The sequence below is a fragment of the Molothrus aeneus genome, chromosome 3 (genome assembly GCF_037042795.1).
Source record: "Molothrus aeneus isolate 106 chromosome 3, BPBGC_Maene_1.0, whole genome shotgun sequence".
NCBI classification, from domain to species: Eukaryota; Metazoa; Chordata; class Aves; order Passeriformes; family Icteridae; genus Molothrus; species Molothrus aeneus.
Window position 1 is genome coordinate 74,736,582 of NC_089648.1, and position 72,089 is coordinate 74,808,670.

Consider the following 72,089-nt stretch of genomic DNA (forward strand, 5'->3'; position numbering starts at 1 on the left):
CCATATGAAAGTAGCTTTGGGTTGCAAACAAAATATATTGCATTCTGCTAACAAGTGAAAAATTAGCTGTTCATAAATCAGAAATTTCCTGAAAATATGAGCAGTTTTTGGGTTTCAGGCTAGTTTTATGAATAAATATTCAATATAATGTCATTGAAGGAGAAGTTGGCATTTTAACTGATATAGTAAATTTGACAGTACACATGTAAACATGACAGGGTCATAGTAACAATGCTGGTTTTGGTATAGCAGACATTTAAGATATTTTTACTGCTCTAGAATTAGAAAAATGGTCTCAAACTCATCACCTGTTAATTTCCTATTTCAAGTGTTTTCAAAATATCCATTAAAAAAAAGCAACCAACCAAACCAAACCAAACCTATCTATTAACTACATTTTTCTACCCCAGAGAATTATGACCAACTGAATCTAGCACAAATTCTCCACTACAAGACTTTCTTCAAAATTATTTAGAATGTCAGAGTTGAACTTTATCACATATCTTTGAATGGAGTAATTTTCATTTCTTCCTGAGTAAATCGGGTTTTAGTGTGAGTTTTGTCATGTGTTTGATCAATGGCTTTGAATATACCTAATCCTACTGAACTACATACACTGATTATCTTAGCACTTTAGAACATATGTTCTTTCCAGCACAAATTCTCTTTTTTGTGGTACCTGACACTATACAAGCATATGGTGATATACTGGAGAAGAAGTGCATCTTATCTGACATGTTTCAAGTATTTCACCTCTATTTTTTCCTTTAGTTTTCTGGATTAAATAATATTTGGAAAAGGTAAACTGATGCCACAGGGAAAGAAATATTTAAAAAGAGGGAAAAAAAAGTCTGAAGGTTATGTCATCTAAAATATTGACAATGAGAATCCCAAGAGTAATTGGTTTTACTTTTTGAGAGACAGTTTACCTTTGCATGGTCACACATCCAAGAAGTCGCCCCTCAGACTGAAAGGAAATAGTTCAAAAGAGCCAGACAAGCTGGTTACAGCACATGCATTCTCAAATGCCAGATTCCACCCTCCCTTCAAAGCCATCTGAGAGACTGAGTGTGTCTCCTTTAGGATCAATATCATCAATCACACCAGAAGGGAGACAAACTTAGAAATCCAAGTGTTTGATCTGTCTCCCAGCAAATAACCAACATTTCTTTTAAAGTGACCAGGAATGAGTTGGCAGAAATTGCTGGTTAGCTCTAGGGCAGTGAAAGAGAAGGAGGTTTGTCAAGTATTAATGAATTCCATGTCCTTTTGGAATGGTGGAGCATGAACTTCTAGTTCAGATGAAGGTGCAAAATTGAAAAATATGTACTGCCAAAAGCCTGGAAAAATTATTGCATCTTCTATTCTACCATTCAAAGTATCTTAACAATTTTCACTTTTTAAGTTAAAAATTATGTTTTTCCTAGATTTCATTATTAATATTCCATAAACAGATGAACACATTATGAATTTACATAATTAGTTTTCCCAACTATTTTAACTGGTATTCTAGTTGTCATTACTTCAAAAATTATACATAGTTTCTGTTTTATAAATGGAATATTAGGCTGGGGATGGAAGAGGTGCTGAGTGAGCTGAAATGAGCTGATTAGGCACTCCCAGTGAGGCTGGGAAATGGAAAGCTGAGTCATATCTTCTACAAACTGCTCCACTCTATGAAGGGGAATCATTTTGTCAAACTGTCAGCAGCTAAAATTCTATTGTTTAGGTCTGAGTTAATTATTCCAAACCCCATTCTGAACTTAGAGGAGAAAAAGAGGAATTTCTAAAGTTTGTTCTGCCAACCTGTTTTTGACCCCTTTTTAATATGAATTCCTCTGTTTTCTTCACATGAGACAAATTCAGATCAGTCAGTTACCTTCCAGATGAACCTTGATCCATGCATTCCTGGCAATTTACTAAACCATCAAACAGTTCTCTTGGCCAAGATCAGAATTAAAAGTGAAACATTTCACTATGTACTATGTTCAGTACTCTGCCAAAAATTGCAATAGGTATTTACCTTACATCACAGTATTTATTGACATTTATTTATTTATTTACATTGCATTACATGTAACAACATCTGATTTTTTTATGCCACCTGCCACTGAACCATTTTGAGCTCTTTTTTTTATAAAGCTCCAAGGAAACCTGGGAGTTTTAGTGACCTGTCATGTAATGAAAATTACTGGAGAATTCAGATGTTCATGGAAATCTGCCTTGAGAAAGCTCTGCTCTGGGCTCTAAGCATACCTGAGTCCCAAGGAGAAATGCATCAAGGACAGACACAGTGAGAGACTTCTGTCACAAATGATAACCATGATGTGCATGCAAACGAAAGCTAAAACTTGATAATCCTGTTAGTTGCTCTTGATGCTCAGGACTAGCAGTTTTAGGTCAGCTAGGAAGCCTGAAGAATAGAGAAGACAGCACAGAAGCAAAGAGGTGTGGCCAACATCTCAAATGCTCCGAGTGGATGCGGAAGGGTTTTCCAGCTCTATTCCTCATCCTGCTTTAATGAAGCGATTGATCAAGTGATTAAGGATCAGATTCTTCTAAATGAGAAAATTTCAAAATAAAGGGAACAGATATTTCTCAAAATCAAAAATATAAAATTTGAAATAATTTCTTTAAATCTTATAAACTGAGAAAAAATACTATTCAGGGAGAGTTCAATCTCAGATTTGCTTCCATACAGAATTTTGAGTAATAGTTGCATTTACTTCTCTGACATAATTTGGAAGATTTGTGAGGACTAGCTCTTTGACTTCTATGCACAAATTGATTTTTGTCAGGAATCTCTCACAAAATAAATGAGAAAACAAGTTTTGTTTTTCAAAGCTTGTATTCCTCATAGGACTTGATTAAAGTGTTGGTAGGGAGTTCATTTTGATCAACACTATAATACATTAGGAGAGATAACAAGTAGCAAATCTCTTAATGAGTTCTCTGAATTTCTTCTTTGTGAGGCAGAAAACGGTTCAGAGGTTAAGACTTCTCCAGAGGTAGGTGGTATTTACTTATTTTATTCCCACTTATAAACAGCATAAATGGATTTAAAAAAAATGGATTTTATTGTGTCCTTGTATTTAAGGTTATGGGAGCATACATTGCTAAATTTTCTGATTCAAACCCATAGAAAATTGAATAAATAATTTTGCTTTCAATAAACATGGGCAGAGTAAAATTCTTTGCCCAATAGTTATAATAAATTGTTATTTGTATATCAAGTGGGGGAAGCAGCAGCAGCCACTACATTAACCAGGTAATCCTCACTCATTAGTTCTAAAGGAAGTTCACAGAGGTGGAGGATGACCCAATATAATTTACTGATGTAAAAAGACTCAAGACACAAAACATGCTGTCCTTTAATTAGGGTCCTAAGAAACTGTGGTGTCAGTCTTTTAAGTGAGAGTGAAAAAGCTGTTAATTTCTGTGTACTGTATGTGCAGTCAGCAGCAGTGAGAATATCCAGGAGAGTCTGGACGTGCATGGCCATGAATCAAAGCATGCACAGAGTAGGGAGTTCATCTATTTCTACTTTACTGGTACCAAAAAGGCTTCTCCAGGGTCTGAGGATACACTAAGGAGCCAGCAGAAAGTTGCCTTTCAGAAGCAGACAAGGATGCTACTGCCCAAAGGGTTAGGCTTGGAGGCTTTTAAATTATTATTTCTTTTAAAAATAATGCTGACTCCCTGGATGGATTGGGCTTTCCCACTTCCAGGATATAGGCACAGTCATGATAGTGCAAGAACTGAATTACATTAAACTCTTAGATAGTGGAGCTGCCGCGATGTCCATTGACTCTACTTTTTCCTTTGAGGACTGAAAAAATATTTTTGTCTTCTATACAAGGTTCCTGAAACAAAAGGAAGATTAGCTTTGTTTTTCTTTTCTTTTTAATGCCATTAGTTTTTGACAAAGCTAAAGAGAGAGGGAGAGAGAGAGAGAGAGAGAGAGAGAGAACATGTGTACACATACACACGTGTCCCTAGAGTTAAGAAATTTTCTGGATTATATATATTATTATTTTTATGTGTTTTAACTAACCATTTGAGATGCCCTCCCCAGAGTGCTCTTGATCTCATTAATAGAGTAAACATTAAATTAGTTCTTTTACCCACATGCCCTCTTTGTTAGCTGTCTACACCTTTTTAGCATTTGTGCACCTACTTATTGTCCTGTAGGCAACACCAAAAACGTTAAATGTACCTTTCTCTCATACAAAACAGTGTCTGAATTTTTTTGTATGAGCTAAATGTCAGAAAACTGGAAACCTGTTTATCCTTATGGAACAGCTATTTTTAACGGCTTTGCAGACCCAAGCATATAAAAAGAATTCTGTCATGTGTTGGGAATGAGGTCTGGTACCAAACCAGCTTCCTTGGAAAGGGACAGCCAAGGTAGCATTCAAAAATCAATTCAACCCTCTGTCTCCTGGGTTGTTCTTAAATCTTATTAATTCCTACAACATTTTGAGCCAAATAGACCTGCTCAAAACAGCAGGTTGCTTGATGGGTTGCTCGGAAACACTACAGCATCTGCCCTGATACTGCCTAACCTCAATCAGCACGCTCCCTCTCCTGGGAACTGCAAGCTAACCTTAAGAATCAGCCTTATCTCCTGCAGTGTTTACTCAGAATAGGCCTTGTCCCAGGGAGACTGATCTCTTATAAACGTCTGTTAAAAAAAAAACACAAAACCCAAACAAAACATAGAAAACAAAATACTGCCCCCCAAAAAACCAAACAAAAGACCCCCAAAACTAAGAGAAAATAGAGAATAAGGCAATGGGAAAGAAACTCAAGGAACACATACATGCAATTCAGTTGGCCATTAAAATTCACATTTCTTTGAAGTTTCCAGACTCTCTTTAAATACGTGACAGATGATCAAATCTACTGGGACATAAAACTTTCCTAATTTACAGATTAGCTCAGTTCAGCTGGCCTTGTATAGTGATGATCTAGTGCTGTCCCTGGTGCCCTGTTTCTCCTCAACAATAACTCAACTGTTCAACAACATATTACATCTGTTAGCAGCTTGTGAATGCTTCTGTCTCAAATCATGTGGATGCCTGTATGTGGGCAAATGAATGTCATTCTGCAAATGGACTCCAGCTCTGGAGGGAGGAGTTTAAAGAAAGGTGGAGAGTAGAGGCAATGGAGATCTAGCAATTGGTTGGATCTAGAAAGCAATTAGCTGACCTGGTCTGCTAGAGGCTCAATCAAGTTCCTAAATTTAGGTGTCCAGTGCCATTCATGCTCTTCTCTATCTGAAAAATTTCTGAGATATGAGATGTGACTAGGGCCCACAGAAAGCCAGTATCTTTCCAGAGCAGTAGATAGAAACACCATGTGCTTGCCTGGTTCATAATGTGTAGGGGGATACAATATGGGTAAATGAAAGCAGTATAGAATGTAATCTTACCCCCTAAGAGTTGCAGCTGGGTTACTTATTAAAGATTAGGAGCAGGCCTGATGTTAGCACGCCACACCTGTAACCAATAATAAGAGTGTTATAAAAGAGTGGATTAGTGGCCTACTGTATGGATGAGTTACTATCTAGAAGAGCTGCCTGTAAGAAACACCAAGGAGGTATGAAACTCTAGCAATATGGAACCTTTGTAATAGAATGACAATGGAACTCCTGCAATATAATGACAACAATAAGGCACTGAGCATCTGAATTGAACCTACTGTCAACTACAGTGCAGTGAGTCGGTTAACTGTATTGACCTAATTGCCTTACTCATGCAATTTTTTTAAAAAATTTACACACTTAAATCACATGCAGAAACTCCAAACATATCTTAATATATACCTAGAACCCACTATAGACATTCTGTCAAGTTCTATTGGCTTCTGAAAAGAGAAATGTGAATACAAATTTAATGGAAATATTTTAACTTTAAAAAATTCATTAGTTTACCTTTTATGCCTGTTTGTTATAATACACAAGATAATTTTCCACACTTCACTGCTGGGAAGTCTTAGTTCACTTCTTGTTTCTGATATCTAATTATTGTACAGGTTTTTTCTTGTATTTAATTTCTTGCTAGCCAAACTTCATTCACATAAAGATCAAGCTTGAATTAATTAGAATTGTGTTCTTATATATTTCTTTGTGAAAAATCAGCAGAATATCATCCTTAGGTCTGTTAGACTATCACAATTTTAAAAGGTCTGGAATGTAAAGGAAAAATTTTAAGACTAGCATGAAGCTTGTAAAGTATATTCCTTCCAAAATAAAAAATAAAATGGGTTATTTCTGACAGCTCAAGGATGTTATGCCCTGGAGCATCCACTAAGAAGGCTTATAAAAAAAGATGACCTTTGGACTCTTTAGATCATAAAGCTACTCATAGCTTAACACTACTTCACAGTTTCTGCTAAACCTTGGGACAAGACTGAGGGATTTGTGCACTGTAAAAGATGACAGAAGATAAAGAAATCAGTGGGTTTCTTAATCTATTTACTGTGAGGATAATTTCCAATAAAACATTGAGATGACAATTTTTGTCTTTCAAAATTTCAGGTAGGTTATCTCATCAAATCCATGAGCAGAATTTTAGCACGCAAAATGTTCCAAGCTCGATGTCGTTGGAGGTAAGATTTTTTCAATAGGAGAATATAGCATAAAACTTTCTCCTTGCATAAGTCTTGCTTTTAGTAACAACAAAGTACAGACAATAAAAACCTTCCTAGTAGGTCTATCCACAATAAGTATTTGGTCGAATTATAATTAACATTATACATCTTTCTAATTTTCTTTTTTTTTGTTCTTTTAAATTGGCTGCAACAGTTCACTGTGTTGCTGGTCATAGTCTTGAATTATATTGTGAAAGCTAATTGATGTAGAATACCAATATACTGCATTTTATACTCAATTATTCAATGTGGAAAATTTAGTGAGGACTTTAAATAAAGACAAGTAAACAGAACACAGGTACTGTGGTTTTGTTGTTTTGTTTTTAAGTAGGCTTGAAACAGATAAGAAAACTATGTCTAAGCACAATATGAGTGTATTTCATGGGGCAATTGTTGCATAGTGATATCTCTTTCCCAGCCTGCTTGCTGTGCCTGAAAATAACTATCCTATACATGAAGAATCTTGCTGTGGAAGATGTAGAAACATTTTCTTTTTCAATTTGCAGCTGTTTTCTGTTTTCACTGTTTAAAAGAACAAGGGATACTGAACAGAAACAATGCTTGATTAGTGACAGATATGTACAGAAGGAGACAAGAGTAGAGACAAATATTAACTAATGTGAATTAATTTCTGTTTCTCCTTAAATGTTTCCATTTAATCCTATTAATAGTCTCCTTCTTCAGTCACTAAGAAATAGCTTCTTTTGTTCCACATATGTTAATTACAGAGCAGCCTGTTACACGATGTTATTAAAATATTTCACAGTAAGACAAACTTTACCAGTTAGTTCTTTGCTTCCTGGATGAGATCCAGGCTTGAGAAACTTCCTTTCTGTTATTATCAGTGCCAGAAAAAGAGAGGTGGAACAGGAAGAGTTTGAGAAATACAGTACTTGGTATAAAGTGGTTTTTCTAGAGATAAGCACCTGATTTCCATCTGAGTCTCCTCAAAGTTACCCAGAGTAACCAGACACCAAAGTTGGCAGAGGCAGTTTCCACTGCAAAAAAGGAAAGGGCAAAAGGAAGATAAATGCAGCAGAAAATTTGTAAGAATATTCTTCATGATAAAAACTGCTCATTTTGATAGGATGCTTCTAGCCTGTTTTTATTTATAAGCATGAGAAATATTTTAAGGAGCTAAATGTATTAACACTGATTATTTCCTTACCAAGAAAGTGACTGTGTTAAATTTCTGGAAATCCTTTTTTGTCATTTCAGATTGTTTTGCATTCATTGATTGCAGATTGATTTTTTTTTTTTTGGTACGACCTGGCAGTTTGCATGCAAGCATGAACTGTAAGGAAATGGTGTCACCAATATATCAAATATGTGCTTAGGCAAAGGAGGAATAAGGAAAGAAAAGAGCTAGAAATTTCTAAGAAAGGATTTGTGAGATATGTGTCTTCTAATAAAGAATATGATTTAGTGTACCCCAAAATCAATTAGAGGAAATTTTGGGCTATCTCCAAGGAATTTGGGTTCATTTGCAGTTTGATGCTGCTGGTTTTAAGGTTGTTCCTTTTGATTCCTTGAAGAGCTGGTTTTAAGGTTATTCCTGTTATTCCTTTTGATACTTACTAGTCTATTTTCTCAGATTACTGTACAACATGTACTTCAGCTGTCTTCTTCCTGACAGCAATGAGACATTTTAAGAATATCAAAGCTAACTGTATTGTAATCAACAAAGGGAATCAGGAGGGAATGGCTTGTTGCCAATGAGAAAAGATGTAAAAACCCACAGGTATGTTTTAGTGCCAAAAAGAATAATTCTAAATAAAATATTGATTAGCAGGAGAAGAAGTCAAGGCAATTTCTGAGTGAATGGTCCAGAGGATATCTCCTCTTTCCACTGTGAAAAAGGTATGGAAAGTTTTGAGTGGAAGTAAAGGTGACCAATGCTGAACTGGGAATGATAATTATCTTCTTTCTATCTGCTTTTTTGTCATGAGGAAAACAAATCTTGCACTCTGGTGGGATTGAAAGAATTTGTCTTGCTAGATCAATGACTGGAATGCTGAAATGTGATATGCTAGCATAAACTCTTAGTCTCATTTCCCTTTTCCCTTCTAACCAATCAATTTACTGCAAAGACCAAGTGGTCTTTATCAGTGGTTTGGGACCTTGGGTTTACTCCTGGATCTGTCAATGATATGCTGAAAGTTTCTGAGAAGTTGTGTGTTGGAGCACCCATTCTGTAATCTGGGGATTTTCAAAATGTACAGGTAGTGTTGAACACATCTTTCATGAAACAGTGCTACAGTTAGCACATGGAATCACGTTATTTTGGAAATTTTAATATCAATAAATGTTAGGAATTGGAATCAGTGAATATAATAACACTATCTGAAGCACAAGTATATCCTGACACAAGTTATACTTAAATTCAGGTTAGAAGTACTGAATGTGGAACAGCAAAGCCAAAGAGCCTCTCTGAAAGTAATAGTCAGTAACAAGCAGCTTAAAAGAATATGTTAACCTTTTAAAACACAGAAAAAGTGCTTTCTTTAAATCTTCATTTTATTAATTACCTTTACTTTTTCTATTTTATTTTCTTCCCCTCTACTTTTTCCTGATTTTCACTTTTAATAAAAATATAGAACTAGGCCTTTGGTCTTGGCTTGCAAATCTACAATATGAAGTAGGTTCAAAGTTCAGGCACCTCACTCCTCCTTAAAATGATCATACAGTGCAAGTAAATCTAGTGGAGGATCACAGGGCACGACTTGCAAAGACTGGCTTCCTTTGTACCCAATGTGGGATTATCCTGCTCCAAATGAGACTTTGTAGCTTGCTGGAAAGTACATTCCAATCTTAGAGTTTTCCAGGCCTGTTTTGGTTTTAATTTACAAGTAAACTGAAAAGCTGTTCTGGAAACACCTTACTGATAATTGTTGCTTTCAGAAAGGAATACTCTGTCATCAGATCTGATTAAGATTATCACAAACTAGACAAATCAGAATTAGAAAAAACAAGTTAACACAGTGAGGGTTTAAGTTCTTGACTGTAAGGTAGGAATCTGACGTAAGACAGGCAAATAAAAAAGAGACTTTATATTTCAATTCTAATCCAAAACTCTCCCACCCGTCCTTTAGTTTCTGAGTAACTTCCCAGAACAAACTTAATTTTAGCTGCCATTACTCCAATCATTGTTTGGGGCTGTTAGAGTGCCACTGTGCATTAATTAATGCTTAAGCAGCTCCTGCTCCTTCTAGTTTTTCTTTCTTCCCTATTAGATTAAATTAGTAAAACTTACAGCTGTAATAGTTATTATTTACAATCCTGAAAAAAATCTAATGAAATACAGTGTCTACTGGAGCAGAATGCTCCACACACTGCATCTGTGATAAGTTTTCTTACACCAAGATCTTCTTCCTAGAAAGGAAAGCTGATGCTTTTGAAATCTTTCTGGCTGCTTTATTTCCAATTTGTCTTAATCTATAAAACTATTTGAGGCTTCTTGTAATATTGCAAAAAAAATATGCTATATACAATTTTCATGCTTTCATGATACAAGATATTTTCATTTCTAGAGATATCTCATTAAGAGATATCATAATGATACAAATGAGATCTTGATTGCCAGCTCAAGTGCCTCACTTTTCTTCATTTGTGACTTGGAGAGTTTAAGGCTCTCACACATTCCCTCTGATGCCAGGCAGCAGTTCTGATGCATAAACCTTAATTTTCCTTCAAGCCCACTTACCTGTATTCTGTTGACACTGCATCCTTCTGACATTCGAGATATCAATGTCATCTTCTCCACTTGGTAAACTCTGGTTTAGCAGATTTAAATTAGTGGTTTTATTTTTTCTATAAACATTTCAGTAGAGAGTTTAGCTAAACAAGCAAAACTTTTATTGTCTGATTCTTGCAATAGCATAATGTCCCCATTATGTGACAAAACATGTAGCTTGCTAAAGGTTAACATTTTTATTAAAATAAAAGCAAAGAATGCAAAACCCTCATCCAATTTCTCTGTCTTTCCTTCCTGAAAAAAATAAAACCAAAAAAACAAACCAACTGAAAAACCAGACCCTGAGGCACTAGTTTGCCAATCCTGTTAATAAAATGCTATTTGTAGACACTGGCCAGTTAATTGTAGCACCACCTATAGAAGAGCATGTTGTGCTTCTTGATCCTTCTTCTCAAGTTATCATCCCGAGTGAACTGCTTCACGTGCTCCTCTTGGCCATTTGGATGCTTTAACTTTCAGCCTCATCTCTCTCAATGTTCCTATAAGAAAATTTCCATAGGTCTTTACAGGCACTGCTTAAAATAGGTATATTGAATGTAGACAGGAGTCTACATTCATTTGATTGGTCTCTGGAAGATATTTCCTATCTCAAATAATATAAAATGGAACAAGATGAATCAGAGAAAGTCCTATATTTGTCCTAGACACTCTCTGTCCTTCAGCATTATGACCCCAAGCGATCTGGCAGTATCTCTTGGTCAAATCCAAGGAGTGAGATATGCAATACACAAGAGAACAAGACCTATATTTGCATGACCTTGCAGGGTTTTCCATGTGTTTTGACTTTAGTTCTCTTCTCCTAGATTTAGGGCCACACCTAAACATGTTAAACATAAATAATGTTTTTGAATTAAATCTCAATTTTGTTTGCCACAGGCATGCATTCACTCTCTCTGGGTGCTTTAGAAGATGAAACTTGCATTGCAGAGTTCACAGCACTGAGAAAAGCTTTATGTGCACAGCCTTAATAGTTTCAGTATCCAAGATATGTGGGATTTTTTTTTTAATAAAACACCATGTTCTATGTACATCAATCAAAAGTCAGTTATTAGGAGAGCACGGGTTTCTCCTTTTGCCTGTTATCACAGTTGCCTCTAGTTAAACCCATACTGTTTGAACCTACCGAGTACTCTCCTGGATCATTTGATCACCTAAACACTTGTGCCTTTTCATTAGTTTTGTAGTCACCTGCTTTCCTGATCTGCTGCTCCTTTTAACCTTTTCCAGGCTAATAGATGCAAGGATATCTAATTTATACCCCAATTAAATCTATCTCCCTTCAGTTCCTATGGAGTACTCATCCCTCATTAATCTCTCTTTCATCTTGGCCTTTATATCTTCCTGAGGTGTTTGAGCCAGAAAAGAGATCTTTGGGCAGAGATGCTCAGAGTTGTGAGATTCTGCAGTGGGAGGGTGCAAATATTGTTCCTCTGGAGCTGTAGTGCTAGAACAGCATGGTGTGCACAGGTGCTTGTAGAAAAGGCTGAGACACTAAAATAATGATGAAGACAATCTTTCTCTTAAGCAAAAGAATAGGTGTGAAGAAAGTTCACAGGCAGCATAGGAGGAATTATTCCTTATGGTGATTTTCTTCATCAGTGTCCATATATTATTTTAAAGAGTCTTAGAAAATCCATGATTCTGTAACACATTATGAAGTTCTGCATCATCTCACACAGTCATTCTTTATCCTATATGTAACTCTTGATTTCTATCTGAATAGCACAAAAACATGGAATAATTTGTACCATGAAGATTTATGGGCCAGCTTGGGTCAGAGCAGTGTTGTGAAAATGTTCATCTTTGACTCAAACAGAACAGTATTGTGTGCCAAGTCTCAATAGTTTAGATTTAGCACTGAAAGGACATGCTGAAAGCAGCATAGCATACCTCTTTTAAAACCAGGTATGCTCCAGAAAACACTAAACTTTCTGGATATGCCAAAATATTTGCTGATGCCTCATATCTTTGGAATATAATCTGGCATCCAATTATTTCTAAAAAAATGATGTAACTATTTTAGAGTAGTCATCCCAAACTCTGAACATTCATATTTTGACAAAACACCAAAATAGCTGAGGAAACTAAATAGTTCCTCAGAGGAAAGGGACACTGTCTCAGAAAATTCAATTTGAACTCATACTCAGCTTCTGACAAGCAATTGCTGGGTATAATATATGAATTAAAAACATATGGTGAAAGTGTGATAGTTGTATATGCTGATGACTCTGAACTATTTTTGATTTAAAAACAAATTTCTATCCTTTGAATATTGGCCTAATGACAGGGAATAATTGTATCTGATAGGGAGCACGGGACAGTGTAGCCAGTGTTATGGTTTAAATAAGTTCAATTATTTTAAAATTTAATTACTCATTCCAAGGGCAAGACACCTGAGCTAAAAATAATGTGTGGTTACACAGAGGAGTTTAAACCAATCTTATCACAGACATTTAATAAATTAATCAGTCCTGAAATTAAAACTCATTTTACAGTGGGTTTGGGGTGTTGCAATTTTATATGTTTATATATATGTTGCAATATTATATGTTTATAATGTAAACATATAATATTGTTTATATTAGTATTCAGAATATGATTAGTGACTCTAGTTGATGAACAGCAAGGCACAATATAGATGACCAATTAATTAATACAGAGGAGAGATTGCAATGAATATTATATATTTCATTAGTCTCCCATTTCAAATTTAATTTGATGTCCCAAAATGTGTTTCAAATTGTTTGTTTTACTCAAATTCAATAAAGTAGCACCTCAGTTTCAGATGGAATCTTCTACTTGCAAGCAATCAAACAACTTTTTAAGTTTTCATTGTCTTATTAATTTTCAGACAGCAGTACTAAGGCTTGGGACATCTGGCTTCATGATCTGACTCTGGAGTTCAGATTACAAAACTGTATTTCTAGAAGCAGTAGAACCAAATTCTTTCCTAAAGCCCTTATTCATAAAGATTGGAAACTTGATGCTATTAACTGCCAGCAAAAACCTGGCTGCATTTTCCTGGTTAGATGGAATTAATCTTTGCAAAGAATGAAACAGTCTAGTCCAGTCTGTTATCATACAAGATATTGGGCTAAAAAGGACTCATGCAAGGTACTGCACCTAAAAATAAATCTTAACATAAGCTAGATATGTTCACAGAACCCTGTTACAGTCAGGGAAGGGAATGACAGGGAATAGTTTTTTATGTTTCAAGTAACAGCAAGTACTATTTGGGTGAAAATTTAATGCTTATGGAATCATTCAGCACATCTCAAGTGTAGGTGGAGGTAGAAAGGGTTCTATAATAATTTCAATAAACTCATTGGGAAATTTTTAATTGATATATAAATCTGAGGGGAAAAATGCATTATCAGATTAACAATGGATGGTTTAATGGACAAGTAGAAAACTGGCGTTGGTGTGTTTGATCACTAATGCACACTTTTAACAACTATTTTCCTCGAGACCTAAATTTTTGTTTATCACTAACAAATGTCCTCCTATACATCTGAAAGTTCTATGGCATGATTAAGAAAGGTATTGTCCATCAGTTTTACCGACAGTACAAAATTTCAAAAGTAGTTCAGTTGGTCTAAAAAAACCCAAAAATCTGTTTTGAATGTAAATCAAATTGCCTTGGAAGTTTTAAGCAAATTGGAGTCTATATTGAAAATATTTTGCTGTGAAAAATTTTAGATTTGTCAGAGACCCTAGAAACTTGAGATCTTTTTGAGATACTCAAAATCTTCTGAAATGAATGTCCCTCTTTCTCTTATATTATCTTGCTACCTGAAAACTAAACTTCATGTTTAAGCAATTACAAATAGATGGGAATTAGGGGTACTTCCTTTTCTGGAGCCATATGAGATTCAAAGTCCAATGTTAAAATATGAAAATTTCAACTATTCCTGTTAATTAATAGTTTGGCATGCCTTTATTAGACAAAAATCATTATGGCTCAGTGTCTAATGAGATAAAAATTATTATAGAAAATACTAGAGAAATAGTAATCCAGGAAAAAAAGCACGTTCCTTACTGATGTGGCTATAATAAAGCTTAAATATACCAAAGATAAAGTATTTCACAGTTAACTATTAAAAATATAAGTCAGTATAGGATTTACCTTTCATTTTTACCTTCAGTTTTCCATCTGTTGTTCACAGATGTTTTCATCTGTGTTTGGTCATGCTAGATGCTAAAAATTCTGATTATTTGATTATCTTTTTCCTGTAATATCACATGTGTCTGGCTCAACCTTCCCCAACTCCTTTGATTACTATAGTTTTATATTATTACCAAGCTGTTATTTTTCCATTTTCTCAGAATTTTCTATACACCAGTTGCATCATTGCAAAGTGGGTTTCTGTCTCCTTGGCACTTCCATAGCTTGGCTTAAGCTTCCAGACTGAGTTGTCAATTTCTTTCATTGGCTGCTATTGGAATGCTCCTAGATGGATGAAACAGAGAGTTAAGATTTTCTCTGGTGGGCTGATATACCACAGATACTCCCACAAGACTGAGGAGGTTACTGAGATTCTTTCTAGGAGCAGCTGATAGCCAGAACAGCTTAGATTTCTGATATAGCTTGTCAGGGTCTAGTGCCCTTGCCTACAGTATAAAGAATTTAACTGGTTGGGTGTTGGTCTGTTGTCAAATCTCCTATATTGCTTCCAGGAATATTTGTAAGACTCTCCATTTTCTTACAAAAAACACATGTTTTTAGCTTTAATGGCAGAAATATATTGATTCAGTAGTAATTTGGGTAGTCAATAAATAGCCTAGAATTTCCAGGTTAATTTCAGATTCAGTATTTTTAATGGCAGTCTTACATAGATGGCTTTATTTTCACAGAAGGATTTCAGCTTCTTGCTGGAGTTAGTCACAGAGGTGTGACTATTTTAATACTTTCATTTCTGCTCTCTCCTGGTTTTCTTTCTCACCTCACTAATATAAGGAGACCCCTAAGAAAGTACACAATATTGATTTAATTAGGCACTCAGAAGACCTACTGCCATTCCTCTGGCTCTCGAGTCTCCCAGTTAAAGGCTTTCTGAAAGTGCTAACCAGGTAGACAGCAGTTAAGATCCCGAATATAGGCTGCTCTGACCATTCCATATCCCCTGCCTTCCAACCCAAAGATGAGGTGCTGATTTGACTGGACTTACATAAACTTTATGGATAAATTTGTTGTACAAGGACATTTCTGAGTGTAGAAGCAAGACATTTTCCATGTTCTACCTGCTGAAAACACAAAGGAATTGGAAAATGTTGAACTCTGTAAAAATAATTGTTCACTGGGCTTGGATTAGATCATGTGATCACTGTACATTGCACAGGAGCTGTGACCTATGCAGCAACTCCTTTTCCAACCTTGTTCCCAGCACAGGAAAATAATAGTTACAACATCAAGACAAGAGGTTGTCACCTTCTTAGGCAGCTGAAACAGGCAGGAGGAAAAATGAAGGACGCAGAATGATGATTGCTATTGAAGTGCATGCAGGATAAAGAAAACTTAGAGGAGGGATAATGCAGTTTTTAGGAGGCAGAAACGTCCCCCAATTTCTCAGCAAAGTCTGAGAGTACGTGGAACCCCTCCACTCAAAAAAAAAACAACAACCAAAGACCAAAACAAACAAAACACAAAAAAAAAAACCAAAACAAAAAAAAAAAACCACAACAAAAACACCATAGTCCTAAAGAAACCAAAAAAAAAACAACCAAACAAGCAAAGCAAACAAAAAACCCCCCCAGAACTGATTTTAAAAGCTCCATAAATTGATTTCAAAAGCTATTTTAAAAATAAGGACATACCCCATCAAAGATAAAAATGTTGAAGGAAAAAGCACAGCTGTATGACTATCATCTGAAGTCATGGAAATAAAGAAGAAATTGCTATTCCATTTTGCTTTACTACCTCCCACATGCTGCTAGAGTTCTTTTTTTTTTTTTTCACTTCTACAAGTGTTTTCAGACTTCTGATTACCAGAGTTTTGTTGGGGGAAAAAAGAGTTTTGGAAGAAATTATTTGAAATCTGCTAAATGAACTGAGAAAAAAAATGGAAAATACTCTTCTATGAAACTGTAAAATTTAATTATTTGAATAATACTTTTGATTAGAGAACATTGTGGGTGTGTGTCTACCAATGACAGTTACAATAAGGGTGTCAAAGAAAAAACATAAAAAGTCACTTATTTACACTGACACAGATTTCTTGCTTGTCTTTGAATTTATTGAAGAGATAATGAGAAGAAAAGAAAAAACTATCCAGGCCACAGTTCAAATACTTGGTTTCATTAAACTAAGCAACCAGTAGGATTAACATTATTATAGTGCTGAATACACAGAGAAATGCATTATCTGTTCCCGACATCATATGAATATATGTAATTACAAATCCTTGTAAACTGTAATAGTATTTTAATAATTGTAATTTGATATATTATAGAATTCCAGAATGATTTGAGTTAGAAGCAGTCCTAAAGATCATCCAGCTCTAACCCTTCAGCCATGGACAGAGACACCTTCCACTAGCCCAGTGGGCAGATTTCCTTCTAGAATGACATAGTCTTCACAGGTCTTGTCAAATATAAATGAACCTACTTGGGTTTCATTAGCTCTTATTAAGCTTCTCTGCATGGTGTTCATTATCAATTACAAAGCATAATCTTTCAGCTTGTTATGTCTTCTTCCTACATCCTATTTTTTTCTGCCAAAGTCTATGTGTGCAATGTGTCCATTTATTGTAGCCACTAGCAGAAAATATATCACGCAAGAATGGAAAAATACTGAATAATGTGATCTCTTAATTGATATGCCTAACCAGCCTTCCATGCTCTCTACATCTTCATTCAGGTTTTTACAGAACAATTGTAGCCACAAACTCTCCCTTGTCTCTTGCTGGCAGGGGCTGACTGTCTCACTGTTGGGGGCCACGTATCCTCACTTCTAAAGGACCAAAGTGATCTACAACAATATTCCCTTAACCAGCAGCCTGAACAGCAGCACACCTGCTCTGCTGGAGGGCTGCCAGTAAACAGAGGCAGGGCTGTGCATTTCAGTGCTACTGAGCACACACACTCTGCTCTCACAAGTCAGATAGGTGTCACACACAGGTTTAGCCACATTCATTAGTGAATTTGAACTTGTTTTTCACTGGTATAAATGTCAGGACTTGTATTATCACTGATCAAACCAAGCCCTGTTCTTGATTTGTTGTGATGGTTGAGGGCTCACCCAATGCCTACTGGCAATCAGCCCATCTCTGCAATTCTGAGATTGGGGTGTGCAAGAAGTACAATATTAGTCCAGAAATAAGTAACTTAATTAGTAGCCTGAATTCTACAGTACTGATGTTAAACACAGCTCACAATGAATCAGAAGTTATTTAACTGAAATAAACCATCATTTTACAATTAAAAAAAATTAATTATGTAAGAGGAAAAGATTCTTGTTTTGAGCTCACTACCAGAAAGGCACTGACATGCTGAAGCATGGCAAAAGAAGGGAAATGAAGCCAGGGAAGGGTCTGGAGCACAGGTTTTAAGAGATGTTGCTGAGGGAACTGGGGGTGTTCAGCCTGGAGAAGGCTCAGGGGTGACTTTATCACATCTACAACTGCCTGAAAGTTGGGGGTCAGTCTCTTCTCTCAGGTAGGATGTAACAGAACAAGAGAAAATGGCCTGAAGTTGTGCCAGGGGAGGTTTAGATTAGATAATAGGAAAAGATTCTTCATCAAAAGACTGGCCAGGCATTAAAGCAGGCTGCCCAAGGAAGTGATTATGTCACTATTGCTTGATGTCTTCAAAAGACACGTGGATGTGTCACCTGTGAATATGGTTTAGTGGTGAACACTGTGGTGCTGGGCTAATGGTTGATGTGATGACCTTACAGGTCTTTGTGTTTAAAAGACAACTGGATGTGGTGCTCAGTGCCACGGTTTAGTTGATAAGGTGGTGTTAGGACATAGGTTTGATGACAAAAGGCCTTTTCCAGCCTAGTTAGTTCTGTGATCCTGTAATTTTTCCATGATTCTAAGCCCTCTGTTCTGACACAGTTTTCACCATGTTCCTCACACAGCCCACCAGATGTGCCCAGCAGGTACAGTGCTTTACATAGTGTGTAGATCCAGGAGATCCAAGAGGGACTGAAATTATTTTCTCTCCCAGGCTTCCCGACTCTGCATCCCAAGACTTCAGGGACTGGGAAAGAAAAAGGATGAAGTCTGGTCCATGCAGGCATTCGAGTGGCTGCCTGTATGGATGATGTGACATAAGCACATCAGAGCATGATCTGCATCTGTTTGCAGAGGTTGTGCAGCAGATGAGACTGCTGCACTCCAGGCACAGCACTGAATTTGTGATGGGTTGCATTGGCTGATATGAAAGACAGTGCCAGGTATAAATTTGCTCAGTAAATGTATCTTCCATGGTGTGGCTCAGTGAATTCTGAAAGTGTCCATATGTGCCTCGTGGGCAAAGCCTTCTCCATCCTTTCCCCTGCCCCTGTGTACCAGCAGCTAATCTGTGTCATCTACATGAGAAGTACGGGGTCCTTCAAGAGGTCGTGCATGGGGCAGACAGGTGGAATATGGCACCAGCTGCTAGAAGGAATGACTACTGGGGAATGAAAATTTGGAAAGGCAATAAATGTGGTGTGGAGTTGAATGGAACTGGGGACTCTTAGAGATGTTTTTGAATGCAAAAGGGATGCTCCAGTATGGAGAGTTCTCCCCCACAGAGCAGGACAGAGGTGGCCATTGATATAATGTTCAAAGCAACTTGAAGTGCACAAATGGAACAGAATAAAGACTAATTTAATGTCTTTTTCTCTTTTTACAGTGGTACAAACCACTTATTTCTCAGACAGAAAGACTGTAATAGTGGAGTGTGGCAGCCTGACTTCAGAGCACAACACTATGTTATCCTGGTTATTCATGAAAAGAAAGAAAGAAATCTGGATTGTATGTGTGCTCCTTAAATAAAAACAAACAAGTTTACTGAGTGTATGGAATGCCCTCATTTACAATTCCTCACTCCTTAGAGGTTCTCTAAGAACTTTGAGTGCTCAGAATTTTCCATCTTACTGATGAAACACTGTTCATTAAAAATATTAAGAGCTACTTATAGATTAATTTTGAACACACAATTTTAGTTTCTGACCTCTGTGATAAATGAGTACCAAGGCTTTTAATTTGTTTTTTAATCAAATATGAAAAGGCATATCCAACTCAAAGTCACTTCATTCAATGTATAAGGTTGAAAACACTCAAGGAAATATGATTCAAAACTAATTAGAATAAATAGAAAAATTAAGAGGGACGCAAAGAGCTTTTCAATAGATGGAAGGAAAAATACTGTTTGAGACGAATAATGTAACAGTCAGAAAGGAATTAATGAATAGGACAGGTACATACATGCCTAGAAATATCTTTTCAAACCACAGAATTATGCAGTGCTCAGTCATTAACATCACATTGCACCTGGCATTTTAACAGGCAGATTTTAGTTCTTTGTGAAAAGAAATTAAGGGCTCAATTATGGATCTGAGCATGCTGAGAAAGGAGAAAGATAAATACTCTCTTGTGGTGTGCTGGAAAGCCATGTGCCTGTGAAAGGCACAAAATAGAGGCCTGTCATTATACCTGCAACACATGAAGCACACTGATGGGCCAGCCCATTCATGGAAAAATATTTTCTCCAGAGAAACTCATTAAACTTCATTCTGAGTGTAAGGAAGAAACTGTAGAAGTAAGGTAAGGTGGGTTCCTCCTCTTCTGATGACTTCAGGGAAAATATTGCCCTATGAGAAGTAATGGAACTTCCAAACAGAGTTTCAGTGTAAATTGTGTAAGATCAGGAGCTGAGAATTCAGGTGGACATTCCTGGAGCCCTACAGGAGGCAGATCTATATCTGGTTTTAGTCCAGTGGTTTCCAAGCTGGACTTTTGAGGCAATGGTTTACCTGCAAGGTCTTTTTTCAAAACAGACAGCTTTAGTGATTTTTTGGGACCACACGATTATCTTCAAATGAATCTTAGTGTGGTCACTGAAAATATGTCCCTGACAAGACCACGTTGTGTGCTCTGTACCTGAGCTATGCACTGATACATCGAGCTATGATTTTTTTGTTCTGCCCTGTGAGTTGCAAGCACTTTATACACCTTTAATTTCCTTCCTTCTTTTTGCATAGAGTGAATTTGTCTGATCCAATGATGATTCTCACTGCTCTTGTTCTTGGAAAAAAGCATTCCTTCTTATGGGTCTTATCCCATCTCAGTAAATGTGCAGGAATACATCTTTACCTCTGTATCACTCATCCACATATCAACTTCCATTGTTAACAATTTATTTTTCTATTTACTTCTTATAAACCTTTGTACTGATACTTTTATCTCAGTTTTTAATCATTAGATATTTTTTCATTGTTAAATAATTGCAGATATTATGTATGCAATGAAGAACTATTTAAGAAATTTGACATTATCTTTGTAATTTAGGTTTTTTCCCCCTACTGTCTTTTACTCAAGTGAACAGTTTTGTGAAATTTCCCTTTCTGAACTACTAAGAAAACACATATTGATATTTTTGCACATAATAAAAACAATTTTATCATATACAATCACAGCATTTTTATTATCATAATAACCCATTGCTGTTATCTCTTGAAATTCATCTTTAATAAGTAAAATGCCTCTAAGATATCAAATCTTTGGGGTACTGCCAGGTTTGCATTTATTCCTTCTTTTTAAGCAAGTCAGGGATGCTTTAGTAGTGATGACACAGGACTTCAAAATACATTTTTCATTTTATACTTTTGAAAGGGTTGATCCTGTTGCTATTTCCTTGTGCCTGATCCATATTAGTCACCTGTGGTGAAACTCATCAGTCAGAAAATCAATCCCTAAATATTCCAAGGTCTAGCTTTCTGAAATGTTAGTAAGTAAGGATACCAGCTACAACATTTTTTCACGTGGAGCACACCCTCCTCATTTCCAGAATAGGGAATGTCCATCACATAGCAGCATCCTGAGAGAGCCTGACAAATTGACTGATATCAAAACCTAATTATTTCATTTCCTGATGCATAAATGATACTGCAATCCCCAGGCAAATCTAAAACTGGGAGTTTCATATTTATTCCAGAATTATAAGTGTACTACCATTTGTCTTTCTAGAAATCAAATTTCCTGATATAAAATCCTTTCCATTATCAAGCCTCTAGTCTCGGCTCTTGCATCACACTGATCTTCAGTTGTACCACCAAGTATAAGTTCTGAATGAGTGACTTTCCCTGGTAGAAAACATGACATACAATCATTATCCTGGCAAACATTCAGACTTTCCCATGTGTTTATCATCTCCTCCCTATGGGTGTCAAAATCAGACTCCTCAAAGCCCCAGTTCAGTTGTCATACAATGCTGAATATCCCCACCCAAAACAATAGTCAAAGTCTGTAAGCTTCCAGTGTTTGCTTTTTGACCTGCAGAGGACTGCTCAGATCTTGGCAATATTGAAATTCAAGATGAGCAAAGCATTCACCTGTACAGGTCTGACTGCAGTCCTGGAGCACAGCCACCAGATCAGCCTCTGTACAAGGATACCCATATCCACACATCTGGAATCCAGAAACTCCATGGTTTTGACCATTTCTCTAGGATAAAAGGACCCACATTTTTCTCCAGTCTTTAAGCAACAAAGATAAGCTCCATCTCCAACTTCTCACATGGATATTACTTAATATAGGAACAACTGAGGTTCTCCAGATTCCACATTGGCATTCATCCTAGAGTCATCAAGCTTAGAAAAGATGTCTGAGATCATTGAGTCCAACCATTACCCTAACACTGCAAGTTCCACCACTAAACCATGTCCCTAAGAACCAAATCTACATGGGTTCTTGAACACTTCCAGGGACAGTGATTCCACCACTTCTCTGGTGAGCCTGTTCCAATGCTTGTCCACTCTTTCAGTGAAGAAATTTCTCCTAGTATCTAATCTAAACCTTCCCCGGCATGTAGACTGATTCGCTTTTAACACTTCTCCCCTTTATGAAAAAGACATATATTCTTGAGCCAGATGAAGAAGGAGTTAAGTCTATAGTGTAGCTGGTATCACACTTAATTGGGAATATCCATATCCCCTTTCTGTTATCAACAAAGATTTGTATGTGGAGCTCCTGAATGATGGGAGTACTGTGCACTATGTGTGAATAGGAAAGTTTTATTCTTCTTTTTGAGGAAAAGTTGTTTGGACATTTTGCTACAGAGGAAGGTTCAGGATGATGATTACAGATTGGAAATAAACTGCTTTGTTTTTATTTTTCTGAGAAAGACACTGAAGTCCGAGCAGTGACCACATTTTATCTGAAGATTTGCTTAACCAGTTTCTGTCACTGAGCTTATAAATGCAGTCCTCTAGTGGTTCTGGTGATTTACTGTCCATGTACACTGCCTACAAAATGAAGAGCAACATGATTTTAGAAGCATTCTAGTCTTTCCATATGAGAAGGTGTGTCTGTACAGATCTAAGAGAGGTGCAAGCTCAGGGTACCCTGTAGCAGCATAACCATTCCATATGGTGCTGTATTCAGGCAAAATAATCATATTGACAATGCCTTTAGATTTGGAGCTTGGACAGCTTTGCACTGCAAGGAAAAACCTACCCTAAACCACCCCACATGTCATTCACAGAACGCAGGCTCCTAATGAGGCCTAAAGCTTTCACTGGAAAAAAAAAAAACCTATCTAAAAATCTGCACAGCAATTTTGAAAGATTAAGGTAACTTTGTTATTCTATGGGTCATGCTTCAAGCAGTCTTCAGAGTGGCAGTTGAAGCTGTTAGAAATATAATTCATGTGGGTGGGAAACTGGAGAAAATAGAATGTTTTTCTCTCAAAGAATTCAAGACATAGCCCTAGACATCAGACTACACTGCAGGTATCACAACTTGTAAGTCTTTACTGAGAAAAAAAGTCTTTCGAAGAAACTGATTAGTAAGTATTCAATAGATGTATAATTTAAAAGCTTTACTGGAGTTGGCAAATTCTAGCAAAAGATACCTAGGTCTTGCAAAAAGATTTTGGTTACTTAGAAATTCAGCACTAGCTAGGAATGGTTCTAATAATGGTGCTGATTTGGGGATATTTGCTAGATATTTTTAATAAATCATTATAAATTTAATGAAAAAACACGTAAGAGTCAGTTAAATGAGGTAAGTAAATTCATAGTCTGTGGACTAGTTTTAAATTCAAATATTAGAAAATATCTAAAAGGATTTAGACACAGTGACTTCAACTGACTGCACAATACTGACAATTAACAATTGCTATTAATGTAATTAACTTGTTGAGAGAATTTCCTAACAAGTCCTATTTCTCAATGGCAAAATAATACTTTATGTTGTGCTCCTTTTCCCAAGCTTTTATTGTACAAGATTTTGTTCTTTAAGATCAACTAATTTTCTGTTTTTCTTTTCTAGGGAATGGAGAGAGAATCTTTGTCTCATGGGATGATTTATCTTTTCCTAAAATAATGTTTCTGTAGGTGCATCATCCCCTGTAGGATGAGGATCTTTCTGCTTTCACTACAAAAGATGTCTAAAAGAAAAAAAATTTTTTCTTTGGTGGTTAAAACAACTGCATACAAAATGTCTTTCTGGGCTTTGTGGAGGAAGATGAGGTGCCTGTCATAGAATTCCACTATGTTGTCATTCCCCTTTTGGTGTTTAAGCTATTCAGTGACCATTGGTTCGAGTAGTAAACATGATGCTCAAAAAGCACTACTGTACTAGATACTATAGATACAATTTGGTCTGTTGGCACATCTTTCAGTGGACATGAAATGATTTACCCTATGTCATATTTGCTTCTTGCTTAAAGGTAACTGAATCCCTGCCATGAAAGCATAAGGTAACTATTCATAGTTGCAACATACTTGAACTATTGAAGCACAAAAATGATTACAAACACACATGACCTAGTAGTTCCAATCCTAGTCCACATGCCTTGAATGGGAAAATCAGTAACAGTATGAAAAAGTCTTCCACTGACATGATCAGCAAATATATGACTGAGATAACAAAAGACCTTTAAAGACTTGTTTTGATTACAGTACTTTTATTTCTGAGTGTCATTTGAGCCAAAATTAAGTGGATCTGCACACACTATTTTCAGCTGTCAGATAGACTAATTCATTTATTTGGCAAATGATCTCATTCCTGGTTAAAAATGTTGTGCCCATGACAGCATTAAAGGAATTTAATGTAGTGCATCAGGCAGCAAGAAGCATGGAAGACACAGAGGAGGAAGGCAATTTTTAAGCTGGTTTTATTTCTGGTCTGCTCAGCTTCTACAAACAGGCATAACTCAACAGGGATGCATATATAGGAAGAAATTTCCAGTATTAGCTGAGTTGACAGCTCACTTTTGAGCTTGACCTAAAAAAAAAAAAAAAAAAAAAAAACACAACAGAAAAAAACCCCAACCTATTAGTCATTTGCAGGCATTGAGGCATTGAAAATTACTGATTATAGCTATTCTGTAGTGTCTGCTACAGTCTACCAAATCAGTCTTACATTAAAACACCCCGGGATCAGATGACCATATCTCAAGGCTGATACTGCTATTTATTTCTATCCATGACCTAGTGTCAAACCCAGATCACTGGAAAATGTAAGCTTTCCTATCTAAGCAGATCCCTTATCTCTTATCTTAACCTCTGCTTGGGAACAAGGTACTACAAACTGCTATTAAGTGTGAATGAAGCTCAGATCCTTTCTCTTACCCTCCAAGGAATGTGCTCCAGCCCTTGCTCAGGGCACTGCAACTCAATTCCTTAGGGAAAAGAGAAAAGCCATTTTTGAGTTGCTGAGAAACAGTGTTTGAACACTGGAAGTTACCAGGGGAACCAATGTACTGAAAGCCTTTAGTTGACAGCACATTTAGTTGTCTAACTATTTCTAGAACAATAATAAAAATAATAGCACACTCTTCAGGTCACCTGGAAAGTAACCCTTCAAATTTCTGCTCTGACTCTTGCTGTCATAAGATCAGCACTATCTTGGCCTCTTCACCCTTGATATTTTTGCCACTTCAGCAAGGTATACAATTCCAATTATTCACACACAAAAAAGAAATTTAGATTCAAACATATACGAAGATATCCAGGGATTGTAATTTCTTCCAGGGATTGTTATTTCTTTTTTCTCCTCATAATCTGTTTACACAGGAACATCAAACAGAGACTTTTTCCCCTCATTTCTCCAATTTATCTGTGGATGGGCCATTCAGCAGATGGAAGCCCCTGATTTCAATCCCAAAGGCAACTTTATCTACTAAATTTTATCCACAAACTTAAACTGAGTTTTTCTGAATACTCCTCTTTACTGGTATTTTGTTAACAAAATAGCCATTTTTCCTCCAGTCTCCAAATCTCCCTGCTTTCAACCTGCTTTTAGTTATCTAGCCAAAATTAACACTTCCAAAATACATAAAGATCAGACCAATTCTTTCCAATTTTTTCCAGCATTATGTTTCTTCCTTCTCTAGGGAAGGGAGACAAGCCTAAAAAGCTGTGCTACTTCTCCATAAGCAATATCCTGTTCTAATAAAACAGTGACTTTTCACTTAATCTGTATTCTAATGTCTCATTCTTATTGAAGAAAAAATCCATCCTAAGATGTTATTCCTTATACATCCCTTTATATAGACTGTTTTCCACCTAACTTTATTGTTTTCACATCTCCAAAGAGTAATGAATCACTATGTCAAGGGAAAAAAATAAAAAGTCATTCTGAAATCTGTCTTTTTTGTGCTTTATTAGTCTTCACTATTCAAATCCTTTTCTGTATTCAAATATATTTCAGCTGCTGGCTTTTGTGTCCATCTCTGCTTCATCTCTTTTGCTTTTAGCACTTTCTTTCTACTTCAAGGCACAGTGGATTGAAAAGGCACCCTGCAAAATAACTCCACCCCCATAGCTAGGAATAAATACTGCTCTGAATACTGGCTAAGTAGCTGACAGATTTTGACCATTGCTTTTTGTGCTATTTACAAGTTGTCCCTCATGTTCTGCCCCTCACCTGGTATGTGCTTGCTGCTTTTGCACTCCAAGTGTCAGGCTCGGGGGTCAGGCACCACTTTTCATTTTATTCAGAAGAGAGTATGAGTGAGATTGTGTGCTGCCAGTAAGCTGCACCTTGATGGGAGTGTGGGAAGCAGAGCCTCAGCTCCTCCTGTGAGGAAAGCTGCTGCTGTGGCCCTGATTTACACACAGTCAGATCCCACGCTGCAGTCTTTGGAAGCAGTCCACCCCCAAGTGTTTGTTTTGTTTAAAGATGAGATCTAGAGCTGAGCTCAGTGCAGCAGAAAAAATTTTTATTGCACCATTTATTGCCTTTAAAAGACCAGGACAGAAGTATAAGTACCATTTCTGTGCTCTTTTCATAGTGGTGTTTTGTCTTTGTTCCTGGTTTAGCCTACCAGAGTGGGATGCTCTCCATCAGGAGCTAGCTGCTCCTTCACAGGCTCTGATAGGCTTCTCTCCTATGTTCATTGACTGGTAGAGCAACATGCAGTGTTTTCTGTAAAATATAAAAAAATCCTATTTCCTTGCATAAGTGTAGGAAGATGAATCCCAATGCAATATTCACACTTTTGTTGATCTTAAGATCCTATGCAGCTGTACTGTTAATGGACCCTTTTGACATCATATGTTAGAGTGGTCAATCTTTTTCTAGCAGAATGTATCATGTATGAACAAATATAAGGCTCATTTACATAGTGGAATTATAACAGAAAACTTATTCACTACTGGGCTATAAAGTTAAACAATTAAAAGCTAGTACGTTTTTTTCCAATAACTCGTAATTATTTTTTTCACTTCTAAGTTCAAAGGAACAAAGACATCTAAGTGTGTAATGCAACATTAGGTCTGTTATCACCTACTCTTTCAAGGCTTGTAAACATAAAAATGGATGTCAAGCAATGTTAACAGATCCCAAAAAAAGAATTTGTATGGATATGGAGAAGAGAAAAATTTAAAAACATCTTTACCTTTTTTAATGTAAGCTTTAGAAAAAAATGTTATCTCATAGGTTCGTAAGTAGTTCCTCTACCATTTCCCGTCATGAAGACATGGAATATATCAACATCTCTATATTGATTTTTTTTCTTTTCAGAAAGATGAAGAGACTGCATATCTGAGAGCAGGGGAAAAAAAAACATTCAAGCACCAACTTGGGAGCATTTAACACTCATTATAAGATGTGGTTGAGTGTATTCCATGCTGCTGTGTTCATCCTCTGATAGGAAGAATTCTGTGATAGCAGAGTGGCTCTGGAAGAAGCTTCATGGATGGTTTGTAACAGGAGCAGTCACCTGTTAGTGCTCATATGTGCCTGCCATGAAGACCTCCGGGACACAAACTGGGGATGAAAATGTCTTCATGTCACATTTAAAGGGGACTGTCATTTCTGGGAGTTCCTTCACACCACACTTCTGGGAAGAAGAATGTACATGATTAAGTTGGGTTAATATAATTTCTTCACTTGGTTCAAACTAGGGGTTTGAACCAGGATTTCCCATGTTCCCAGGAACAGCCAAGCTACAAAGGAACAATTTTGTTAATATCAATCTTGACTCTCCTACAAATATATTAATATTAAAATTGCATTGAACCTTCAAAATTCAAATGCTCCATGTTCCTAATAGCATTTTTTTCCCAATCCTGTTTCTTCTTTTTTTTTTTTTTTCTCAGTTTTCTACTCACTTTCTTGCTGTATTTAATACTGTTTTAAATATCCCCTCTCTTGCTACTACTGCTCTGCTGAATCCTGCTGTGCAAATTGGCACTTTAAGTGGAGGCACTTCATGTAAGCGACTAAGAACCACTCCTGGGGAGATATTTAGAGGAACAATTGCGCTAAACTCTACCTCTAGCTTTGAAGAAAATTAGATAGAAGAGAAAGAACTCAAGCTAACAGGAGATAATCATTCAAGCTTTATATAAAGTATGAAACTATGCAAAGCCTTTAAGACCTGTAAAACTGCAAGGGGCTTTTCACAGTTACAGGAAAAGATTAAATCTCTTCTTGGGAACCAGGGCTCAAAGTCAGTGAGGCCACAAAGTATCAGCTCCTGAGATATCTGCTTGTCATTGTTAAAGTTGTTCTGTACTCACTGAATTACTACCCTGTCTATATTACTTGGAGCAACCCTTAAAGTCAACCTTTTTTTAAATATTTCTATGCCTTAATCCCTCAGGATAGACAATGAAACTGTTATATAATTCAGGATTATTCATAGTTGCCTGTGATCTTTCAGACAAAACTGTTTTTCATTGGCAAAGAGCAGTTTGAAGGAAAGGTTTTAAATTTAATTTCCATTGAGACCAGATCCCTTGGGACATTTTTTTTTAAGGCCAAAATAAGAAGGTATCTTGTAGGTCATTAAAGGGGATCATTGCCCCAAATATTAAGTGTTTGATGATCAAATCCATAATCTGAAAGCAATTAGTGAATTAATTGTCACTTATGATGAACCCATGCCTGGGGTTTCTTTGCTTTTTATTTTCTGAATAATCTTAAATTTTCCCTGCTGTGGAATTAGACAGTATTCTTTATATACATCTTAGAAATTAGAGTATTTTGCTAAACTAATGAATTCTCTAATTTTAGCTAGTGATTCCTAAATGGAAAATGCACACACTATCCCACAGCAGAAGCACGTGTATGGGCCAGCCGCCAGGGGAGACAATCAGTTATTGCTCAGATGGAGAAAAATCACTTTTTCTCAGGTTCTCTTAAGTGCTCCATCTCCCTTATTCCTTTTTACTTGGCATTTTGGGCCCTTAGTAGAAGGAAGAACAGACTTTGAAGCTTCAGATATGACCTTAAGTTAGGCAGAGTATGGCCATTGTTTTCATTAGTTTTTACAGATATCAGGATTGCTATTTCTTCTTAACAGCTTGAATTCATGAACATTAAGAATCCAAGGGTAATGCTATTGAAATGTCAAGTTATTATCCTTGAGATTAATTCACTTATCTAATTAAAGCCATGCAGTCAGGATGAAAATGAAGTTTAGCTTCTCTGAAGTAAAATCCAGGTTCCATTGAAATCTGTGGAAAAAGCTTTTACAGACTTCAGCAGAGCTATGATTTCACATATAATTAGAAAGTGCCATTTTAAAACTATGTATTAGGGCTTGGGGTAGGGGGGCACAGAAATGTAGGAAATTTCTCTGACCAGAATTAATATCCAGTAGTCTCATTTGCAAACTAGGAAAAGAGGGTTTTTTAATTGAAAAAAAAGATAATATTATAAATAACATAATATGCAACATTAAAATAAATTTGGTTTACCCTCTATGTTTCCAAGCAGTGGAACAAATATTTTTTCCTATAACTTTGTGTGCCAACTAATCATCAATTGACAATCTGTTTACAATGTTTTCTGAATATATAGTTCATATCATTTTTCTATTTCTTTCCTAGCATGAAAAACTAAGGAAAAAATACAGCAATAGGAAAGCATATCAAGGGAGAAAAGCAAGATTCATTCTAATTATAAACAACTTGCTAGCAATGTAGCAAAGAGACTGATTTATGGGATTCAGGGTAAGGTACAATTTCAGTGTTTCTCATACTATTATGAGGATGATGAATGACCTGTTTTGCTGTTGCAATTTTAGTAATTGCAAAGAGCTGGGGTAAAATCTGTTCCTCTGGCTCACTCTGAAGACAGAAGAAGGAAGGGCTGTGGCCATTTTGACATCATGGAGGAAATGCTGCTTAACCCTTTTGTCAAAGTCACCTCAAGACACCTTTCTTTAAAAACAGGAACACAATCTGATTTTTGTTCAGACACTCATTTTCTGTCTAAATCCAAGATTCTACCCAAATTTCAAAATTAATATCTGGATAGAGCATAGTAGACAGACCACAGTCCATAAGGAAAAGAGTTAATTTACATATTTTTCCTTTATTTATCTGAGAAGAATATCAATATTTCATTATATCTCAGAGGTTGCCTTTTAAACGAGGGACAGGAGGATTTATTTAAGCTCTATTGTTTTATGTTAAATTGATTGCTTATTTTTAAGGTTTATTGATCTGAAGTTGAAAATGAGAATAAAAATATGTTCTGCATTCTTTGTCATAAAAATGCATTTATTAGAGTAGAAATTTAGGGAAAAAAATCCAATGACACTAAACATTAAGTCATATTAAAATTTTTAAGTTGTTTTCTAGTATTTGGCTGCCATAAATGAAGCCTGGAGTAAAAATTAAGACTAGTAAAAACCAAAGAAAATAAGCATGCCATCAATGATTTGTGCTTGTGACAATAAAAAATTGATAAGGAAGAAACTTAAACAATATTTCAAGTTTTATTTCTTTTTATGTCTATGCTAAAATCTTTGATTTCAGAAGAATGATAAAATAAATCCTGTTCTAAAGATGATGGAAGTATAAATACTAAAAAGAATTCTTCTGAAATGCCATATCAAAGACCAGTTTGACAAAAGTGAATAAAACTCCAGTCAAATGAGACTGTGAGTCCATTTAAAGTTCTAAAATATTTGTCTTAGATTGTTTCAAAGTTACCATCAATCAAAAAAAGGCTCAAAAATGAAAGTATCAGAACACAGTTGACCTTTTGTAGGTGGAAAGGGGAGCTTTCAGGAACAAGACACACTTAGCATTATTGATTGCAGGATGGGATGTGCTTCAAGCCAGTTCCACCAGCTGGGTGCTGTACTGTTAATGTGTGTGCAATCTACTAAGATTTTAAATACTTATTGCTTTTGGAAGATACTTGGCAAGTTGCTGCCAGATCAGTGAAAATATGGGCATGTGATTTTCCTCTGAGGTAGGTGTTTCTACAACATCATTTCTAATTACAGGTATTGTTAAAATTTTCCACGTCCTTAACATGTTCTCTAGTTTAGAAGCAGCTCATGTGAGCTAATTTCTCAGAATCCGTTCATATTTAACAGATAATTTGAAGAGTCATAGGTATCCTTCCCTGGTGTAAATGTTCATTGACAAATGCCAAGCTTGTTAAGAAGCAAAGGGGAATTATTATGCATTAATCATGTCCAATCATTTCTTGAAAACCCTTGTAAATGTCAGGAACCTTTGGCATCCTGTTAGTTCACAGAGCTGTCTGTCATTGTGTCGAATTCCTATGAACCCGAATGGCAGAGGAGGGTATTCCAAAGGGCAGGACCTCTGTTCCCCAACAGGTGGAGAGCTGATTAACAATTCCCTGGACTTACTCTCCTGGGATTCACCAGGGTTGGGACAAAGATCCAGACCCATAAACCTCTGATGGCCCCTCAATTCACTGAAATTCCTGAAATGTGGGATGGTGGTGAGAAGAGTCAAGACTGACATGGAATTTAGGCTTTGTGAGTGTGACTGGCACTGCAAAAGACCTTTGGGAACCTGAGTTTTGGTGAGTGTGAATAGTGCAGTGCCTGGTATGTGCAGGGGGCCCTGCTATCAGGTTTTGTTGCTGCACAGTCTGGGATCAGTGGCAGCCCAAGAACTGGTACAGGTGTGGTGCTGTGCTTTCTTGAGTGAGGGTAAGGGGCAGCCAAGTCAGGAGTCCATGGCCTCTGCTCCAGGGACTCCTGAATGAAACAGGCTCCTCTTGTCTTCTGAAGTCTGCTAAGGAGGTCAAAACTGTTTTTAGAGGCTTGAGATCAGGCCCTAAACTTGAGGCAATGTGAAAGCATTGACTTAATTTGTTGACATTTAAAATAGACATTTTTTCACAATAAAAATATGCCATAAGTCTTGGCATTGCTGCTACAATGATCTTGGGTGACTGGATGCTCCAGATGCTTTCAAAATCAAGTAACTCAAAGAAATTTCAAGCTTTGTACTCTGTTTTCTATTTCTTTTCATCCTAAATTTCAACTTCTTTTTATAAAGTGCATCTAAAAAGTTTCATTAACCTAAATGCTATTAATTTTTAATGGATAAATTGTAAATGAAGGCAGAATAAAAGCAGTGAATATTAGCAGGAGAAAATATCAGCAGTGAAATAAAATGATGGAATTTCCCAATCAGATCTGAGACAAAAGGAAGAATGGATGTAATTTACTTCTAGATCCAGGAAACAAATGTAATCAAGCTTAGTTGATCTTGCAGCATTTTTTTATGCTTAGAAGAAATCAAGTCTGTGTACTTTTTCATTTATTTCTAGTATCTGTTTTCTATTGCAGGTAGTGTGTGCCAGGTATTAAAACTACAAATATGGGGACTGCAATTCCTTCACTAGAACTGCCTGATGAGCCCTATTCTCTTGATCAGAAGGTGGAGAATCTTCTATTCTTTCTGCAGGCATGCAGGGATTTTGTGTAGCCATGGGGGAAAAAAAAGGAGAAAAAAAATAGATAGATAGATAGATAGATAGATAGATAGATAGATAGATAGATAGATAGATAGACAGACAGACATATATACATATCTATTACTATATATACAGATCTATTACTATATATGTAAATAAATTCAGACTGCTGAAGAGTTAACTGTAGAAGGATTTCTTTTAGCGGTGGATTTTTTGGTCATCTGAGGTCTAAAATCTCTTAGAAATTGAGCTTCCTTTTCAGGTATTTCATTGCAAGGAAAATATACTTTCTCTGAAGAATATGTAATATATGCTACTGAGGGAAAATCCCTCTGAGGTAAATAATTTTTTTTTTGTAGTTCAATTGCAAACAGAGAGGATCATGTCCCAGTCAAGTGAAAATCAGTAAATTATAGCAGAGCAAGACAATTTTTTCCTGTAGATGGAAATCAGTGGTTGGATAATAATAATTATGAATAGATTGGTGTTTAACTGCTCTATTAAGGCACTATCAATCTACTCCATTCCTCTCCTATGTAGTGTGTAAGTACTGGTGGCAGATTGCAGTTCAGAAAAAAGAGAGTAGTTAATAACTAAGGCCATGAGAGCAGTGCTCTAGCACGATGATTAAAACTGAAGATAGATTTGGGTTCTTGGCCAATTCTGATTTCTTATTCACTGAGTTTGGAATTTGAAAACAGCCATTGCCAGCTAAATTACAATAGGATGCAAACATCATTAACAGAGGTCTGAATGTGGTCTAAATTCTTTGGAATATCAGTAGGAGGAGGTAATCACCCAAAAATGTCATAAATGACAGCCTACACTAGTGGTTAATGACAGAAGTCTTCTAAGAGGCAGAAGCAATGGTAAAAGGTCATAAGCTATGTTCAAAGAGACTTTGCCCTCTCTTTTAGGGGTTGTGACCCTGTTTTTCAAACCCCTACATTTCCAGTTAATGGAAGAGGAGCTAATGATGATTGGCATTTTATCTTCTGGCTCAGGAGTTAGAAGCTGCACCAGATTAAGGTACATGTTCTTATAAGAATATAAAATTAATAACACAATGTCTGGTGGGACAGGTCAGGAATTGCAGATTTGGATATTTCCAGCTCAAAAGCTGTTTTTCATCTGCTCTCTCTCTGTTCAGCTTAGCTGTCTATATTTACATAAACAAGAGACTGTGAAAAGAACCTGCTTTTCACTATACATTATATAAGCATTTTAGGCATTTTCTTTAAGGAGATTTGTACATTAGGAATCTAAAATTTAAGCATATCTGCAGTCATGGAAACTATATCTTTGTTAGAATAGGCAACAGCTGATCAGATATTACAAGAGGAACAGTTTTTAGCACTAAACTCCTAAAGTGTGAGTAGGAAAAAAAAACCAGTTTTGCACTGTCTTGTATAGCTGGATGGAGCTGACATTTTTAGCACTTACTTCAAAGACCTCTCTAAATCTCTGCACTTCACAGCAGCTGCAGACATAACTGAGCAGAGCTGAACAGAGCTGGAAATTATTTCAGTGATGACAATTGCCTTACAATCACAGCCGTTTTCCTTCAGTTACTTAAATGCCTCCTCCAATTTTAAATTTCTGTGGGGATTAGAGGAAATCTTAGGTTTACAATGTGATTCTAACCTAGAACCCTCCATTTGGCAGTTTCTCCTCCATGGTAAGTACTAGCACTTTTGCTGTTTTGCCTTCATGCTGCACCTTTCTCCCAGTCTGTCAGAAGTCTGTACCTTGAATTACAGATGGCCAGAACTCACTGCATCACTGTGATTTATGTGAGTTCATTCCTGCACAAAGTCCATGCATAAGCTGTAGCCAAAATGCTCCCCAACCCACTAATTCTGTAGCATTCAACATCCCATGAATATCAGAAAGCAACAGAGTACTGACTCAAGAGATAAGCAAAACTCTTATTTTCTAAAACTTTCCTAAGTAAAACTTTTCAAAAAGAAGAGGTTTCAAAAATGTGTTGGAATAGGATCTCAGAGAAAAGATGTTACTTTTGCAGTCATGAGTTGCACACACTGTATCGCTCTGAAATGACTCGCTCAGCATCTGCTGTCCTGGCAGAGGCTTGAATCAGATGCCTTCAATCAAACATATGCTGATAGAAAAACCCACACCTGCAAGAAGACACTCATGATTTCACTGGGTTAACCACGGGGACACTGAAAAAGGTGTTGGACTCCACTCAGAGTGTGGTGTTAACAAAATATAATTATCAATTTCAGCTAAATTAATGACGTTTATTCCTAAAAATGGAGCTTGAAAAATTTGTCTTTATCTTGGCTAAATTCAGGATGTCAATGGGAGTTCTTTCCAGTCAACTAAGAAACCAAAATAATAAAAAATCTCCACGTGGAAGAGCAAAATGCTTTTAAATAATGAAAGCAAGTTATCACTTTTGCCTGAAGACCTAATCTAACTAGATTCAGAGTGTAAAAGAATGATAGATAATCAAGAGCTCTGTAAAAGTTCCTCTGTTTTGGGGAACATGAAACATAATACAGGAAAATGAAACAAAAGGAATTTTCGTGATGGAAAAAGAAATTACAGCAATATCCAAACAAATTTTACATTCATGATTATGAGTAATTTGAAGAATTTAAGAATTTGAATCAGCATGTCCTCGAGAGATTCAGATTTGATATATGTTTGCATTTCAGTTTCACTCTTGCAGACAGTTAGTTTTCTGCATGTATAATATGCACAGTCACTTCCATGGTATATGTGTTTTATTGAAAATGTGCAGTCAAATATCACCTTTTACAGAGAATCACCAGGGTCATAACTTCTATTCTTCTGATAGTTTTAACTTCTTGCTTATATTCTTGTCTGAATACTGATGCATTTTGTAGGACTCAATTTTAGCAAGACATGATGGTATTAGCTATCAAAATTTAGAGAATTTCCTCTTATTTTGGCAATAAATAGAGGTCCAAATTCTGCCTTTGCTTCATCTGTCACAGTGTTTTGCCAAAAATGGAAGCAATCTATATTTATCCCTTAATCTTTAGGACTTCAGAGGGGCTGAGACCAGTCAAAAAAGGTCAGTGAAATGTGCAAAATGAGCAGAGTCTAATTTCCAGCAGTAAAATAATTTTACATTGTATTTTTTGTCTTAAAATAAGAATGCCATTGTGTGCTAAGGCTTCAGCACTATGTTGAAATTTTTGTCAGATTGACCAAGCAGCTCCCTCCTACATATCATCATGTCACGACAAATTGTGCTAAGATGCTGTTTTTAGCCCAATGCTTTGAATTTATTTCCCATTCTTTTGTGTTACACCTCAAAATTGGGACTTTGTAGTTAAAGCCCTTGCTTTTTTACTTAGAATTTAATTTTAGTTTTTAAATATACTTTGGATTTTTCCAGTTCCCTCAAAGCAGTTCTGTTTACTCACTGAGAGCCCAGCAATGGGCAGGGCTGCACTGCAGTGCAGAGCAGCACCCCAGGGGCTTGTGCCAGACTCACAACAAAGTCCAGAACAGTCCACACCAACTGAGGGGCTGTTCACAACCCAAACAACAAAGCATTGTGTGCTACAAACGCGTGGTTTGTACCCATTCCTCTTTTGTCTCCCACTGAAAATTAGCTTGACTGATAACGAGCATAACTCTTCTGTGCAGCTAGCAATGGAGAGCAAGAAATTTTAGCCAGAAACTCTTCTGTCTAAGAAAAAAAGAGCTTCTGACAGGACTCTTTTCCCAAAGTTGCCCTTGCTTTAGCACTTGTTTCAAACTGTTCCCTGCAATAACTCTATTTTTCATGCTAATTGCAGCTTACAGCTCATTATTTTCATGGGCGTTAAAAAGAGGCTGCTGTTTTAAAAAAGGGTCATTTTGAAGGAGATGCCATCTTCTATACTCTCTGCCTCACTCTTCCCAATTATTTTGTTGTCATTCTAATTGGTTACTACTCAGAGACAGAAAATTTGCTACTGTTTGATCTTTTGCTTGTTTGACAATATTCAAGTGTTTTGGGTTCTCTAAAAATGGTTGAAAGCCTCTATGGATCAGGAGTGACATCCTGTTCTGTCTGTTGCTGCTCACAGCTCTCTGAAGCACAGGCAGTCACCTCCCAGGTCTGGAGATCACTTGTGCCTTCTCCACCTCAACAACAGCTGTCATTTCCACCCAATTCACTAAATCTACTCAGGACTGGATTTTGACTCTCTCCAGCTTCCCAGATGAGGATAGGGGGAGAAAAATCTTTCTACTTTGTTCAGTTAGCACCTAAACTCTGTGTGCAGGGTTTCTGATGCTGTATCCTTACATATTCTCAGCCTTCTGTGAGTGTCATAACAGGGAAAATAGTGGGCATTTAGTTTCAGCAAAGGGAATTACCTGAGCAGGGAGAAGTTCCACAGCAAATCATCAGCCTTTGGGAGCACAGAGTCAGAATAACTTTCCAGCAAAGGACTACAACCATGAAATCAACTCTTTTAAGGAAATCTTCTTCCTCAAGGTATATAGGAAAGAAGAGTTTCTTCTTGTGGCTCTTTTGCACTCCTCCTTACATTTGGTTTAAATGTCAGTGATGTGGCCATGACAAAATGCTTTCCCATGCTACTCATTGCCAGTAATAACACTGTTCTACAACAACATTATAATCCTGAATTTTCTGACAGAGATAACTGCTTAAAACAGGACATCAAATTTCAAAATTGGCTTAAGTGAGAAATGGCTTACACTCATGGCTAGTTTTTCACATCATTAAAGTGTGCATGGGCAGCAGGAGTAGGAGGGACATGAGTGGTACAAAGCAGAAATGGGAGGAACTGCAGAGGTTGATAGAGAAGGATCTGCAAGACAGCGCTCACTGACAAGGCATTACAGGACCAGTTCTTGCAGCCTTCCCACAGGCATAAGTGGACCTGGTTGGCAGGAGCAAATAATAAATGCAGCTATTAAGACAGAGTGGGAGTGGACCACCTGCCTGTCTTTTATTGTGGCACAGTGGTCACAGCAAAGTTAAGGCTTGAAATATAAATTGGTAAATCTATCTTTAAAATTAGCTATATTATTCTCCATTAAGAAAGAAAATGGGGTCTCTTGGGGAAGGTAAGATTACAGGAATTTTTTTTTTAAGAGAAAATTATTCTGGGTAACTTGTAACAGAATCAGAAGAATCCTGGATCAGGGAAAAGGATGGAAAAACCTCTGGGGGCTCCTCTTCAAAGAAAAGAAACATTATGGAAGGAAGGAGGTAGTAGAAGTATTCAAAGCATTGTCTGAACAGAACCATCCAACCACCCCTCCTTTCTGAGCGAGGGAAAAAGGCACTAGGAAGCAAATGTACAATCTTGGTCTTACTGCCATAAAGGCACTTTGGGACCTTAGGACTCTTCATAGAAACGAGGACAATGAATTTTCCAAATGTTGTCAGTGACCAAATGTTTAAGTGAAGTTCATGATGTCAAGTGATGCAGAATGCAATGGTAAATCAGACAAACTGTGACACATTCCCACCCTTGCAGGTGCATGTGAAACACTCATTTTGTCTATTTAAATGCCGACAGCTACCCAATGTCATCATATGTTTCCAAACTCATTCTCTAAATGATTTCTCAACAACACATTTTAAACATGTATTATAAATTAGCATGGAATGTAAATAAGGAACTCCTACTTTCAGAACTGCAAGAGAACTAAGTTGCCAGGAAAGGGCCACTTCATAGTGGCCTTTTGGTATGATACTTCTTAATCCTAGATCTTTCAGAGGTCTCCTCTGTTTTTATCACAGACAGCATGCTTTTGCCTTTGGGAACTTATGTTATAAGAGTGCCAAAGATTTCCTTTTTCCTGACCCAAATATCAGCATGAGATAATCCCTTAGAAATGGATAGTTACTCTTTAATCTTTAAAAAATGTGAAACCTGCTGTTCCTGAGGAGCTAATCTGCGTCACATATTAGAACAAAAAATACATGTTACATATATGCATGTAACATTATAAAGTCAAATTTTTGAGAACTCTTTAACAATGAAACAGGAAATAAAATATTCAGAGATAGTTTCTTTTAAGAAGCAACGCATACTCTTCTAAAAGGAGGACTACAAACAAAAAACGTTGTTGTGGTTATGCTTTTACATGTGTTAGCGGAGTCATACTGTTTACTTTCTTAAGAAAGGGTTGCATGCCTTTAGAAGAGGCAGTGTAACTTCTACTTACATTCAGGAAATAGCTACTGAGATTCACCTTCCACCCTTCCTGGATCCTCTTCTGTCCACCACTGAAATTCTCCTTCACACACACCCACTGCCAGCCCCCTCTACCCTGGTGGTAACTCTGCTCCAGCCACTTCTGAATCTCTCTCCCTCTTGTCTCATTTACATCATCTTAGGTCTCTTTGTAAGGTCCTGGCAATTTAAAATGCATGTAATAATAATAATAATAATAATAATAATAATAATAATAATAATAATAATAATAAATAAAAGGTTCTCAGGAACAATATTGGAATGATTTAACATGATGAACCTTTGGCAATCCAACCATATATCTGATTCCATTTACCTCTACCCCTTGATTCCCTTCTTAAAATTTATTCCAAATTTTAGTTTAGATAGGCAAACTACCTGTGTGACATGCTTTCTCTTTTTACATAAAAGGAGTTTCAATTACTTAGTTAGCTCTTTTTATTCAAAATATATTACTCTCATCTTAGAGCTTTAGATGTCTAATGAGGGCTTATTTGTGTTATGTCTTTATGTAAAAAAAATAAGTAAATAAACCCACCAATTAATCTTCCTTCATTTAATGTGATGAAGGTTTTTAAAGTTATGTGTTTCTCATAAAAACAAATATCTTCACTTTTATAGTGCATGATTGTGTGAAAGAAACTTTTAAAAAACTTTCTTTTTATTAGTATGAATAAAAATATTCATACATACAATATGTATTTATTAGTATACTTCTTTTTATTAGTATGAGGGTCATAAACCTACTGAGAGTCTCTAAATAGATATTCTTGATTCTGTTTCTGTATTTTCTCTGTCCTGAACCCTTTTGGACAAATGTCTTAAAATCTGATTTACTTAGGCTTGGTAAAAAACTATTGATCCAGCAGTCAACCCATCCAGAACTGATTAAATGTTGGCAGAATAGATCAAGATTTCAGAAGACTTAGGTGAGTGAGGCCTAACCTAGTGAGGTTATCTCAAACAAGGGGGCTGGGCACCTAAAAGAGTTGTTTGCAATAGGGTCAAGATAAAAGAAAAGGATTTGACTGGCATCATGTTAAAAATGCTGCACCTTTCCTGAAATCCCTAAAAAGTTTCTAGGTAGTAAAAAGTGCTATTAACATTTTTCAAGTGTCTAAAAAGTGATTCCTTTTTTAACAGGGTACTTCCCATGAAAATATAATAATAGCAATGGCACAAAAATGCAGATTCAGCTGCCCTGAAATGGATATCAGCTTTATGTGAAGATGGTTTTGTGACTATATTCCTGAAACTATAGGAGAAAGCACCAGTCTGCCTTTTGAATACCACTGCTTTTGAACACCTCCTCTTTGTTCCATCCAAAGAGATATCAATTCACTTCTGCACTTTTGATAGCTATTCTGTATTAATTTAATCATTATTTGAACTTTGTTTATTGGCAGAGATCTGAACAGGAGCCTCCCACCCATCTAGACAGTGCTCTAGTCACCACAGCATGAGATACATTCAGGTTTGTGTCCTTGTCTATCATTCCTTTACAGCTGTTGAAAATGTTCCTTATTCCATGCCTCTCTGCCTGAGCAGTTAAGACTCCAGCCTTGAAGCTTAATGGTTTTCAATCCCTGCTGTAGACAATGAGGAGTCTAAATTTGGTTTAAATAAACCAAAATGACAACAAGCAAAAGGTGTTGGACCATCAGTTGCATGGTAGGGTACCTTGGCTCATTTTCCTCAGGCAGACAAAGAATTTTAGCCAGGATTTCCAATACAGCTGCTTAGCCTCTAAGCTTTTTCAGCTCCTTTCTTGGTGAAACTGCCCCTTTCCTGTCTTCTATTTAGCTATGTGTCCATTGACATTTTCTGCTCACTAAATGCTGCTTGGGAACTTAATATCATAAACAACAAACTCTCTGCTGGCAAAATAAAAAAAATAAAAACCAAAACCAAACAACCTTTTCCTTTGTTTGCATGTTTGGTTTCACTTCTTGGCCAACTGTGTCCTGGGGGCATCAGGCCCAGCATCTCCAGCTGGGCAAGGGAGGGGATTGTCCTGCTCTGCTCTGCACTGGGGTGGCCTCACCTCCAGTGCTGGGGGCAGCTCTGGGTGCCACCAATGTAAAAATTGTATTAGGCCACTACGAGGCTTAATCCAAAGGATGACAGCAAGGATGGTGAAGAGCCTGGAGGGGAAGCTGTGCGAGGAGTGACCGAGGTCACTTGGTCTGTCCAGCCTGGAGGAGGCTGAGGGCAGAGCTCACTGCAGTTACAGCTTCCTTGGGAGGGGAAGAGGGGCTGGCACTGATCTGTGGTGAAAGTGACAGGACCTGATGCCATGAAGCTGAGTCTGAAGGGGTTTAGGTTGGATATCAGGAAGAGGTTCTTCACCCAGAGAGTGAAGTTGAGCACTCATTGAAAAAGACTTCCCAGGGATGTGGTCACAGTCCCAAGTCTGCCTGAGTTTGAGATGTGTTTGGACAATACTCCCTAGGCTCATAGTGGGATCCCTGGGGAGAGCCAAGATGTTTGTCCTGTGCAGGGTCAGGAGTTGGACTCAGTTATGATGATGTTTTCCTTCCAACTCTGTGATTCTATGATTCACTACCTCATCCCTCCTAATCAACCAATCCAAAAAATTGCTAACATTTTTCTTGCAGCCTTTGCTGTTACCATTTCCCCTAACTACTTTTTGTGAGAGTAAGCCCAGCTACTGAACTGAGTGATTAAGCAGCCCAGTTATTTAATGTTATATTCAGCTCTGAGTTTAAGGCTTTTGGGTTCAAACTCTACTTGAATTTTGCATATTTTCTATACGAAACATCCATTAAATACAATTTTTCGTCTCCATCTATGCATACATCTAAGCATACTCTCACATTTTTTAGAACAGCCTTTTCTCTGAACTTAGCAGATGCTACACTGTGGCTACGGGCATCCTCCTCATACCAGCTCATTTGAGCTTGTTATCACTTTCTTTAAATTACTACTCTATATCTTTCTCACACTTCACATGCAATTTCAGAAACTGCCTTTTCAAGGCATCCCTGTCACACCCATCATCTTCTAATCACAATCAGAAAGTAGAATCTTGCCCCTGGTCATACTGTGGTGTCAGGCTCCCCTGCCCATGTTTTACGTTTTCAGACAGGTGTCATCAGACTTTTTATCACTTTCACAGCTGGCAGGATTTCTTTGTAAGCATCAACAGAGCTGGCTACCTTCAGGGATGTGGTTGGAAAAAACATCCAGTACTGTGATGCCTACAAAAATATAAAACAGTGAGAGGCTGCTATGCCTATTGATATTATCTCATGGTTTCTTTGTCCTCCTCATGCATCCGTGCTTGCTCATAAATATCACCTCTTTACAGCAGGCACCATCCCCTTGCATTCTGCAACTCAAGTCCCAAGCCACAGTAACCATGCTTACACAAATAATAATACATGGCTCTGTGTTTCTTAGAGATATTCCAAACCTTTCTCTGTTCCTGTGTTGAACTATAGCAAATTGAAAAGTGTTTCCCTGCTGCCAGGTATTGGTGGTTGTGCTGGAATATGAGTAAAATGCTGTTTAGAAATCTCTGTTGCATCCAGGCATCTAGCAGTGGAATGTTATCCAGGCAATTATTTTAATTGGAGATAATCACTTGGGAAATGGATGGATGAATTAATCAATTCCAGTTAATTGGGATAATGACATTATTTATGCTGTTCACCTTTTTTTACCACCATCTGCAGGAAGATTTCCAACCACAAGGCCAAATTCTTCCATGATACAGATCCACTGAGGCTACTGCAATTAAAGCAGGAATAAATCTGGTGCATTGTAAGTATGGAATAAATTGCCTCACTTACTTATTTTGGGGAAACCATGTGTGCAGCTGACCAGGGAATACTACAAATTACTCTCTTTATTCCACTGTTGCTATCCTGTCATTAGTAGTGTTGCAACAGGAGGTGTTCTTGGCACTTGCTCTAACAGAAATATATAACTTTTGTTTTGTTTACATACTTATGCAGCTCATTACTATGTGAAAAACAATCTGCAGCTTGGCATTTGTTAATGGGATATGGAACAAGGAAACAGCAGATGGAGTACTGGGATACTGAATGCATAATAAGTTTGATCCTGGAAGTCCTTGTGTAATTTTTCAGCTCAAGATGGTTATTGAATTCCACTGCAAAGCTGAGCAGAAACCATGCCTGTGTTCAAGCAGCGAAGGCACAGCTCCTCCACACTAAACAAACACAAGGCTCAGACACTCTCTGCACCTGATCTCCTGTAAAAGGGAAGCAAAAGGCACAATTTTGTTTGTGATTAATTCTTTGGTTTCTTTTACTCTTCAGAGAGAAGCTCTGAAAACAGGATGGTGTTTGATCTCAGCTAGCAACCAAGTCCCACAGAGCCACTCATTCCCTTCCCGTGCATCAGAATGGAGACCGTAATCAGAAGAGCAAAAATTGCAAAGCGAAGCAAAACAAGGAATTCATTCACCACTTTTCATGGACAGGCAGTAGCTCAGCTGAGGAAAGCAGGGCTCCATGACGCCAGCAGGCCTTCATCACACAGCATTGACTGATGATAACAAATGCCATGACTCTGAGCAGCCTCCTGGTTCTACTGAGTACTGAACTTGGTGCCAGCTGGCCTGGAATATCCCCTTGGTCACTTCTGGAATATCCCCTTGGTCAGTTGAGGTCAGCTGTCCCAGCTGTGTCTCCTCCTAACTTCTTGTGATCTCTCAGACCTACTTGCCAGTGGGCTGGGGTGAGAAGCTGAAAGGTCCCTGATTTAGTGTAAACACCACTTACAAACAACTAACACGTGAGTGTATTTCATTATTCTTGTCCCAAACCCAAAAGAGCATTTTACCAGCAACTAGGAAGAAAGGTAACTCTATCCAAAATCAGGACAGATATTTCAATCTCCTACAAGTGATTGAAGATAACCTTTGCTGTGATATTGTCCCACCTATTTCTGTCTTCATCTCAAGAGAAATAGAGTTCTGAATGTCCTCCTCTGCTCAGCTGCATGTCAAATGCAGACTGGTGTCCACAAGAACAAGAACCCAAGAACAAGTAAGCAGGGCTATAACCACTTTGTACAAAGAGATATTTTCATTTAATATGTTATATTACCTTCACAGGTGTCAGAATGGGATCTTGGATCAAAATGATTCCTTTAATATATTCATCCATCTCCACCTCCATGTCAGACTAGTGGCTCTTTAAGTCTGATGGAATAGACCCAGATCACTTGTCTTGCAAAAATAAAGATTCAATCATTTTGCGACACTTGGATCAGGATACACTGAACCCTGGGTGCATCTCTGACTGCAGCATGGATTTGACATACCTGCCAGGCTGCTTCAAGCCAACTCTGATTTTAAGAGCCTTTTCTGTGGAGGGCTAGAATGTAAGAAAATAGAGATAGTGCAGAAGGTAGTCTCACACCTGAGGAGTTGCAGCTGTACTAATCACCAAAGATTAGGAACAGGCCTGCCCTTAACAGGCTGCAGCTGTGTCCAATAAGAAGATGAGTGCTACAAAAGAGTGGGTTGGGTGGGTGAGGAGAGGGTTTGTTGGTTGTGCTGTGAAGGAGGAGTTGGTGCTACAAGGAGCCGCCCATGAGAAATCACCAAGAAGGTATGGGAGATTTGCAATAAAATGACAACACTTTTCTGCAGCAGAATGACTCTCCAATTCATATAACACAGGCTTGTTTAGTAAATCACAACTGTTCATACTTCTGGGAGATGTTGAGGTGTAGCAAATAAATGTCGACAATATTAGGGTTTTTACAACAGAATCCTAAGTAGCTGTAATAGAGTTTTTTGCAAATACTACATGAGACAAGAGAGTGATGGATGAGAAATCTTGATGTTTTCAACCACAAATGAAAGTACTGCTCCAGCAAACTATGATTCTTTGGAGCGATGGAAAAAATGTTGGTAACTGTTAGGACAGGCATCAAACCTGGAATTTCTCACAGGGTCATGGTTTTCAAAGTTCCTTCACTTCCAGAACTCTTTGAATTCAAGCATGGTATCTTGTGTGACCACAAAGGGGAAAGCATCTCTTGCAAAAACTCAGTGCCTTGGGGTTCTCCTCTTCTTGCACTAGGCTGAATTCAACTCTCTTGCCTCCCTTTGGAGACATTCCAGCAAAGACCACATCTTTGACCCACAACAGGAGCACCTCTGGGTGGAGATAATGTTTAAATGGGACCCAGAAGGGCACTGTGTAGTTTTGTTTTCATATTCACAGTGATCAGGGCACTGCAAGAGGCACTGAGTCACTGCATGCAGGACCTGACTGTGCTAACACACAAACAGCAGCTGGCTCAGGGGGACATCACAGCATCCCCCACATATCTGCAAACTCCATGGGCCAGGAAATGCTTCCTGACACACCAAAAGACAATGACATGCCACAGGAAGAAAACAGGAGGAAATGAGAGCATTATCTGCCTCCCAGATTCTTGGACCTTTGCCAATAAAGTTCCCAGAAGATGATGATGATGATGACCCAGGTTACAAAAAAAGTAAATTTTGCTTCTGCAGAAATTTTTCCTAGTTAGGAGAAAAAATTCCTCTGGACCCCATATCTGATAATTAATTTAACACATTGAGCCGCATAAGCAGCTGAACATCTGTGATGTCTGTAAAAGTTTTTCATGTCACTAAGTTTAAAGTGGAGTTAAATCCTAAAAATGCTTGTAGTTTTGAAATTATTTTAAATTATTGAAGTTTTTAATTATAAAGAATCAGCATATCTCATCTTTAAATTTGCCTCACCAAATTGAACCAACCAAACTCACTCAGTGTCTCATAGTATTTTTCCAAAATAATTTTATCACTCTGTTGGAACCTTCAATTTTAGTTCATTTCAATGTTGGTGACCAGAAAAGTCTGAACTATTGTAAGCTTATTTTAATCAGTATTTTTACAGCAGTATTATTTTTTTTTGTTTGTTTTTTTCATAAAGAATACCTTAAAGAAGTCAAGCTAGAGTTTTATCACTGACTTTGAGGAATCCAATGGCCTGGATTTCTTTCCCACACTTGTTAAAAAACTCTTTCTTTTCCCCCTACCTGTGGTATAGGAAGCAAAACCCAAGGTTTAATGCCAATGTCTTTCTCCTAGGAGCAGCTTGTTCCAGCAAGCTTTGTGGAATGAAACATGGCTCAAATACCACAACCAAACAGCAAACTGAATGCCCACATCTCAGTTAGTATTTCTTTGGGTCCAAGTCATCTCATGCTAAAGAAGACAGCATTTGTTTATATCAGATCTAGAAATAAATCTGAAACACACAAAAAAAAAAAAATAGAAGGATCTCAACTATACAGAGCTTTCAAGTTTCTGCAAGCATCACTGGAATTCTGTGAAATTTGTGTGAAATGCTTATACACTTGTTTGGTTGTTTCTCCTTTTGTAGTTTATAGTTTTTTGAGGTTTCTTTAGTAAATGAGTGTTTGAACTAAAGGTGATTTCTAAAGAAGGGCTATGGGTTTCTAAAGGGAGATGCTTTTACTGTGCCCTGCATCAGCTCCTAAGGTAAGCACAGCCCCCATGGAAGGGCTGTAAGGTGCCTCTTTGCTGCTGTGCTCAGCTATGCCCTGTCTCCATGGGAACATTTCAGCAGACGTGGCACCCGCTGGTGACCGAACAAAGATTTCCCCATTGCTCTGCAGAAAAGGAAAAATGTAAGCTGCAGTGAATACAGCATCTTTCTTTGACCCTGGGTCTGTAAGCATTGGCAGGCCAGGCCATCACATCGTTCCTTACTTTTTATTTTTCTCCCTGAAAGAGAAGCAGCAAATGGGGGAGAAAGGGAATGGGTAGTATTTTAACAATAAGAAATCTATTTACAGCAAGATGAAAAATTTTGAAGTCAAAGGCACAGCTCTTTACAAATGAAGGAAAGTTCCCAAATCAAAGCCACTCATAGTTGAGAGAATGGTGCTTTAAATTGCAGTGGTGTGCTTGATGAAATTAAGACTGTACGACAAAGAAATAAGAATAGTGAATATATCATGATATGAAAGAACAATAACATCCACTTTCATTTCAGCTGCTTTTCACTGAGTTGTACAGCCAAGAGAAGGTCTTTCCCCAATACTGAAGTGACAGGAGTGGTTAGTGCTTTTGAGTAGAGTGCTCAGCTGGAGACAGCATAGGGCTGCATTAGAAGAGTAGGAAAACCAGTCTATATCAGATCAGGAGAAATACAGGGAGAAGGAAACCAACAAAAAGGATCTTGTCTTCTGTTCCAAGTTAGAAAATAAAGAAATCAGACTTAAACATCCTTACTGTAGCCTTTGGGAAAACTCCTTTAAGGACTTATGAGTTTGAATGAGATGAAACTAATTAATAACTGTGATTTTTCATGCATTCCTCTCAAAACCTAGTGCTCATCACATGGGAAGGAGCATTAATTTCCCTCTTCCCCCATAGCTTCTATTCATATAAATAGAAATAGAAAATCATATTCAGTCAAAAAAGAAATTAAAAATTTACACTGACATATAAGACAGGACAAAATATCTCTACCTTCTTTTCAGGTTCTGAGTATCTTTTGAATAAGGAATGGTGACCAACTAAAAATATTCCCAACAGTGTCATCCTTCTGTGTAGGAAGGATATCAACATCATCAATATTCTGACACAAATGCCAGTACTATACTTACCTTATATTTTCACTGCACAAAATAAACCTTGCTAAGTGGCAAGGACAAACCATTAGTTTGATTACTACTAACAGTCTGCAACCCCTGCATATAAAAAACATCCTGCAATTAAATTTGTCAAGCATGGCAGAACATGTTTTATTTATTTTTAAAAATAATTATCACAGTGATATTGTCAGCTTTGTTTACCACAACATTGATGATTATGTTTTCTTCTAATTAGAATGGAGATTTTGTTTAAAGTTCTCTGCTCAAATGATTTGGAGCAAAAGCTCATGTAGATTTCAGGTGATATTAGATTGTTCTCATCCACAAGCTTAAAACTATAGAGCTGTTACTCTTTCTGAAAAACATGTGTTTTGTTCTTATTTCTTAGGATGCCAGAATAATTTAATATTTCCAGAACTCAATGATTATAATGGATGTAGTGATAACCAAAGCTGGATATGCCTGTGCTCCCTCCTGGGCAAGCAGGAAGTGGCTCTGAGCTGCACTGGAGGTGGTGGCACAGCTTGTGCTGCTAAGGCTCCTCAGCTGCAAATTAATGCCACAGATGCTGTGGCTGCACCAAACCTGTGTCCACTTGTGTCTTGCATCACCCCAACCCTTTAAAATTCAAATGCAAACCACCTTTTCCCAGCATGCCTCACCTTAGCTGGGATCCTTTAGTGATTTGGCTAAGGCTGGAACTTAGTGAAGATGTTCACATTCACCTCTTAGGAAAAATTAGGTATCATGTTCAGCTTTTTAATGTGAAAGGATCAAAACATTTCATAAAACAGCTTCCAGGTGTGTTTAGCAGTATCTCTGTTGGAATGACTTTCCTTCAAGAATGACTTTGTTGTACTTCCTGACCTCATGGTGGATTTGTTGCTGCCTTCATGATCTGGAAAATAAATTGCATTAACTCCCCTGAGCAAGCAAGATGGTCCCTTGTTTCTACCTTCTACAGACCATGAAAGGCAGAAATTAATTAAAAAAAAAAACAACTGCAGCTTAAAGTGATCTTGCAAACAATGACCTGGCACAAAAAATCTTATTTCTAAGGGTAGGATAATTGTATTCATTAAGATTGCATTCCTTTTTGTAGTTTGAGTTAAGAATTATTTGTTCCATTGTAATCTCCCCCCAAATATGGTTAATTTTTAAAAATGTTATTTCTGTTTTTATCACTACATGAATAATTTTTAATCCTTATATTTTCTGTAATCCAACAGAGAGTGAGGAAAAAGAGTCTCCTGCTCTTGGAAAGAAAACCAAAATATTTGATTTTATTTCTGAATTGCAAAATTATCTTCAAGGCATTTAAAAGACCATCAAAAGAGGGATATACATGCAGAGTATGTATCCAAAGGAAGAAGGCAGAAAGTATTTCAATCTCTTTACTATTCCATGGTTAGTTCTGAAATTTGAAAATCTACTTTTTACTTATATTCCAGATAGTTTTTCACAGACAAGAAAACTTTGATTTCCAAACCCATATGTATATAAAAAAAATTGAGATTTTTTAAATGCAGTAAATGCACTAATATTTGGGGGAAAAAACAACGTTTTTTAAAATAAAATCCTTTTGCATTCCCCTTTTGATATTTTCTTTTTTTTTCACAGTAGAATAGGAAAAAAAAAAAAAGCAAGACAAAGTGGAGGAAAGACCAGAAAACTGAAAACTTGAAAGCAAAGTGGTATTAGAAAGCAAAATTATGGAAAATTTATATTTATTTAAAACTTCTATATGCTACTGAATTTTATTTTGCCAATTAAATTACTTACAAATAATTTAATATTTTCTTTCCAAATAAGTTGATTTTGATAGAAATACCTCTTTATAGAAACATATTAAAATCAAAATTCTTTGGCAGATTTTAATTCTGCTGGTGTTTACGATAACCTGATATAAGGAGAAAATAATTTAAGTAGAATTAAGAACTATTGAGTAACTTCTTTTTTTCTATATAAAAAGCTTATTCATATCCATTCAGACTATTTTTACCCCAAATGCAACAGTTATTGTAAAACTAAAATAGAAATAGACCATGCAATGCTTTCATTGGATAGAATTTACCTGAAGCCAGTTAAGTCAATAAGCCTTTGCTGAAAATATTATTTTTTAATTTTCCTTATTTATTCAGCTTTAAAAAGTATGCATTTTCTTGAGAGTCAGTCATATGGAGGAGACATTTCAAATGCTATTCTTCTAAAGAAAAGCAATTGCCAAAAGACACTAAGCTTCTAAATATTTAAATACTTTTTCTTATTTAAAACAAGCAGACAAACAAAACAAAAAGAAACACCCAAAACTTTAAAATAATAAGTAAACTTAAACATCTACAAAGAGCATCTCCTGTGCTGCAGGTCAAACAGTAAGGGAAGCCTTGAACTTCTATCAAGTCACAATGATTTTTTAATTAATATTTTAACTTTTCAACAGGAAGAAAAAAAACTGGTTTCGGGTTCAGAAATAAGCATGTGCACTGTTCCAAGTTTACCTAAATGCTTACAGAGGGGAGAAATGTGGAAAATGAATTTTCTAAGATTTCTGTTTTAAAAAATTACAAACATTTGTTTAAAAGTAGCAGCCTTTCCAAATTCTCTGTGCCATGGAAAGGCTGCTACCTTTTTTATTTCTCTTAATTCTTACCTTGCTTTGCCAACAGCTAGAACAATATTTCTGTGATGATACACTCTAATTTCCAGTTCTCATCTCTTCACCCCAATTATGACACTTTCTTCCTTACTGGATTCTAAGGAGTCTTTCATGAGTGCAGGATAAGATGTTTGGGACTCTATTCCCTAGGTTTTGAAAGCCAGAAACCAAAAAGCTTTTCTTCACTCTATAAAACCCATTCTTATTGAACTTAAAAAACTATTCATATGCCTGTAGCATATTTCAGCTCAAGGCAGAAAAATCTTTAAAGGCATTTTTTTCTAAAGGATTTCATATTGAAGTGATTAATCTTCTGGTGAAATGTTGTGATATTTTACCGTGAATTTTATGTGACATTGATTGGAAAGCTAAAATACCATTAGTGCTCAATGAATTACATACTGGATTCCAATGGATATGCATACATGAAGACATAAATAGCCAGCATCTAATATTTATCTTCGTGGAGCCAACATTAAAGATTTGAAGGTCCTTAGAAGGGCAGAGAAAGTTCTTTTCTGGCCCCTTATAGTAGATGAAGCTATGATTTTGCTGTCCTGTAAATATATTTAACCATCTACAATGAGCCCTGCTATTATTTTTCTGATTTGTCTAACTCCTAGTGACAAACACTTTTTCATATGCAAGTGTTCTGCACATACAAGCTTAACTTCCTGGCTAGAGTGTCATCATTAATTTATGACCAAACTCTGAGAAAGGTGATTTGGGAGAGATGTACAGGACATTTCTTACTGATGGGAAGCCAGAACATGTATAAATATTGCATATGATACTTTGAACAACATTGAAGTACTTAAAGCAGGTTTAAAGTCTTTTTCTAAAAATGTATCAAACAGAAAATATTTAATTTATGCATTGTTCTTCAAAGATGCTCTGCCTGAGTTGTGAGACAAATGTTAGTTTAGATAACCTTGTAGAACTCTATAGATTTTCAGAACACCTTGACTACATATCTTAGGCTTCTCTGGAGTTTTAAATGTTCATCCTCTGCAATGGAAAAATGTCATTTTTTTCCATAATTCAGCCTTTGTCACTGAGCCATTAGATTCAATTTTTGAACCTTAATATTCAAAAATTATTTGGTAATGAAGATGGAAGTTGCTATTTACTAGTAACCTGGAATTTAACTTGACTAAAAATGTTTCACTACTACTCCTTTTTTTGGTTCTTTTGTTTTGTTTTTTAATTAGCAGACAAATATAATCATATTCCCTGGGTTTCAAAGTTTTTGAAGCTATAGTTCTTCTAAAGTACACTGAAAGTTAATTTCCTCTTCCATTTTCTATTTCAGAATTTCTTTTGAAATGAAGCTTTGTACATTTTATCTTTTCATCTACATCCTGAGCTGAAGAAATTTGAGGCAGAATTGAGAACTATCCTAAAATAAACAAGCATTCTCCTGAACATGCTTTGTTCTCTATTTCACTGAGGCTGGAAACAACTATGTGTGAATGAGATACAGTCAAATGAACCTGTATTTTTTAGCAGCCAGAATTAAAAAGAAAGGAAAATTACTAGTTAAGACAGTCCTTGGTTCAGAACTGAGATGGAGACATGCACTGTAAATAGGCAAAGATTGTTTTCTCTATTTTTTGTGGAATATTTGCTCAGTTGATAAATTTGAAGAATATGTTGGTTAAATCCCAAAAATATTTTATGGAAATTCTTATGGCATTATTCATACTTTTTATATGAACAGTTATTTCTGGTTTTTCCTCCTCTGACCAACTACTCTGATGAGAATTTGGGGTTGATCTGATCCTGGATTGTCTAATTTAACCTTTATCAAATGGAGCCACCTTCAGGAAAGCCTGCAGATCTGTGAATATTTGTCATTCCACTTGTCCAGAGAAGAGCCCTGACATCTTCAGTTGTGGGAAAGATTCAGAGACTAAAGACCAAAGAAACAATGAAATGCAATTACTAATTCAGAACAATATGTCATTTATCATAATTCTGTTTATCTACATTACAGTAATTTTAAATTAAAATTCCACACAGTTTGTTATTCCTTATCATGAAGGCTTTGTTTTTACAATAATGTTTTACATAAATATAATTTCTTGAAGAAAATGGAATATAATACTGGTTTTACACAATAAGAAATTTAAAAATATAAATTTTCAAATGAGATGCCAGGATTGTTTCTACAGTAAGAGCTTTTATGTTTTTACAAGCAAAAATAGTGAAATAGCATTCCATTCCTGCATAAGTAATATACAGAAAATATTGTGTTGATATAGACGCAGTTATTAATTATTTAATAGATTAATATCTTTATACAATCCAGCTCCTCCTATATTTCATAGGAGAAACTCAATATTTAGATAAATGTTGCCTAAAAGAATGAATTTTATTATCTCCTCCTTAGCAGTTTGCTGTGAATGTCTTCTTGGGCCACTGAGTATCATCACTGGATAGTGACTAAGAACTATTTATCAAGTAAAATCTTTCCCTGTTCCCAGTTGATTTCCTTGGAACAAATTATTACTTCACGAAAGCCTTTAATATTTTTCTTTCCAAGTAAACATAATTAAAACTAAAAAAAATATTGCTTCACCACAAAAGAGTAGAGAGACATTGATGGGATAATACATGGTGTCTCTCCTTAGCTACAGGAGTTTTGGTTTTTCTCTCTAAAGTATTTTTTCTCATTTTTAGCCACAAAAGGACTGTGATTGCCTTCCTGTAGCTCTAAATTTAAACAAGAAAAACATATGCCTTTTAATACCTTTAATCCTGTATTTGATGCCTGTGTCCTGCAAATTAGCCCAAACTGGCATTATGCAAGGAAGACCTGAAAGAACAAGAATGGAGAAAATGGGGACTTAACCTTAAATATGGAAGAGCAGTATCTCAGTCATTGCAAATATGGCAAACAATAGGGTTAGTGTGAGATTTACAGTAATTCTCTAATTAGATGACAAAAACATTCTCCAATTAGATGACAAAAAGGCTTGATTCCTTGTACCTGCAGGGAAATGGAGGAAGAAACTTGATCATCAGGAATTTCTCAGTATTGTAAAACTGGCAGAATAAAGAATACAGGAATGTGGAAAAACACGTCTTGGTTTAGCAGAATGCAGACTAAGTAATACAGAGGAGGTTTTAAGTGATTTCCCAGAAAACATGGCCAAAAAGAATATCTACATAATATGTCTGCATATTCTCTGCTTTTATTTATATTTCTGGTTTTTAGGGATGCTACAGTAAGAAAACAAAAGGTTTCATATCCCTGAGTGCTTACAGATAAAATGTAGCTGAAAAATAAAAAGTACAAGCGGAAAGAGAGTTTTTGTTGAAAAACAAAAAGTATAAGCAGAAAAGTACAAGCAAAAGGAGACCAATGAAGTACTGAAATAAAGTTCATCAAAAATAGCCAACAAAATGGACAGTGACCACTGCAGGATGAGGGTTCCTGGTTGCTGTGTAGTCTGGGCACCCATTCTCTGCAGAGCTGAAGTGCATGGATGCTCCTACAAGGACCTCTAACACTCATTCCCAATGGGAGCAGTCAAACTCAAAGGAAAGCCCATTAATGTCAACTCTCTCTGCCTTCCACTTCAATTTAACATAATTGGGAAGGGAGAAAAGTAGCTGTCAAAATATTTGATCAAAAAACAACAGACAGGTCTAAAAGCAACAGTTCCTTTTAAAGACAAGAGGATTTGAGGAAACATTTAAACTGAACAAATGGGAACAGGGTCATCAGTAGCAGAATCAGAGAATTTTAACTAAAACATTTCATGAGCACTTTGCTATTAGACCGAAATGCTCATATAGTGCTGATTTCAGATACTCTGTCTGAAGCAACTACAAGTATAAATGCAGCTTTAATACAACAGTAGTTCAGAAAGATAATATCTGTCTGTACAAGCACCGATCAGAATGTTTTTTTGTTATCTGTTTATCATGCAGTATGAAAAATATTCCAAAAGATTATGGAACGAGGAGCAATAAAAGCCTCTTCATTCTTTAAGAATCAGAGAATCACAAAATTGTTTGGTTTGGAAGAGATCTCAGGGATCATTTCGTTACAACTTTCCTGCCATGGGGGGCTGTATTGCATGTTTCATAGATCACTTGAAATGTTTATGAGCAATATTACTGGTTTTAATGACCCAGTTCCTACCTGTTTCCCTAATCTGAGAAAATAAGTAATAGCAAATGCTCCCCACCAAATCCATCAAATACTACAAACCTTTTGGCCAAGGCCATGAAGATAAAGTGAGCATGGATACAATCCAATCCCGAAAGTAAGAAAGAAATCTGTGCAAAAAGTGTCTCAAATATCAATCTGCAAAGGACAGTGAATTAGTTGCCTTGTGTATATGCTGTGCCTTGATAAGTGTTGAATTTTTTATTACAATGCTTTTTAGCTTTCTTACTGAGATATACTATCAAATTACTTTATTATGTTGCAGAACATGATTTTGTCCTATTGTTTGCACTTGAACTGTATTAGTACCTTAATTAACCTCTTGTTAAAAGATGCTTTTCTTCCCTGATCAAGATTTATTTTCTACCAACAACAGAAAAAAATAAAATTCTGAATTTAAAAACCTGTGATCTGATTACAGCTAACAAAAAAGCAACTAATTTTTTCTTTTTTTTTAGTTCAGACTATTTTATATGCTTCCTTCTTAACATCTTCCAACATGCAACTGAATGAAACTCTCATCTCCAGTGTAAATGACCAGAAGTCATTTCACACAACAATTAGTTTACAATACAGACTGACACTATAGTTACTTTGATCTTTCTTTTTGAGCAGGTTTCTCACCCATGGATGGTGACTCACTGGAAAGAAAGCCCAGCCAGATGAGAACAAAGTGGTGTCTAATACCTGAATGACCAGCTAATCAAACAGGATTCATCCAAAAAGGAAACTAGCACAGATAATGGCATAAATTATGCCACACACTGTGTTTCAAGGGAACACACTACACACTACTGGAGCCTGAATTGATGCATTACTCCCACCAACCCTTTTTTCCATGTAGAGTAAATCTGTGCATGTAACACACTGACTAGAGATTTAAGACTGGTTTATTAGAATTCTGTCCACCTCACTCACCTGGTATGGGCCAATAGATTAAGCTTGTCTTCTGCAACATGGTCTCTGGATTTCTTTTCCATCCTACCAGACTGAGATCCATGGGTTGGGTCCATTCATCTCATAAGTAAACTAGAGACTTCTGAAGCTTCAAAAGTCCTTTAAAATTATGCAGTTATTCCCCATCACCCTAGCAGATCACTTTGCATAGGGCTGAGCTCAGAAGTGTTATGAACAAAAGCAAACCAAGGCATTTAACGCTGTTTATGCTGTGCCTTAGTGTAAATAAATATATTTGTGAAATTTTCTGCTTTTGTGATGGGTGGGAGTATTCCATGTTAAGGCACTTCATACTTCCCAAACTTCAGCTTTTTGCAGACAAGATCAAGATGCCTTAAGAGGACTGATCAGCGAATTTCCATCTGCCTCTTATTGTCTGCATCCCTTCTTCAAGCTCCAGAACATTCAAGAGCAAGTGAACCTCAGCTGGTAAATTCTGGAAGAGGCTCTTGTGGCCTCCTGATTTTGGCTTAGATACCTATATTCTGGCCAATATGCAGTTCAACCCAAAAATATTTTGTGAATCTGGCCCAGGTGTGTTTTTGATAGACCTGTCAGTACTTCAGCTGGAAGGCAACTGCAATTTTGAAACGACCAAACATGTGATAAAATTATTTTTGCAGCTCACCAGCTTATAAATTCATCATTTTCCTCTAAAAACAGACCCATACAATTTTTTTATGCACCACTTAAAGTTAAATTGATAATATAGAAATTATGGAAAATTGGCCAACTGAAAATTGTATAAACAAGAATAAATATGAGCCCCGATGCTTTCAAAACAGAAGTAACTGCTTACTTTGACTGGGTAGCCTGCAATTATTAAAGAGCCAGTAAGGTGAACATCAGTAGGTTCAAGGCAAGTAAAGAAGCATCCTCCTTTATGGATGATGGAAATTTCTTTACAGCTGGAATAGACAGTACCTACCTTCTAGTCCCACATCTTTCTGCTCTTGTTGCCCTTATTGAGGGACTGAAGAAAGGGAAAGTTGTATTAAAATCTGATTTATGAGGTGCCTAATATGGACAGACTAAATCCATTCCACGCTCCTATCTGAAATTTTGACCTAAATTCTGAAGATTAATTATGCATTAAATCTAAATTACTGATTTGTTTCTTAGTTAAATTCTTAGGGAAGCTATCATAGAATTCTAGAGGTTTGTTGTTTTAGTAATAAAAGCTTAGAAATAATGTGGCATGAATTTCTCACAGAACTGTTATTTCACATGAGGTTTCTGCCTTCCTTGTTTACTTGAAGGTACTAGTCATATTCCCTAAATTTTTTCATCCTAATCCTTCATAAAATTTGACATTCTTTCCTGTACTCCTAAATTTGCTGTTCCCCAGCCTTAGGCACACCGTGTCCTTCATCTCACTCTCTGAATGTATATTTACTCTACACCAATCACTCAAAGAATCAAGTAATAACATCTTTCACAAACTGCCAGAATATCAGTACAAAAGGCCATCAAAAAAATCTCCCTAAAGAAAATGAATAGGTGCAATTTCTCTGACAAACTATTTAACTGGCCTAACATTTATTAGAAACAAATGATCCTGACAGCTAAATGCAACATGAAAAAAAAAAGTCATTAAATAATCAAATAGAGTATGTAAAAAAGGAATAGTTGAACACCTTCTCTGCTGAAGTCATCAGCACTTCCAGACACATTTTTCTTTTTGTGAAATGAAGATGTACGGGAAAACACAGTATTCAGCTGATAAAAAAAGATTAAAACAGTCCCAAAAGTTCAACATTTTATAGTTTTATATGTTTTAGTCTGGCAAGGAGAAGACCCATTCTAAATATTATTGCTAATACTTATCATCCAAACCCTGAGTACAAAAGCAATTATATTTCTTATGATAAACTTCATATAGTCCTGGAGTGTAGGAAGATGCTGGTAGAGATCCTGAGTAAGAAATTATATTTCATAAACCTGAAAATATAGTTCATTCAAAAATATACATGAAATAAAATTGAGAGCTATGTATAACACCAAACATTTTTTTAATTATTTCCTTTCATACAAAAGGGAGTGGCTATCCATAGGCTTGCCATTTTTGATTTCATGGCTGGAATAAGAATGGATTTAATTACATTATCTAGGTTTCATTATACTAGCTTTATTTTCTTTGCTGCTTCAGTTTGAGGGGTTTTTGAGTGAAAAGTTGACAAAAGAAAGCTAAATAAACTTGCAATTTAAAGTATGAAAATGTTCTCTGGCAAGAGATTGGACAGGAAATCTCCAAAGAGAAAACTCATTAACAATACATAAGCCGTGAAAAAGTGGGAGTTTTTCTGAAAAATGGGTACCAGTTAAACCTGCAATTAACTTGTGAATTAGGAGCAGATGAATATAATGATGTCTAATGAATGAATGTCTGGTTTGAAATAAATGACTACATTAAACTAACATAGTTGCAATGTATTTTCTAATGCATGCAGTACAAATACAAATTTTCCTTTAGAAAATGGACCAAATCTTTTTATTTAAGTTAAAGGTCCTCTTCCTTTTGATGAAGCATTTATCTGAATATTTATTAACAGGTGAAAGGAATGAGCAAATCAAATGACAGACATAGCAAAGTAGGTACCTCATTACAAAGGCTGAAGGAAGTGAGGTCCTTCACAATAGACTTATATCAGATAAAGTGCATGGTTCTAAAAGAATTTACTGAAGTTATCTAGTCAGAATTTAGATGGAGTCAATCAAAAGCAGATTTTCTCATTTATATTTGCTCCTTTTCCTTTCCTTAGTGGAGGATAGAAGATCCAGTAAAACTGATTACTTTCTAACTACCAAAGATTATTGTTAATTTTGAAAAGAGCAATTAGAAATAAGGCAAGCATATTTTGCTAAAATTATCACTAGTGGGTAATTTTATTCCTGTGGAAAAAAAATCAATTTCACGGGATGGCATTTTTCTTAATAGAGGAACAAAAAATTAATTTCAAATTTCTATGTGGTTAAATGGAGAAACAGTTTTTCTGGGTAGCGTATACAAAAGCAGATGAAACTCTACACAACTGAATCAGATATCATCATGGGCAAAAGTTCAGGTCAATATGTAGGGGATGGGGAAAAAAGGACAGCAAAAACTCAAGAAAGGTGATTTGCAGATATTTGTCCATGAAAATGTGAAAGGCTTCACACTGTCAGAGTGGTATCTCCCAGGCAACCACACCTTAGACAGAATTGGCAACAAAGATAAGATGCAGCTGTTATATGTGACATATTCATAATATTCTATTTTTTTACTCATTTGCTTGGCTAGAATATGTTCCTGCTTGAAATATGGGCATGGTTTATAATTGCTTAATATTTAATATCTGTATATAAAATACAAATAGAACTCAACCAATTGTATACAATTTAAATATTTTTATTATAATTCCCTTAGAAAACTGCTATCCATTTCAAAATGTAAATGGGAGAAAATAGTGTAATTCATGTATATAGATAAATAGAGATGGAACAAGAAATAGAATGTGAATCTGTAAATATGTACTTCTGTAAGCCTATTCTGTATATCTACAATATAGATATGTCTGAGATACAAATATATATATATACATATATATTTTCACTTAGGTGAATTGTCATATATGCTTGTTAATGTTTATCATGTCTGTGCATACATACACACAACCCCTCTATATATATATATGTATATATATATATATTTACCACATAAACACAAAAGATTGAAGTTGAAATTACAATTGTCCTTTACAATTCTCTTTTTCAAGCAGGGCTTCCCACAGGCAATTGATCAAGATCATGTCTAGATGCCTTTTCAGTACCTCCAAGGATGGAGATTCCACCACCTTCCTGAGCAATCTGTGCCCCATCTTAGTCATCCTCCCAATGGAAAAGTCTTTCCTGATGCTCATACAGAGCCTCCAGTGTTTCAGTTTGTGTCCATTGCCTCTGGTGCTGTCTCTGGGTACCCCTGAGAGGAGCCTGGCTCTGCCTTTGCATCTTCCTCCAGGCATCTGCACACAGACATGAGATCTCCCCAGAGCTCTTTCTTCTCCAGGCTGAACAGCCCCAGCCCTCTCAGCCTTTCCGCACAGGAAGGGTTCTCCAGCCCTTAATCACTTCTGCCAGCTTTCACCACATTCCCTCCAGTGTCTCCTTTTGCACTGAGGAGCCCAGAACTGGGCACAGCACTCCACATGCACCTCACCAGGGCAGAGTAGTGGGGAAGCATCAACTCCTTCAACCTGCTGACAAAGCTGTGCTGAACGCAGCCCAGGTTTCCCTTTGCCTTCTTTACTCCAAGGACACACTTCTGGCTCCTGTGAATACATACAAATTTACATACACATGTTCTGATTTATCCTGGTCTTGATAGAAAAGACTAAAACAGGATTTTAAAAATTAAATCTCCATAGAATAACGTGCAGTATTTTTGTCTTCATGAGATATAAGATTGTTTAGTATGCCCTAACTTTTTTCAAAGCACCACTTCTTGTATGAGGTATATACACTATTTTTATTTCACCAAATTTTTACTCACCAACAGTACAAAGTTAAATAACAGCTTTAATATTCTGTTTCCATCAAACAGGATAAAACATCCTTTGGGGAATAGAAATCTAAAGGGAAGAGTATATATATGTGTGTGTGTGTATTTATATATATATATATATAAATTTTTCAACCTTTCTGGATCTTGGAACTCAGCCCAGATTTATAGTCATTAATTCTCTGAATCCAAAAGTGTCTAAGCTTCACTTTAAATAAAATTAAGGATTCGGATTCTCAATAGCACTCAGCAGCTTTCACCTAATTTAAATTAAACCTAATGGAATTTAGTTACTTTTTGAACCTGTGTGTAGGTACATAACATAGAGACAAGCTGGTGAAATCTCTGCCTTCCTGCCAAAGATTCCTGCACCAAAGATGTTTTCCATTAGGAGATTCACAGACTGAAGTTCTATTATCGCTTATATTTTGAGACTTATCAGCACCTCAGTTCATTAAAGGTTTGAAACCTGAATGTTCTTCTATCACAATTCCCCACTTAGATTTTCCCTGTACATGCCATCAGTGCAATACCCCTGAGTCTGGTGAGTGAAATATGAATCTAAGAAAATAGTCGATTTCCAGATACAACTGTCCCATCTATTTTTATTCCAAACCTACCTACTTAGTATACACATCCTATATATCCTCTTCAATAAATATTTAACTTTCCCCACCTACAGAATTGAAAACCCAACATAAACATTTTGATATAAGTTATAAAGCCAGATGAGTGGTAATACTCAATAGGTAAAATCTGAACGGAAAAGCTTTTACTCTATGTGGAAACTTTACATGATGGGAGATGATGAATTTTGCTCAGCTCCTGGAAAATACACCAACTCAAAAGTTACATACTATTTGTTTTCCCTTTCCTCATTGCTCAGTAAGAAAAGTCTATTAATTTCCCAAGTGTCAAAGAAAGATCATGGGTGAATTGGACTTACCAAATGATTTTTATTCAAAAATCCTCAGAAGCTAACATTTTCAGACTGCAACCATTAACAAACAGAAACCATCCTTAATGACTCCTGTAGTTGAGGTTTTTTGTTTAATTCAGCTGACTACAAGGTGAATGTTCTTGTTTTTTCTTTTGACCTTTACGCTTTTAATAAATGGAGATCTGTCAGGTATTTTTCTAGCCAAACACAGCACTCACAGTGTAGTGGTGTGTAAGTTAATTAGCTTTCATGGTTTAAAGTCAGGTGAACCTGAGCATCTGCTTTATTTCTATTTTTCATTCTACAAAGCATTCATGAGTGACCATGAGCTGTGTCTCATGCCAGCTTTTTCTTCCAAGTGTCCTCATGTAGTTTGTTCTGAGTGAGTGCATGATGAAGGAAGGACACAGAATCGGGCTGGTTGCAGTAGAGCCAGAGACGATGCCCGTGGTTGTCCAAATAAAACTGACAACTAAACAAATTCACAAATTTTGTCCCTCTTCTGGCTGAAAACTCTCTAATAGGAAGATTTCCAACAGGATAGATGTGCTAATTTTTATCTATTTCAAGGTACAGCTCAAGTGAGATTCATGGCAGCAACTGAAGCTGAAGTAAGCTGGGTAGTCAGAGAGAAAGTATCAGTAAAAAATTCCACTGGGCTGCACACAGCACAAGTGTGGAAGAAAATGAATTCCAGCACCACAGACTGTCAGATCTGGCTGAGGCCCTGCATTCCCTAGTGACCATGTGTACAGCATGTATTTCACAGGACAGGTGACATGACAGAACTCTGGCTACTATCATTACTTATCTTTGTACAGATGTGGAACAAGAACAAAGCCTCTTGAATAAATGTTACCTTTTCAAAATGCAAGGTGAGAGGAAACATCAAAAGCTCAGTGGAATATTCCAGCCTAGTTTAGAGCTCCTGAGTATGTGCCTGGGTATGCCAGTTCTTATAGACAGAAACTGGAAATAGAGACCTGCATTATGGCCCTTTTAATCAGCTCTCAAATAAGGTGTAGGAGTATCTGAAATACCCCTAGAGAGTCACAGGATTAAATCTACTCACAACCAGCACAGGGAAAAGGGAGCAGGCTGACAGAGATGTACAGTACTGTGTTTCCCAGGATCTCTTGTCCCAGTACTGGCATCCTGAAAATCTGGGTTCCTGCTGCTGGGGACTGTATAGACCTGTGGCTATTTCTGAACTTGGTCCTAAAAGAGAATTCACTCTCCATCCCTTCAGTTCTGTAATGGCATTTATCCCTGAACACTTCTTTAGCATTGACCCCTCCCTTTATTCAGACAGCTCAGTCCTGTCGAGGCTCTTGCTCTTAAGAACAGCAAAATTCTTGGTCTGCAGTGCTGAGAAGCTTAAACTGCCAGTGAGCATTTTTTCACCCCACTGAGTATGATTATACGTTTATTCACTGCACAATATTTCTCTCTCCTTTTTTTTTTTTCTTTTAGTCTTAAAGCTTAGCAGCTTTGACAGCTACATAATATCTCTAAGTATTTAAAAGCACTCATTATAGTCTTGCTTTGGGAATTGCAAAGTTTCATTCTTACTAGTCATTTACTGCCTTTAAACATCCAATATCTTTTTGTGAAAAGGGATTCTTTGAGGTAATGGGAGGAAAAATATTCTCTGCAGATTATTTTGCAACTTTCTCCAATTTTTCAAGACATCTTTACAACTTTTCACTTCAAGTGTTTGAAATCAGTTCTTTCTGCCACCAGAAATGAAAAACAAGGATTCATATTACTAAACTTTACTAATATGTTCAAATGTTCCACAACAGGACCTTTATTTTTTAATGAAGCTCAGGATACTTGGAAGAACCAGCTGATTTTATGTCCAGTGCTTCTTCCCCCAGTCACTCTTCTTGTCTTTTACTGGACTCTCCAGTTTCCCAACATCTTTTTTGTACTCAGAGGAGAGGACCAACCTGGACTCTTCCAGGTGCAACCACTTGTGTGTAAAATAAAGGGGAAAATCATGTCCTCCAGCCATCTGTCGGCCTATGCAATTGGTAATTCAGCTCACCACATATTTAGACTTTACTGCTGTAGGGGCATTGCCATCCACCATGTCCCCACACCCTCTTCTGCAGATTTGTCACTGAGTCAGTCAGCTCACAGCCTGTATCCCAGCACAAGGTGGCCCCAGGTGCAGGACTTTACCTCTGGTGCTCTTGAACTTTATGTGGCTCTTGCTGGCCACTCCTTCAGCTTCCAGAGGTTCCTCTGGTTAAGTCATTGTGACCCTAAAACACTTTCATAAATATTTGGAAAGTGACTGCGACCTTTCTGATATTTTGAATACATGAAAATATAAGGTAGTTGAAATTTTAGCAGACAAAAAAGAAGACAAATTGTATTGCATGGCATGTAAACATGCACAAGCTGCATAAATGAATGTATTAGAAGTCTCGTAATATCAATAGGGATTTTTGACAAATGGTTCTTTAATATTTTTAGCAGATATATTTTGGAATATTTACATTTAACACCTGCTAGTCATTTTATTTTGCTGTTGCAAAGAAATTACAAGTGTAAATCAGAAAAAAACCCCAAAAAAAACCAAAAAAAACCCAGTCAGTAAGGTTTTGCTTGTTGGGAGCAACAAAAATAATTATCTTTGCTACTAATTCAGTGAAAATGATCCTGCAGCTTGGATTCATGAGTAATAGTTCTAGTAACTAAAGAGAAATGGTATTCATGAACTTTATATAACTTAGAAAATGTTTTTGTTTCATTATGTTTTCTCTGTTCATATTGATTAATTATCAAAATTTTGCTAATGGAGTTTACTTTGGTTTTCTAATCAAAACCTCTAATTCTTTAGCAAGACACTTGGGAAAAAAAAAGAACCATCAAACTGCATCAAACTGTTAAATTAAAACCATTAACAACTCAACACTATTCACATAAATAGCAAAGGGATTTCCACACATGAAAATAAGTTTAACATAGCATCTTAACACAACTCTTAACAGTAATGCACACATTGTTGTCTCATTCTTGCTCCTCAGGGACCTTGCAACAGGGATCACAACACCCTGACAGGGAGCAACTTTCACTGAGTTATGTTTTAGGAGTTGTACAGACTGAAATACAATCAACTCTTTTTTCTATAGTGTCACTTAATAAAATACAGGTTTATTTCAAGCTCAATTTTCTAGAATGGAGCTTGTCAGTCATATTAGGTTATGGTACTCTAGAAAATGTCAAATATATTGATTATGTCAGAAGCATGTAACATGCCAAAATGACTCAATTTTGAGACTTTCATAGTAGCTGGGGTAGGGTAGGGGGGTTTTAGAACAAATTTTACTAATTCTCTATGATTTTAAATGCTCTTTTTAATCCTGAAATTATAGACAGTCAGCTGTGCCATAGCCACACATTCTTTCATCCACTTATGAGGATTAAAATGAACATATATTGCAAAATTATTATTTCTGTTAAAATACTGTGCATTTCTTAATATGTGAAAACATCAGTTTGTATTGTCACTTCAGGTTATGTGACATTCATTGACTCATGTGGTATGTGATATCCACCATCTGTGAAGCTATCATATTTATTTAAAGTGCTGCCTACTCTCCATTTTCATCCAGGAAATATATTCCCTCTATTGTCAGTACATCTTGACAGCTGTACAAATAAGACAGATGAGTTTTGGGGCCTTTTTGTTCAACCTCTTTGCTTTTGCAGAATCTTTGAAACCTCTTGGGTATCTAGATGTTAGGAGCCAAACACCATTGTGGTATTTAAAATAGGAAAGCTTAGCTATTGCTGCAGGCTGCTGGAATTTTCATGTTCTCACAAGCTCAGGACTAGACTGAATGTGTTTAGATCCAAATTATTCGAGCTGTGAGAGCTAGAAAAGTCTCCCAGGGTATCTGGTAAAAAGCATGTAGCAATGTGCATTGCCTGACAGCTTTGCCACTCCTAGAGTTGTGTCACCAAGACTGTGCTCCTCCAAGAGCACTGGTGGCCTCTCCACACCCACTCTTTCAGATGGGATTCACTGATTTGCAGAGCACATCAGCAGTGGTTCAGCCAATGCAGCCACGAGGGTCTTCCTTAATGAGTAAATATCAGAATAAGAGACAGAATTTACATGTTATAATTTCACATACTAGTTAAGCACCATCCTAATACATCTACCAGCATGTGATGGATCCTGAGGGCTCCTGTGTAGATACCAAAATGGAAATATTGTCACTTAATTCCTTGGACCTTTTCTTCCTTGTTTAAATTTTCTGGTTTTCTTGTTTGCTGATAGTTGACAGATCTGAATTAAAGTGAATTACAGCAAGTGCCTAAGAACCAATTGTTGGTCTGTCACTGTGAAGAGTAGCTCTTATCACTATCATTGGTGTCATACATCTGCATTTTAAAGCCAAATCCCTCGGCCAGTTTTCCCAGTCAAGGCAGTATCTGCTAATCTATTCACTGACATTAAACTATTCCTAATTTTCATTCAAGATCTCTTTTTTTTTTGTATTACCCAATGCCTCAATTTTTATTTCTTCTAGAGGAACACTGTACCAGCTTTCTCCCCCTTTCCAGGTTTTATGTTTCTGATACAAAAATTTATAAGGTAGAAACAAACAAAACCAACAAAACACTCCTGAGCATTTGACTAGAAATTGGGTTCCTATGTATGCTCCTATCAAAGAAGCTCTTAGAATTCTTCAAACACTGTGTGTTCTGTTTCATATTTGAGAAGGATATTATGACAAGAAAATCTGCACTGTTGACAATGCTCATTAATTTTCTTAACATCTTGCCTAAATTCCCACCCTAAGCAAGGAGCAAATAGCCAGTGAGTGTTCTGATCTACACGTAAATCCAGCAGCTGCTGACAAGGAGGAAAGAGGGTATTTTGGACACACTGAAATTCTGTGCACTGTCTCTTGGAGCCTCGGGACTGTTCCCAAATAAGTCTGGGCAAAAAGTTGTCTGAGCCTACGGAGAGATTTTTAATGACCATCACTTTGTATGTCTTAATGAGATTTAATAAATTTATTTATCCTTTAATTGTATTAGGATCTGTAATGGATCTCTACTCTGTAGAATAGCATTCTTTCTTAATACAAGAAGTAGCCTCTTTGTCACAGTATCTCTATGTTATACATTCTATAGCTTTCTTTTCTTTCTTCCACAGGACTGAAGTGAACAGAACAAAAGCTAATCTTTATTTTTATATACTCCAGCATGAAAAGCAGTCTTCATTTTCTTTATGTTTTTCACGAAGAATGAGCTTATTTTAGTGACATTTATTTTCTTGTGCTTTGGTCATGGAGGACAACATTTGTCTTAAAACTAAAGTGTGTCTTGGTCATAGTTCTGATGCTTGAATCCACAGCCTTAGAAAGAGACAGGCTTTTGGTAGGAAGGTTCAATTTGCAGAGCTTGCCTGAATGAAGGTAAGGAAAAGCATGATGTGGAATTGTTCAAGCTGGGAGATGGCACAACTTTGACCATACCAGGGTTAGGCTTTTTTTGTAACAATAAGAAGATAAGACAGAGAGGAAAAAAGTTCTATTGGAGAGGAAAATATCCAGGGAGTCTCCAATTCATAGTCTAATTAAGAGCATGAAAAGACAAGTTACATTTCAAAAATAAAATAAAACAAGAGATTATATACCTCATTACAGCATTTGAAATGTCACTGCAGGAAAAGAAACAAGAGAGCAGAACTCTAGTCTTAAAGCCCTGTATTTCAAAAATATTTACCAAATTTTTTTTTTATATTTTTAAAAACTTTTAAGACATGACATATACACACACCTACATCCACACACACAAAGAAAGTCTTGATCCCTAGAAGAAATGGTTGATATTATGTGTTATGAGTGAAAGGTATTTCAAAAATAATTTGGATTTAAGTTGATTATATCATTTTGACAAAACAACTTAAGCTCATTGTACATATACATAAAAGTATATATTGATATTAAATTGTACATATACATAAAAACATATATTGGTATTAAATTTTCCTTCATAGGAAAAAGTTCAAAACACTTTTAACAGTTTTGATCTTTTAAGTTTTTAATATCTCATGAAGACTGTTAAGCAAACCAATGGATCAAAATATTGATCACTAATGTAAAAGTTCTATTTTAATTTTGTTTAAATTAAACAAAATTAAATATGCAGATGAAAACTGCATATTCTTTTCTTAAAGCTTTTCATACCTATTATTAAACACCATAAGAGAATGAACTTTTATCCTTCCCTCCACACTACTTTGACAGAAAAATGATTAAAGTCAGACAGATCCAGAAAGGAAGGAGTATAGTTTTCTCTGAAGGCTCTTGGTGTATTTCATGCCTTGGGATTGATACTTGAGCTCTTGCACCTGAGGTTGATATCCTTCGACTCTGGAGATTCTGCAATGTAGACATTAGCATCCATGGGGAAGGACCACAGCTTCTTATCACACAATAAATGAACATTCTGAAAGTACCCTTCCTCAGAAATTGTAACTACATCTAAATTTTATATTTTATATCAGTTTGGCAAACAAGTAATATTAATAATTTTGTTCCTATTTGCCTGCATTGACTGCAGAAAGGGCACAAATGACTTAAGGCAGAGGACTCTTTTTTGAGCTAAAGATCCAACCTGTACAGTTTTATCTTTATCCAAGCAGCAGGATATCCAGCTCTTAACTTGAATCCCACTTTCATCTACAAAGTAGGTAGAGCAGTGAGAGGTTTCAAAATGCATTAAATTTCTATGATGAAAGGTACTACAGAAGTGCAAAGCTGTTATCACCCTTGACTACACATCTGCAGCTGCTTATAACATCTTTGCTATGTTATTATTTCTAATGTCATTGCTCTTTTAGTCTCAGATGACATCTTCGATGTTCACATGATTTAGTGCCAGTGTTGTTTTATTTATTATTCATGTCTCTGTGCTACCTTTTTAAAACAACTGATTGTTTTCATGGTGTTTGATCAGTGTTCTTTTGTCAATAGTTAAACTATTAACTTTCACAAACCAATTAGTTTTACAATAGTTTTGAATTCCTGTCATTCCTGTCTCTGTTGACCTATTAAGACATTCTATATTTTCATCAAAGTATATTTTTAAAAGTCTGTCATGACTTCAGGCTAGAAGGGACAGATGTTACAGTAGCAGAAGCAATCTTTCACTGTATTTTCAACTAAATATTTCAACTTATTTTGAAACTGTGTTTATGCCAGATAAGAAAAAAGGACTGAACATCTTGAAATGTTTTCAGTGCACACAGAATACTCTGTAAGGACAGAGTATGCACTTCTATTGTTTGCCCTGACATTCATTTCTCATAGCATTTATTGGGTTTTATGTAACTTTTTAAATAGTCTCACAGTAACTAATATTTGAAAGTTAAAAGAGATGGTTTCATCCAAAAAAAGCAATACTTTTCAATATTTTTAATTTATGGGACAGTAGTTATTTTCAGGCAAATTACAAGTATTTATGCTCCATGTACACAAGACTCAATATAACACATATTAGTTTTTTCCTTTTGATATTAAAATAAAATTAATAATATAAAAATAATTTTCAAAGCGTCAGGGGTATAGAAAATCAAAACTGTAAATGAAGTTTGTCATTGCCCAGTAGTGGATAGAATTTTTTAGACAGTTATTTAAGAGTTAAGTAAGCAGATTTTTTATGTATTTACTCTATTGTTGACAAGGATATTACAGTGCTGCTGTTCAGTATATTGTCATACTTTAGCACAGCTTGCCAGAGTTTGCTGCAATGTAGAATTTCTACTCTTCAGAATAAGTGGACTTCAAATTTTAATGACCTATGTCTCCAAACTAGGAGAAAAGGTCAAAGTAAATTAAGTAAATAAAAAAACCAAACATCCCCAAAAACACCAAACAAACAATCAAAAAGAAAACCACAAAAACCCAAACCAATAAAAAAAACCAACCACAACCAAATAAAATCAAAGCAATACCCTAAACAGAATTCCAGTTCTACAAATTTAATTTAATTTAATTTTTCTTTTTCTTGAATTTGCCTGCGAGGATGCCAACCTTCAGATACTTGAAAAGTCAGAAAGCATGGAGACATGGATGTATGAAGTGCCAGGAAACTCCAGAGGGAATTCCTGCAACTGTTTCATTCCCAAGTGTCTGGAAGCAGGTCAATGAAGAAGTGCCTGTGGGGAGATGCTTCCATGACACCCAAGGAAAAGCAACAGAAGGCAAATCAACCCACTAATCAACTTTCAGCAATATACTGTGTCCTTGTAGGACCCTTAATACTATCACATTGCAATGCTATGGTGGGAAATAATCAGTGAGTATTGAATTTTCATGTTTGAAAGCTGAAGAACTTTATGATTTCTTAAGCAAGACACAGGTTCCATCCTTTTTCCATTATGAGAACTATGAAGTCTTTTACCAGCCATGGAGACATGAAAATACTTATGACTCACATAGATAGTACTGTCTAATCTATAAGTGGTTACTAAATTTGACATCCAAACCTAACCTTGAAGACACAATGTTCACATTTCACACGTGGAAAGAATGAGATAAAGCTGTGGAATTCTGCTTATGCTTCCCTTGCATCATTTATTGCCCTTTCACTTGAAATAGTTATGAATAAGCCATGACTGGACAGGTGAATGCTAAGATGTCTTGGTGATATTTGAGAATCTGTTGAGTTCAAAAATTACCATGGATTTAAAAAAACTGTTAAAAAAACAAACCAAACCAAATCAAACCAAATCAAACCAAACCAATCCAAACCAAACCAAACCAAACCAAACCAAACCAAACCAAACCAAACCAAACCAAACCAAAACACCAACCAATACAGAAAGATTGTATCCAGGAAAAACAAAAAAGCAAAGTGAAAATGCAATACTTTAAGTACTGCTTATGACCTAAAATACTGCATTGTCAAATATTTTGCCCTCAGTGAAGCAAGTTAAGAGTTAGACCAGTCAACGAGCAATCTCTCATTTGACTCTTAATCTCCAGATTGCTGACAAGGTCAAGCATGCTCACTAGCTCAGATTTCCAAAATCATTGAGAAGTGGAAGATATTTTTATGGTGGACACATTCATTGGCACATTTGCAATGTGGAAAGAGGTAAATGCAGCTCTAATCATGAAACATTGCATCAGACTGTAGAGACATTGGGACCTGGAGTCAAAGCAGGGGGCAGCAAGGAAAAAGGGCTTCAGGATATTTGCAGCACTGTATGACATAGGCAGACATTTCACCCTGCTAATATTTTTATAAAACATATGAGATGACATTGCACAGCATGGAAATAGTGTAGTGCAGAAGCCAGTAGCCTGGATCTTTAAATTAGAATCAATAATTAATTTCCAAGAATGAAGGTCTGATTCTATCTCACCTAACTGCACAGTTTTAAAATAGTGCTTATTAAGCATTGTAATTTCTTACAGATTACCCCTTAAAATGGAAAAAGAGGAAATATTTCAGCTACCATCTGGATATTACCTCCCTGCTTCTACAAGCATAGGATTTTCTTAATTTAGGATGCTAATTGAGCTTTTTCATGAGAGAGTGCAATACTGGGTAAATTAATCCACATCTATGCTTCCACTATGAATCTCATACCCATATATCACACAGCTACCTATGTTTCAATACAGCAGACAGAGAGTGTCTCAGAAGACAGGGCTGTTCAAAACCATCAGGGGTTATGTGAGACCTGGCAGCTGATGAAGGAGAATGAACCCACCCTGGAGGAGATGGCGACAGTGCCACCGGCGCATAAAGACGAGACCATGTTGGTGCTTTCAGCTTGGGAAGGCTCAAGCCCATGTACTCTCCTTCCTGGTAGAATGCTCCATCCATCAGGGTGCAGAAAGGACAGGGGGACTGGGGAAAGGGGCCTTTGCCCAGATTCTCAAGGCTTGGAGTCAACAGAAAGCTAAGCCAGGAAAAGCTTGATGTCAGGAAAGCAAAACCAAACCAGAGACTCTGTACCTAAGATGCTGCTCTGCAGCTCCTTCAGAGGGAAAGGGTTTCTCCTTCCTCCAGAATTTAGTACTTTATTAATTAAACCAGAGTCCAAAACAGACCTGCAATGCAGAATTATGCTAATAGCATAGAGATACAGGGACCTCCTCCTACTTTTGGTATGCAAAAGCCATTTTTCAGTACTCTCAAACCACAGAGACCTGAGTTCTGAGAAATTGAAGACTGGCAGAAATTGCCAGCAGTATGCCTTAATTTTGATTTACATTTCCTTCACTCCAGAAATGAAGAGAATTTAAAAGTGATAAATGGTTGCAATATATCAGGGTCTGATTTTATTTTCTGGAATTCTCTTTGTTCTGTAGAATATTGTGAGAAAAATTACAATTATACAGGCTTTAAACCTTGTCTGCAGTGAACAGCCTTTATGAATATTAATAAGAACACACACACAAAATACAATTTCAGGCAGAAGTTACAACTGGGCTAAAATAAAATAACAAAACAATTCTTTTGCTACCAACAATGAACAAGCTGATGATCTTCCATGGCTTAAAATAAATAAATCAAATAAGCAAATGTAATAAATTACTTATTTTGGAAACATTATTTAGAAATAAGTAGAAAACACAGGCATATAAGATTATGTTATAAAAAGTGATATATTACTCCTACCAGAAAAAAAATGAACTATGAGAAAGAGTTTACTGATAAGGAACAGTTTCAGAAGGTAAACACTGACATTGAATCAGGACAGCAATGGCACATTTCACAGAGCAGCAAACTTGCTTGTTAAGCAGGTTAATGCAGCTCATTTAGTCTCTTTGCTTCTCCTGTGCATACAGATACAGCCTGGGATTCCAAGTTGCAGTTTGGTGAAACTACAAAGAGTATCAATTTCATGGAGCAGCTGAAGAGAACCCTGGGGTTACGTTTCCTGTCAGAACTGCTGAAATTACTTTTTTTGTGAAATTTCATAAATTTTCATTTCAGTCTGATTTGGACTGGACAAGAAATCCTGCTTTCTTGCCAGTTATAACCTGTGATGGCATTCTGGAATACATCTGTATTTTCTTTGCTTTTTACCATTAGAGATAACTTAGGATTTTGAAGCATATGAAAGATAATGCAGGTTTAACAGAATATTCCCATGCCACTTACTGAATGATATCCTGTAAAAGATTTGATGTATCATA